The sequence below is a fragment of the Papaver somniferum genome, chromosome 11 (assembly GCF_003573695.1).
Source record: "Papaver somniferum cultivar HN1 chromosome 11, ASM357369v1, whole genome shotgun sequence".
Taxonomy (NCBI): domain Eukaryota; kingdom Viridiplantae; phylum Streptophyta; class Magnoliopsida; order Ranunculales; family Papaveraceae; genus Papaver; species Papaver somniferum.
In genome coordinates, this window is record NC_039368.1 from 79,831,960 (window position 1) to 79,904,048 (window position 72,089).

Sequence of the window (72,089 nt, forward strand, 5' to 3'; positions counted from 1 at the left end):
GTTCTTAGATCAGGTCCTAACTTTTGGACAAGCGAGATTCTAGATGCTTTGGACGCAGATATGAACCAAGAAAGATCCTTAGCAAGAACATACTTTGGTATTGATGATTTTATGATGAATCTTACGTCATCTGGAATCCAGTCTATCATCCAGGTTTAATCAGAAGCTTGAACATCTTGAACAAAAGAAGAAGAATGCTGCAGAAGCAATCACTAGACTTAAACTTGCCTTATTCTTCATCGCCGCCCTCAATAATAAAAGTAAACTTGAGTGCAAATGGTACCAGTTTGATGATGAAGAAAAACGTCTCATGGGTTATGAGGTCGAAGAATACGAGAGTGGTTGGATTAAAAGTAAAAGTATAAATTCATTGGTAGCCGGCCATCATGAAGTAGTGGAGGAAGCCTGCAAATATCTGGTTGATAACGGAGTCGGGGGTAACCACATCGTTTTTAAGGTGAAAAAGCTTGTGAATGAGAGGCTTGATGTTCCAAAAGATAGTTATCCAATTTGTAAACCTTTTCGTATTATCAAGTGAGTTACTGTCTACTACTTGGTAGAATGAATTTGTTATTTATATTTGACTTACTATCACCTTATTTAACTGTTGATATATTAATTAGGTTGGAAGGCAGTAATCGAAAGGATCAAGAGATTCAGATACAAATGGCCGACCTACAACAGCTGAACTTCGATTGCTAAGGTGGAAAATAATCTTGTTTAATTTATTAATTGCCACTAACCTTAATATTGAGTTTTCTTTAACTCATTTTTCTAAAATGCAGGAATTACTTAAACGGCTGCATGCATTATATGTCTTTTATTTCATATATGCAGACATAGAGTATTTTAACCATTACTTTGTCAGAGCTCAATTTTTGTTCCATATGCTCTAGCTAATGGTGAATTTGGTCGTTTTATTAACATTTTATAGCATTCTTAGTAGTCATTTCTCAGTTGTGAACGTGGGATGTCACTTGTTTAATCACATATTTTACATTTTTATAGACAAAATACCATGTTTAGTTTTTGGAGACTTAACTATAGAAAATATTTTCAAGATCCAAAGTCCAACATCCTGATGATAAAGTAATACACTAACATATGAGAAACAAATATGAATATCAAATTTTAAATTAAAATATGAAACAATGTTTAATGTTTTTAAAGTAAACATGGAAGAAACTATATAATTTGTATTATCACGTGATTCATAATAAATCAATCGTTATTATCCAACTTGAACTTCAAACAAGCTTATTAGGGATGAATCTAAATAGCATGTGTAAGAAATACATCAGAAAATGAAATACATCTATAGCCAACTTAAATAATAACCAGATATGCGAAAATAAAATGAAATAGTTTAAAAAAAATATTCAAGCAAATCAAAAAAATTCAGAATTATTCTGAGGTTATATAGTATCAAAAAGTTCCTTTTCCTAATTTACAGATGAATGATTACTAGCATAATCTCTAATAAAGTCTTCGTTTCGAGCGAGCTCAAGGTGTTTTTATCTCTCTCTCGCTTCATTTATGATAATTATGTTTCATTCCTCGCTATGTTTGGGAAAGGTAAGCTAGGAAAGTTCATTATCTTGTAATATCATCAAGCATCTGTAATCAATTATTAAGTATATGTTAAATTACAAGTGTTGTTTTCATTAATAAGTGATTAATCTTGGTACAATCCGTTAAGTATTAACTTATTGACCGACTTTAGGAGGCCTTCTATATGGTAACTATATTGTATTATGTCCGCCACACTTTCATGGTCCTATTTTTTTCAATTCGATTATCATTAAAATTCATCAAATTTCAATCACTTTTCTTCATTTTTTTAGTCAATAAATTAATTCCAATTTCACAACAGTTCCCACTGATTTCATCTAATTGCATCAATTTCTATTTTGATTTCTTCAAATTGAAAACAATTGAATCCACAATTGTTTTCCAAATCAATCAAATTGACTCAATTACAACAGTTTATACCTCAATTTGATATAAATAGACCAATAAAAGGTTCCAAATTTGACTGTTTATAACATATATATGATCGATTGAAAGAAAATTAAACTTACAGAAGTATTGCAATAGCAAAAAATCGTACAAAGAAGATGACTGATGTGGTCTTCATTGTTCGACCCGTAAGCCCATATTTGACCGACAATTACAACCTCTTTTTTCTAAAGAAAAAATCAAAAAAAAAATGGTAAACCCAATTAAAAAAATCAAATATAATCAAGAAAAATGAAATCTATAATTTACAAAAATAAAAAAAACGCACGGAGAGAAATTCTTGTTAATGATATACTTCTTCTTATCTTTAATCAACAACTTGTCTAGCTTCTTGTCAAACCCTTTTTTGTGTGTGTAGTTTTTCAGGTTTAAAAGTCTATAGTTTTTTGCCATAAGCAAGAGAGTATTGAGGAAGAATTATTGGGTAGTTGTTATTTTCTTGCAAATGAAGAAACGGGTTTTCATTGCTAAATTGTTAATATTGTTGCAAGGTTAGTGACTTTATGGAGAGCATTAAGAGTATGGGAAAGAAAGAACCGGCGAAAGGAAAGAGAAGGACGGAGGAGAGAGTTTGGGTTTAGGTTTTTGTTTTTGTTTTTCAGCTTTTGTTTTTCAAGAAACAAAAAAGATGTGATAAGAGATGTGGTGACTACATAAGGTTCTTGGGATTTGAGGTTTGATAGAGCGTTGAATGAAAATGAATTGCTTGAGGTTATTTATGAACCAAGTATTAGCTTGTCTGATGAGAGTATTATTTTAAATGACAGACATTGGAGTTATGGCTATAGAAAAGTATTTTCAAGTTGCTAGTGCATATTTTTCTCTAGAAACATATAGTTTTTTCTTTTTCCGATAAGAAGTTGTGGAATTCTAAGATACCCTTGAAAGTTTGCTTCTTAGTATGGACGCTTTGATATAATGGTGTACCAACGCTGGATTACTTATACAATGCAAGCATAGTTCAACATGCTAACTGTCTGTTGTGTAACCAGCATACATAAAGTAATTCTCATTTATTCACGCATTGCAGGACTACTTCTGAGGTTTGGACCTCCTTTCTAAATAGTTTTGGTGTTACATGGAATTTTGAGAGTGATGTAAATGGAACCTTATGGGAATGGAGCAATAAGAGAAGAGCAAGAATAGAGTAGAAAGATTATGGGGATACTTGACATTTGCTATTTGGTGGAGTGTGTGGAATGAAAGGAATAACATGCTTCACAATAATTTGCGCATGACTCCTAAGCAACTGATTATGGAAGTAAAGGTTTTTTCGTTTAGTTGGACTAGAAATATTGATATCTTTGGAGGTTTTTCTTTGTCAACAGTCTGTAATTATGATGCTATCTTTTATACATCTATGTAACTCTAAAATATAGTCACTTTTTCCAGTGATTGTGTTCTCTTTTTTATAAAACCTTTTCAATTTAAAAAAAAACTTTTATAATATAACTAAAAGATGAAATAACTTAAATTACCATAATACCCTTATGGTGTAATCCAGTAAAAACTCCACATATTAATAGTCTTGGGAACTCGCAAAATTATTAGTGTATAAAGCATATTATTATAGAGAGGTATGCCCAATTAATTATTTTTTTCACTTGTTCAATGTATATAAATGCTATTGATTAATATGCATACATTTTGCACTTCAAAAATTCCAATACACAAATACATGTATTTATATATGATTTTTTTTTGAAGCAATATATGAACTTGTATGGAGATATCAAAAGTTTCATCCCAAAAGGCTTTAAATAGATCGACAGGTTGGAAATACTTTGGCTTCAACACAAAGGTGTCTATGATGCGAGACATCTTACGCATCAGCATATTAAAACATATGGCAATAAGATCTATAATTTTTCAATATAATGTTGATTATTAATATATGGAGGTAAATTCCTTATCAGGGGACTAAAAAATCAATTAATATTAAACATGGAAATTATTACTATTTGTAACTGGTCCAAGTTGGGACTATGATTTTGCATTAATATATATAGAGGTTATTAATATGTGGAGGTTTTACTGTAATTCACACTTGTGTCATATCTGTTTATTTTCTGCAACACGTGGAAGTAAATAAGCATCTACTGCATCAACTTTAATACTTCTCGTACCGTGGGAAAATCCCGGAAGTATACCAGTAGATAGAAATTAGGGGGTCCCATTTTCCCCACATATCCCAATAGAACAGGATCTGGCCTAGTTACCATTATCTTTTCTCGTAATAAGTGTCGGGAGGCGGAAAATGTTGTCAAAATATAGTTATTTTTGATGTGTTACACGTGTAAGCAATTCCTGGTTGGGTTTTTTTTTGTTTTTGTTTTTTGTTAGATTTTAGGGAAGTAACGTAATAAAATTGGTTTAAGAGGAAGATCGAAGACCAAGGAGAAAATATTTATTTATCAAGGTCTCTATTATTCTCAAACAATTTTAAGGGTGTTTCAATTGATACATAAGGCCACTAAAAAAATAAAAGGAAAAAGGGCATTGTTGCCACCAAGCTGGAAATGTCCGAGGATTATGATAAAGTGGAATGGTCCTTCTTAGTGAAAATAACGTCTAAGTTATGTTTCCATCAGAATTGGATTAAGCTTATTATGTAAGTTATGTTTCCCAATATATTTTCTTTAATGGGGGTTCTATGAGTATGTTCCATCTAAAGAGAGTCCTTAGGCATGGGATCCATATCCCCTTACCTATACGTCATTTGTGTCGAGGCTTTCTCGGCTTCCATGAATCATTTGGAAAAATCTCACTTGTGAATAGGATTAAATGTGCTAAGACAGCCCCAACTATTAGTCATTTGTTATTCGCGGATGTCAGTTTCTCTTCACCAATGCCACTATACCATATTTCCATGCCATAAGAAATTTCCTGTAAACTTATTGTGATGCAAGTGGTCATAAAATAAACTACAATAAATACGGCATGCTTTCCAATGGAAAAGTTCACCCGAAACGTAAGAGCATCCTAACATTTTTTTTTAATATATATCTCTAATATGAGTCTTGATTATACTAAAGTATAAGACTCAAACCCATATTTCTCTCTCAAATTTTATGGAAAAGAGAGTTGATGGGTGTCTAACTCAATTCCTATTACAGGCATGGAGGACCATTTTGGTGAAACATATTGGACAGACAATGTCTTTGTATCAAATGGCTACATTTTTAGTCCCAAAAATCTTATGTCATAAGATTGATACTCACCTTAATAGATATTGGTGGGGGAGAAGTTCCAAGATCTGAAAAGAGAAAGTTGTACCTGATTGCTTTGGATAATATTTGTAAAACAAAAAAGGAAAGAGGATTAGGCTTCCAAAAAAGTAAAATAAATAACTTAGCTATGTTGTTAAGGAGTGCATGGAGACTTGTTAAAAATCTAGATGCTCTCTTGGCAACAATGTTTAATGTAAAATATTTTGAGAATGTGGATGAGCTTAAATTTACATCTCACGATACTGCTTCTTGGGTATGGAATTAGCTCCACCAAACCATGAGAAAGATAAAACTCTTGATTGCTTGGGTGGTGGGGAAAGGAAACTTTACATACCGATGGTGAGACAACTGGATCTCTAATAAAGGGACTGCCACACCGAGGGCCAATACCGTGCCAGATAAAAATCTAAAAGTAAAAGACTTGATTAACCAGGAATCAAGTTCTTGGAATATAATAAACTTGAGTCTTGTGTTTGATCAACAATCAAAAGCGTTGATTGAAAAAATCTCCTTAAGTTTGGAATCTTTTAGTTATAGAAGAATCTGGACTCCAACTAAAGACGGAAATTTCTCTACCGAAACTGCATATACTGCTCTAAGTGTAAGTGTTGATACCTCTAATGCAGACCTATGGACGACTGTGTAGAAACAAAATATACCTACAAGGATTCAACTATTTATTTGTAAAACTCTGAAAGGCGCTCTGCCTATTAATATAATTCTCAACTCTCGCATACATATCTCTGAATTTCTTTTCCATAAATGCAAGATGAAGCCGGAATCAATTACACATTCACTTGTTACTTGCCAAAAGCTTAATAAAGTTTGGTTTATGATCAATGTGAATAATCAACAGTTTCACAATTATACATTTCATCAATGGATCAGATTATGGCTCAAAATCATCCTCTATAAAGACTCTTCTGGCAGATCTGAAACTTTCCCCTTAGTTGTTTGCCTTTTTATGGTCAATTTGGACTAGTAGAAATAGATTGTTCACAATAACATAACCGAAGAACCACCAACTATAATGGTAAGAACTAAATCAATACTATTAGCGCCTCATAGAGATACTCCTCTCAATTGAACCGCTACGACTGATGCAAACCATCAAGAATCATCTCCTTCGGAATCTCCTCCAGAAAGTTGGATATAAATTAACACGAATGAAGCTTAAACCAAATTCTAGCAATGGTGGAATGATTTTGATTACCCGAGACTCAAGGCATTCATTCATCCAGGATGAATCGACTAACCTAGTTTTTTTTTCTATAAAAGAAGCCTAAGGCCAAGCAATCAGAGAGGCGCCAAGGAAAGCTTTGATAAGGAAGGATGAGAAGGTTATAGTGGAAAATCATGCAGTTAGAATTATTGATCAAATTAATAAGAAAAACTTTTTAGGAGATCACTGCACTCATTCCTTCTTTGAATATATCAGAACCTTGAGTATGAAATTTTAGTTTCTCTATTTCGTTTAGATCGTTTGGCAAACAATGTAGCCCATGATCTCGCCCATTGAGCTCAAAAACAAGTTGACCATATGGTACGGATTGTCCAACTTGTATGGCTAGTGCATGCCGTAAGGCCGATCATAGGGAAAGTTAGTGTGTTTCGGGTTATTTGCTTATAAAAAGAAAGTTGATACATAATGTTCCTTTCAGCTAAAATACTTTATTAGACATTGAATTAAAAGTCTTGAGAAAACCATCAAGTGGTCTGATGGTTCCGATGCTCCCTCATACTGTGGAGGTAAGGGTTCGAATCTGTAATTTCCAAACAAATTTCCATTTGAAGGAGTTTGGATATAGTTTAGGGACCAATATTCTACCTTATCAAAAAGAAAAAAAAAATCTTGTAATAAGTTTGTTTTAATATATTAATTATGTTTTCAAAAACAATATTTCATAACCGAAAATAAAGAAAAGAGGATTGCACTCGTACCGCAAATTAAAATGCAATATTTTCACCTGTTCCCCCCACCCCCAACTGCGGCAGTAGTCATCTCGTCCCTCCGTTTCGGGAATATCACATTTCCAATTTAGCCTAGTATTATAACGCGTTTGGATACCGGAGACAGAAGTAGAATTTAGAAGCAAAAACATTTTTCTTCCCTGAAATTATGTGCCCAAACTAACTTCTGACCTTTTTTCTTCTAGAAATAAAAAAAATAAAAAAAATTGGATTTTTATCCAAGCAACCTGCTAAAATGAAAAAATGATAGTAACTGGTAGATTTTTACTGGGAATCTGCCATAGCAGTCGAAATTCACTCAGAGGGTTTTTTTGGGTGCACCATCACGCAGATGAAGCAATAAAATGTTAGCCTCATAGATTTAAACAACTACTAGTTTTTTTCCAAAAAAAAAAAGAAAAAAAAAAAGAAAAAACAACTAGAGGTTTGTTTAGTCTATCCAAATTCTTAGAGCCTGTTTGGTAGCATTTTCAAAAACAGTTTTCAAAAATAGTTTTCTACTGTTTTTAAAACAGACACTTTTTCATTGTTTTCATTTTCTAAAAGCTGTTTGGTATGGCTGTTTTCAAAAACATATTTTTTAAAATTAGTTATATGTTAAAACTAACAATTCAAAAAGTAGTTATGAGCTTGCACAAATGTTTTACACATAACAACAATTTTTCATATTTGTACAACCGAATCTCTTCCAAATACTTCCTTTGGTACAGTCCCTACACAAAGCAAACACATATTGTTATTACAAGCAAAATGAATAACAATAGAAAAGAAAATTTTACTGATATCAACATAAACCCATTACTAATTACTATCAAAAAAATCAAATCACACAAAACCAAGCTCACATTAACATAAATATTGTGTCACAGTGTAACTTCAAGTTCTAAATCACAACACTCAACAACCCTTAACCGAGTTCAGTTTCTAAGAAAAAAAAACATATTACAAACTCTTAAGCCACATAATTCTCCTTGATTCTTTCATTTTCTTAAAATTCTCCTATAGTCGGGGTTTCTGAACTTGTCAATGGCTTTGAGATATACATCATCTTCCACTCCTTCCATGTTGTCCAATATATCCATACAATCTTCAATAGATGATATCTCGGTGCTGGTACAAATAGGAGATGTTACTTCCTTATCCTTCTTACGTTCAGCCTTCGCTTTTGTTACTTCATCTTTAACTTTAAGATTTTCAGTCCATGCTACAAGTGCATCATCAAACCTTGATGATTTAGTCGCCTTTCGCTGAGGAAGATCAATAGGAAGTTCTAAAGCACGTCTCTGTATGTTTGATTTTGTGTGTGATGAAGGGTGACTCGTGTCTCCAGAGCTAGCGGGTTCTACATGTACCCCTTTTCCAAGGAATTCTGTTTCCAAGTCTCTTTCGGTGTCTGAGTCAGGAGGAGACCGTGTTGATGCATTATACATGCTTCCAGATGCTGTTGTGTTATTAAATATCTCCCAAAGCATATAATAATTGTCTAACCCCTTTTTACGGAAGGATTTTGCACCAGGATATTTCTGCATTTGGGAATGTTACATATGCATTATACTCTTGACCTATATTATGTACCTATATTATGTACAAGTAAATATCTTAGTGTAAACATTTATGCGCATACCTTCAAGTAACGCTTCCAAGCATCAGCACTTGCAGTGACCGTGTTTGCAACTGGATCCCAACCCATACCAGTATCACTCACTAACCTTGCAAATTCCCTATGCTCTATACGCAGTCAATTGAATTTAGCTTTCAACTTTGGAATGATGTATCTCTTACCAAACTTAGCAAAGAGAGCATTATCTATTTCTCCCCATTTCTTCTTCTCCAATGTAGTGGTTTGTAACCCATTTTGGCTTCATCATGAACCAATTGAACAAAGTAATCCACAATATATTGTGGCCATGTGCGGATATCATCTACGTTATCATCACTTGATAGAGAAGCCATCTTTTTTTCTACAAAATACATATTGTATAAAACTTAAAGCTCACAGGCATGCAAAATCACATAACTCGGAATTTTAAGGCAACAAGATTAAAAATATTATGCAAAATCAAAACATGTTTACTTAAATAGAAAATAAATAAATCACTGTGTTGCTTAAATAATTAATGCATTGATGTCCAGGCTTAGTGTTGTTGCTTCTAAATCAGTTGTAAAGCAAGAGAAATATCAAGCAACCTGCTGATTTAGTCATGAAATTTGTGCTACTGACAGTTACAACTAGTTGTTAACAAACTCCCAGATAAAATGACGTACGAATGATCCTAAAAATTCAGTGTAGTCCACCACATGGTACTTACGTAAGAAAAAAAAAGAATTGTAATAACAGTAGCCAGTAAGGATCCCTAGTTTTAGAAAATGTATTCATCTCCCATTCCCAAAAATCCCCTTCATAAGCTTAAGTGTAGCTATCCCCATCTTCCTAAGTGAGCCTTCAAAAATCCACAGTATAAAAACACAAATGGCATATTCTTCTACCTACAAACATCCATGTTAAGTTGATTTATATGGTCAAGGAGTTGATGACATTCAGCATGCAGTAGTCAATCATTGAAAAAACCCAGGCTCGAAGGCTAATGGTAACTAAACTCAACGAAATCCAAGTACAAATCCTATCTAGTTTTGTTCAGGATCCAAGTAGACATATCTCGTACCCATGATTAGACATTGCCTGTAATACCCCAATTAACATAAGGCAATATGGGTAGAGTATGCATTTGTTGATCATTTACAAAGAAATACACTAATAATAATTCATAAAAGATACAATTGCAAGTTCTTCTTGAACAACTCCTGCCATGGAGGGTTGGGCGGCTTTTCACATGTAATTTTACTTAAATCCACAAAAAAATTGTTAAGGGTAATGCTTATAATGCAAAATTAATGTGAAATTTTACTCACAACATCAAGGTCACATACTGCAAAATTCCATGATTACAGAGTAATTAAGCAAAATTAAAGCGGAACTTGTACCTTACGACATTTGAATTTGTTTTTTTAGATATAGTTTGTTTCAGTCCTAAGATGGTGTATATTATTTCCTACCTTTCAGTTGTTTAAGAAAGAAGACATGCCCAAATTAGTTATCCCCATTGCTACACCGGGGTAAATTTGTACTTCCCCTGGTAGAAACACAAGAAGCGAAACCCATAGGAACAGTGTACATCAAGCTAGTGGTATGATGAGAATAGCAGTGGCAGCAACAGCAATAGTAGGATTAGGCAAATACCCAGCCAAGACAATCATAATCTCATACCACCACCATTCAAGACAAATCCCTAAACAACTTGGTATAGCCAATTTCAACAATGGACCTAACCCACTAATCACATTCTTAAACCCAAATGTCCATTTTGATTTACATCTTCCCGATATGTAAATATAACCAAACATCAAAATCACCATATTCAAATTTGTTAACACTGATGCCATTGCTACACCGGGTACTCCTAATTTCATTACCATCACTAATAACATGTTTAATGGTACATGAAACAAAACAGCTAGAACTGAAAGTCGAACCCTGAACATGTAACATAGACTTTTATTTATGGAATATGACTAACAATATGTATTACAGAATCATTAAATTCTAGATTAGGAGCAATTTAACTGCCCAGATATGAGCGATAGATTACCTCGTATTCAACCTTGTGCTTCTGAGATTCTTCAAGAGGAACGTAATACTTTGCAAGACGAGTTTTCCCTTGTCTCTTTTGCAACAATATGAATCGAATCTGCAGTAACATACAAACAATTAAAAGATGCAGGAATGGTGGTTTCTAATAATCGTATACCAAATCAATCAATACATTTGTTTCAAATCATATACCCATTATTCCAAAAGGGGATTAGCTAATAACCGTAGAGAAATCGAAAAGAGATCATACATGCAACCCAGAAATTGAAATAGATATTCATACCTAAAAATTGTTGCAAACCCTAGAACTTGATACCAAATCAATCAACCCATCTGCTTCAAATCATACACCCGATTAGTCCAAAGGGAGATTCACTAATAGCCTAAAAGAAATCGAAACAAAATCATGAAAATGATCATGAAAACAAAATCAACTCACCTCCTCTGGGAAATTCTCTGCTCGTTTCTGAAGGAGAAGAAGGAAGAAATGAAAACGATGAAATGTTGTTTTCATTTTAGGTGTTTTCGAAAACAAAAAACGAGTAAAAAACGTTTTTAGAAAAACTGCTACCAAACACGTTTTCTCATTGTTTTCTGTTTTCCCTGTTTTTGAAAAGTGAAAACTGTTTTGGAAAACACTACCAAACAGGCCCTTAATCTCCCTAGAATTCCAAAAATAGCTTCAAACAGGGACCCGTGTGTAACTTAACCTTGATTTCCTTTTTCCGGCTATTCTAGCCAAATTCAGCCCATGAAATCACCCATATTAGCATTGTATATCCATATCACGTCCATCCCATGAAAATAGGCCATTGAATCTCATTAAAACACGTCCAATAATCCAACCATAAATCTGCCAGGCGTAAAAGCTAGTTTTCCCGCCAATTTTCTTCTTTTGAATTTGGGAAGGAAAGTGACCTCCCCTTTATCCAGTCCCGGTCTCCCTTTAGCACATGCCCGAAATGGGTTACCCCTTATCCAAAGTGAGGGTCCGTATAGTAATTTTCTCCCACGAGCGCAAAAACCACTTTTTTAGCCAATTTCGCCGCAAAAGCTTATTTCTCCAAAAATACCTACAGGGACATAAAAAGCCATAATAAATATAAAATCGAGCACTAATAATATATAAAATTGAGATTATATAAGACACATAAATGCGTCTATCAAATACCCCCAAACTTATTATTTGCTAGTCCTCGAGCAAATCAAATAGAAAATAAAATCCTAATTCACTGTCGGAGGCATCGTCGATTGCATTTAGCGTATGCAATAAGCCTTTAAACCCCTAAGTGTCCCTAGTGGCCGAGTTATAGTCTCGGGAGGGCTTACTAGAGATATACCCACAAAACCTTTATACTCCAGACCCTAGCTATCTACAACGAACCTTGGAAGGCACTAAAGAATCTCCTTGGTTGGCATACTTATTGACTACAGGAAGAAGTACCCTGATGCGAAATTCCAATTGTTGTACACGAGTTTGCACTCAAGCATACTAAAATTCATATAAAGTGACAGAGCTCTACTCAGATAGTTGCACTATGGACATCAACATCCGGAGTCAAAACTAATCACATGGATAGATCAAGAAGATGGATATAGAAAAACATAGATGGTTTTGATGTTTACTAAGTGAACGTCGTTTCCCATATCTGTCTGAAGGCCTCCGCCAAAATGAACCTATCCTAATGGATTGAGATATTAGTCTGACTAATATCAACACACTGGCATATACAAGGGAACCAGTGGTCGATAACCTAACTCTAGGTCAACACAACTGGCATATACAAGGGTACCAATGGTCGACTTTATTGAATTTGTTCCTTTTGGTCAAATGATCTGGTCTCAATTTTTATTTTTTTATTTTTTTTTCAACTTTTTGGTAACTACCATTTTTTTTAGTTGTTTGGGCTATATTTTTATGTTTAATAACCAATTCCATATGGGTTTGATTGTCTTTCTTGCTGATTTTTCAGTTTAGATAATTAGGAGACAGCTGGAAGGTCTAACAATATGGTTTGAATTACTCAGTTTCTAAAGTCATGGCTTTGTTGGGGTACTGATATGTGGCGATAATTCGAAGTGATTGAGGTATGTTCATTAGAATTTCGTACTCAATTTTGTGTTATTATGAGATGTGAAATGTGTGGGTGCACACGAACTGTTTGATAATTTGAGGGAAAGAAATGATTTTGGTTGCTTTCAACTTGATAATAGTAGTTTTTGTGTTGATTTGAAACCTAGGTTTTGGTATAATTTGTGTTTTGTTGAACATCTGTATTTGTCAAGGAAGTAATGAAATTGGTTTGAATAAGGCTGTTGAGCTCTCTTTACCCCTCCATGAAGATTATTTGGTTAGACAGGTGCATTTTTCAATCTACATCGCCTGATCTCTCCAGTTTGAGAAACTGAGACTGATCTAAGATGTCTTTTCACTGTCATTGGCTATATTTGGATCTGAATATAACTAGTTAAAATGTCTCTTTCTGTACAAAAATATGTTATTGGCTGAATACTGTTTATAGCTGATTCACTAAACATTCTCTTCTGGAAACCAGGGTACTTCCACTATGGGCTCAGTATACACCGAATGACTCAAGATCCTGCAGTTCAGATTCAGATTCTAAAATCAAAACACTACTTAAGAGGAGAGATGTGGTTGCGCCGCTCAGCAGGCATTCCAAAATCTGAAGCTCTAAGAAGATCAAGACAGTGTCCATGGATGCTTTTTTTCCTCCACTTCTTATTCAGATACTCCGATTAAGAAACCAAAGCTTGCTCCTCTGCAAGAGAGAAGGATGATAGACAGATTGAGGCTTTGGGCTAAAGGAGGAGATGGAGGCAATGGGTGTTATAGTGTTCGCCTCAGTCGAAGCGAACGTCAAAGCACACCTGATGGTGGAAGTGGTGGGAGAGGAGGTGATGTGATCCTATAATGCTCTCCTAAAGTTTGGGACTTCAGGAATCTTCGGCATCATATGAATGCAAAAAGAGGTGGACATGGAGCACCTAAGAATATGTTAGGAAGCTGAGGGGTGGACAAGGTTGTTCTAGTCCCTGTGGATACTGTTATTCATCTTGTGTACGGTGAGATTCCTTCTGCTGTTAAAAATGGTTCATTGAAGGCTTTGGATCCCTGGGAAATCCCTGGTGCCCTTGAGGTTGATACCTCCGGCTCCAATCAGAGAACTAAATCTCACTCCTCCGATGCAGTGGAAGTTCTGAACATGGAAGATCCGGATGCCTCAACGTTTACCCTTAAAAGAAGCAACGGAAGTTCGGCTAGCATGTGTGAAACTTCGTGCGCTTCTTCCACTGAATTTCAAACTGCATCATCTTTTAGTAAATGCGGACCTAGCGTCAACAAGGAAGAACTGATCTCCCATTCCGAAATTGGTGAGACTGAGAATAAAGACCTAAAGAATATTGATGGTACAAATGAAACTGAATTAGATGAAGATAATATGGAAGAACAAGAAGAACTTCAATACAATGTTGCAGAACTAACAAAACAAGGCCAACGAGTTCTTGTTTCCCGTGGTGGAGATGGTGGCTGAGGTAATATTTCTTTTGGGAAGCATTCCAAGTTCAAGAGTAAAGTGTCAGATGATGAAGATCTGCCTTCACTATCAATTGGTTTTCCTGGTTCAGAATCTGTGCTTGTCGTAGAACTAAAGAGTATTGCTGATGTGGGTCTTGTTGGGATGCCAAATGCTGGTAAAAGTACGCTTCTAGGGGCCATACCGAAGGCTAAACCTACAGTAGGACATTATGCGTTTACAACTTCAAGGCCAAGTATAGGAAAATTGAACTACAATGACTTCTTCTCTGTCACAGTGGCTGACATTCCTGAAATTATAAAGGGAGCTCATGAAAATCGTGGACTTGGGCATGCATTTCTACGGCACATTGAGCGAACAAAAGTTCTGGCCTATGTGGTAGATTTGGCAGCAGCACTAAAAGGTATACCTCCATGGGAACAGCTTAGAGACTTGGTTTTAGAGTTTGGGTTTCATCAAGAGGGTTTATCAGATCTGCCATCCTTGGTAGTAGCCAATAAAATCGATGAGGAAGGAACAGAGGCTGTTTTGGAACAACTAAAGATTAGAGTTCAAGGAGTGCCCATTTTCCCTGTTTGTGCAGTCTTGGGAGAGGGTCTGGCCGAGCTAAAAGTTGGTCTTAGATCACTTGTTAATGGTGGAGAGTATCAGAAGCTGGAGTTGGATAAAATTGATGTCAAATAGGCTTTCATTGGGATCTCATTGGAACTAGTGGCATTTCATAATTTTTGGGGAAAAGAAAAAGAAAGAACATCGTTTAGCTCAGTTTGGGTTTCATTTCCTGGGAAGTAAGTTCGGATGCATAAAATGTTAGGTCATTTGTTTGTCGAATCTTCTGTTTGTTTGGTCTTTTAGTTATCAGTTTATTGTTAGAGTTACACTGGTGTTTGTATATTTCTAGCCAGCTCAAAACTTCCATGAGCGTTTTCTGTGTATTTTCTTAAATGTTGGGATATAAATGTGCTTGGTTTAGATAGAATTATCAAAGTTATGTAATGTATTTACTTACCATCAGATTCTCAATTTCATACAGGTACGATTGTGGGGTATGGACAGTCATCTGGAAGGGTATTTCTCCATCTGAAGTTGTCTGTATCAGAATTTTAGTATGTTTTGGTGACACCTGTCTTACTTGTATCAACGCTGCTTGCTGGTTACAAGGAAATACAGGTATTTTGTGAAGAACATATCTGTAATGTCGTCTTATTGGTTTGGTTAGCTATAACTCAGTTATGTTGAGTTTTTGAGTTATCTCTTTGTTTTTTTTTTCAGGGAGTGGCATCTTCACTAAACGAGTTATCGTTGGTGCTTGTCACCATATGCTTGGAAGATTCTCTTCAAATTTTGCCAAAGAACTTCTTCTTAGTAGACAGAAGGTTGTAGTTGTTCATTGTGAAGAGATCTGTGTTTCTGGTGGTCTTGTTTGTCAGAAGCTGAAGTACTATCTTTTTTTCTTAAGGCAGTAGATGAACACTAAACCTTCTCGTGGTCCTATGCTCCTATTCATTTCAGGGCTCTTGCTAAGATCCTTTGGAGGAGTATCCGTGGGTAAGTTTCTCTTAAAAAACCTAACCTAAGTTTGATTTTGATTTTTGGATTTGATTTAATGTTTGGCATTTTTTGTAAGTTGTTTGTTTCTAGTATGATTCCCACACAAGACCAAGCGTGGGGCTGCTGCCTTGCTCGATTTAAGGCTTATGAGGTTATCCCACCACAATATGGCAAGATCCAAAGGATGGGTTATCCCTGATGTTTTTTAAGTAAGATCTGGTTCCTGAAATTTATATGGTTATGGGTTTTTTTTTTTTGGTGTGTCCAGATGGATTGTTTTTCTGTTTCTAATTTAGACTTCAACCTAGGCAGGACTTCTCCGAGCTGAAGTAAACACAACGACAGAAGAAACAACGGTTTCAGGGAGTGACATCTGAATTAAACTAGTTGTCGTTGAGTCTCGTCACCATATGCTTTGAAGTTGGAAGATTATCTTCAATTACTGCCAAAAAATTTCTTAATCAACAGAAAGTTGAGGTTGTTTGTTGTGAAGAGAAAAAAGCCTGGCTGAGATGTTTGCTTTAGAAGACACAACAAGGTAATACTGCATTTGTGTTGTGATTGTGTTTCATTTGCCGCTATACTTGTTGGGGAAAATGTAAGCTGGGTTAGTTCATTATCCTGTAAAATTATCAAGCTTCTATAGTCAATTTTAAAGTGTATGCTAGGTTTGATTTTCTTTAAGTTGTATAATCTTGGTACACACTATTAAGTATTAACTTAAGTTTTACCGGGATTCTGCCTTAGCAGTCGCAATCTCACTCAGAGTAGGTTTTTGGGTGTACCAATGCATGCAGATGGAGCCATAAAATGTTGGCATCATAGATTTAAACAATTAGAGGTCTGTTTTGTCTATTTAACTAGTTAGCATGTCCCTTTCTGTACAAAAATTGGGTGAACATATTTAGCTCAGTTCGGGTTTCATTTCCAGAGAAGTAAGTTTGGAGGCAGAAATATGCTAGTTCATTGTTTGCAATTGATTTGTTTGTCTGTTTGGTCTTTTAGTTATCAGTTTATTGTTAAAGTTATACCTGATCGACTTTTCATTTTTTTTGCTGATCATGGATACTGGTGTTTGTATATTTTCTAGCCAGCTCAAAACTTCCATGAATGTTTTCTGTTTATTTTCTATGAGATTACCAATCCCATTCCCAATTTCATGCGGGTACGATTATATGGGGTATGGACAGTCATCTGTAAAGGTTTTTCTCTATCTGAATCGGAATTTTACTATGTTATGGTGACACCCGTGCTACATTGTTACCTGTATCAGGGTTTGGATAGCTGTAACTCAATTGTGTCTTTGTTCTTTTTCAGTGAGTGGCATCTGCTCTACAAGAGTGGTCGTTGATGCTCGTCTCCATATACTTGGAAGATTATCCTCAAGTATTGCCAAACTTCTTAATGGACAGAAAGGTGTAGTTGTTCGTTCTGAAGAGTTCTGTCTTTGCTGCTGGTCTTGTTCTTCAAAACCATGAGTTTATGAGTTTTATAGGTACACAAAAGGAAACCTGGAACGGACACAGCTTAAAGCCTTCAACCGTGTCCAAACAGCACGGCCCAATCTCAAAACCATTCCTTTTCAAGTTCATTCTTTCCATCTTAAGCTTTTTTTCTGTTTTGCAAACCGAACAAGTTTGGGAACTCCGATTGAACAAGTTCTCTCTCTTTATATATACACACACACGTAAAGGAGAGATTGATACATCATTAGTAATAGGGTTTCTGTAATATTTTTCTATTCTGGATGACCTGATCTCGAAACTCATCAGCGTTAAATTTCCCAGTATAAAAAACAAGAGAACATGTCTAAAGCTACTTTTTTGTTGTTGTTGTTGTTCCAATGATCTTTATTTATTTTATGTAAAGCGAAAATGTGCGGATGGAGGTGAATGAGTGGGTTGAACAGAAAACAAAAGCTTCTTCTTAACGGATCAGTCGCTGCGCGTATAAAATTTATACTGGCGAATGCACTCTATTTCAAAGGATGTTGGAAGGTAGATCAATTTACCAAGTCCCTAACCAAGAAGTCGAATTTCCATCTCCTTGATGGGAGGACAACAGTACAAGTACCCTTCATGACATCTACTGCAAGAAGACAATATATTACTTGCTATGACAGCTTCAGAGTACTTAGACTCCCATACAGATTTCAGCAACACATAAAAGTGCTTGTGCTCCAAGTTTTTCAATGTATATAATTTTACCAGAGCGACGAGATGGGCTTGGTGAACTTATATCAAAGATAAGTTCTAATTCCGCGGGTTTTCTGCATAAATGTGTCCCAGTCAATCAGAATACCGTGAAAACGGGGGAATTTAAGGTTCCGAAATTCAAAATCGTTTTTGACTTTGAAGCATCAAGAGCACTCCAGGAATTGGGCGTAGTTTTGCCTTTTGATCAATCAAAAGCAGAGCTGACGGAAATGGTGAATATTGATGGTACTAGTGAGCTTCATGTTTGGAAAGTTTTTCACAAGTGTTTTGTTGAAGTTGATGAAAAAGGAACAGTGGCCGCTGCTTCTACTGCTATTGTAGGGGGAAGTTGGGCCTGCGCGGCTTCGAAAGTTGTCGAATTTGTGGCAGATCATCCTTTCATGTTCATTATACGAGAGGAGCAAAGTGGTGTGGTGTTGTTCATGGGACATGTCCTTAATCCATTGTTAAATTTGTGATGCGGATATGGGACTTTTTTTTTGTTTTTGTTTTTGAAGTCTCGGATTTTTTGTTAATGATTTAGTCGACTGAAGTATCTCTTTATGTTCAACTGCAATTTATATACAACAATAACTATGTATGGTTTATTCTTTATAATGACTATCAAGAATCAATTCGCCACATTCCACCTTCCTAAAGATTTTTTTACATTCAATTGTCTCCAGAGCATAGTACTTCACTCATCATCAACTTCATGACATCTATGCCTCCTTCCTCTTACTTGGAAGTGACATTTTTCTTAACTTAAATTTATGGTTCAGATCCCAACTTGTGGCATGCACAATTCCGGAAAACAAGTCATTAGACAAAAGATGAATGAACTAAATGAAACTGAGACTGATCTACGATGTTCATTCATTGCCAGGCTATATTTGGATCCGAATTCTCTTTCTGTACAAAAACGTGGCATCTGCACTAATCGAGTTGTCGTTGGTGCTCGTCACCATATGCTTGGAAGATTATCTTCAATTTTTTCCAAAGAACTTCTTCTTAATGGACAGAAATTCGTAGTTGTTCGTTGGACCGGACGCAGCTTAAAGCCTTCAACCTTTTCCAACCACCTCGGCCCAATCTCAGACTCTTTTTGTTTTGTTTTGTTGTGGAAACCGGAACAAGTTTGGAAACTCCGATTGAACAAGTTCTCTATATACACACACACACGTGTAAAGGAGAGATTGATACAATATATAGGCAATATTAAGATTTTCTGATAACAATGGAAAACAAACCAGAAGTAATGTATTACATTCCACCATTCAAACGTCATGGATCAACAATGGAAAACAAACCAGAAACAACACCAACAAGAGAAACTGCGACAGAAGTGCAAGATGACTGGTTATATGTATGAAGAAAAACTGCGAAAGAACCTAGAAACAAAAGTACTGCTGCGAAAGAAACTAGCAACAAAAGTACTGTCAATTCATGTATGAAACTAGTGCAAGATGTCTGCTAAAACGAGTCGAAGAACAAGAATTTTGTGTTCTCTCCATTCTCGATAGACAGTGCTCTAGGTTTACTATCTTCTGGAGCAAGTGGTGAAATCTTACAACAGATATTAGGCTTCCTCAACTCTGAAAGCCTCGACAATCTGAATTTTGTTAATTCTAAACACATTGACTCGTTATGCGAACCCAAACTTTCTTTTGTTGGTGGTGTTTGGATCGATGAATGTTGTCCTATTAAACTTTCATTCAAAGAAGTTTCCACCGCAATATATAAAGCAGAAGCTGAAACTGTGGATTTCAAAAATCAGGTAAGCTACAAAATTCCTAATCTGTTGTTATTGTTTGTTTTTATCCTTTTCTATTTTCTTAACATTCCTAAAGTTCTAAATATGTTAGTTTTTTTATTTATTTTTTTGATAGTTAAAGAATGCGATGCTGATGTGTTTTTAATGATTTTATTTAGAGCGAGAATGTCCGGAGCAAGGTGAATAAGTGGATTGGAAAGAAAACGGATGGATTAATTGAAAATCTTCTTCCTGCCGGATCAGTCAATGAACATACAAAATTTATACCGGCGAATGTACATATTTCAAAGGATGTTGGAACGAAGATCAATTTCTTAAGCCCCTAACCAAGAAGTCGAATTTCTATCTCCTGGATGGTGATTCAACAACAGTACAAGTACCTTTCATGTCATCTAGAGAAAGACAATATATTACTTGCTATGACAAGTTCAGAGTACTTAAACTCCCGTACGATTATTCATATGAAAATGCTCGTGCTCGTTCTCCAAGATTTTCTATGTATATAATTTTACCTGAGCGACAGTATGGGCTTGGTCAACTGATAGCTAAGGTGAGTTCTAATCCCACTGGCTTTCTGCAAAAGTATGTCACCGACAATCGGAGTTTGGTTCCAACGGGAGAATTCAAGGTTCCGAAGTTCAAAATCCTTTTTGATTTTGAAGCACAAAGAGTACTCAAGGAATTAGGTTTGATTTTGCCTTTTGATCCATCCAAAGCAGAGCTTACGGAGATGGTGAATATTGAAGGTTCCTGTAAGCTTCATGTTCCAAAAGTTTTTCACAAGTGTTTTGCTAAAGTCGATGAAGAAGGAACTGAAGCTTCTGCTTCTACTGCTTTTGTGGTAGCGTCTTGGTCCCGCGGGCCTCCAAGAGTTACACAACCTTGTGTCGATTTTTTGGCAGATCATCCTTTCATGTTTATTATACGAGAGGAGAAAAGTGGCGTGGTATTGTTTATGGGGCATGCCCTTAATCATTTGTTAGATTTGTGATGCCGTCATGGGATTGTCTCCCAAGCTAAGGTCTCTTTTAAGTTTCATTCCACAAATTAAAACATCTCATTTTTCCTTTTCGACTGTTTTTTCTTTCTTTTCTTGAAGTCTCAGATCTTTTATCAGTGACTTCCAGACCAGTCGAGTAAAATGTCACTTATGTTCAATTACAATTTTTTCAATTACAATGGCTATGTATGGCTTATTCCTTACAATGACTATCAAGAATCGGTTTTCCACATTCTAACTTCATAGATAATTTCTTTTGGACCATGTAACTCCCCATTGAATTCAGAAAGCCCGTTAATTGTCTCCAGAGCAAGTCACTTCACTCATAATCAACTTCATGACATCCATATCTCCTTACTTGAAAGCGACATTTTTCTTAAATTAAATTAATGGTTCAGATCCCAACTTGTGGCATGCACAACTCGTATTGGGTATTGGGTGAATATTTTTCATTGAAGTTATAATATATTTACTTACCATCATATTCCCATTTTCATACAGGTTTGATCGTCTTATAGATAATGTAATGTCGTCTATAACTCAGTTAAGTTGAGTTTTTGAGTTATCTCTTTGTTCTTTTTCAGGCATATGCTTGGAAGATTATCTTCAATTTTTTCCAAACAACTTCTTGTTAATGGACAGAAAGTTGTAGTTGTTCGCTATGAAGAGAGTTGTCTTTCTGGTGATCTTCTTCTTAAAAGATTAAAAGATTTATAAATCTTGGACCGGACACAGCTTAAAGTCTTCAACCGTGTCCAGCCACCACGGCTCAATCTCAGACTTTTTTGCTTTTTTGGAAACGAAACAAGTTTGGAAACTCCGATTGAACAAGTTCTCTATATATACACACACGTAAAGGAGAGATTGGTCCGGGTTTTTGCAATATCAAGATTTTCTGATTGTTGGGACAATTGGTGTCTAACCTAATGCTTTGATACCAATTGTTGCGGCAATTGGTATCTAACCTACTTCTCTGATACCAATTGTTGGGGTTCAGGGCCATCTATGTGCTAATCTTGCGGAAACATATTAACTAACAAGAAACATTTGATCTCTCGGACTGCTCCATGAACCTTACTATAATCTAGGATAAGAAGAAGAGAAAGAAAACCACATAGATTCAAGCCATAAACAAAGCAACAAGAAGTAAAGTACTCACGGATTTAACGTGGTTCAACAATATACACAATGTGTGTAATATTGTCTACATCCACCAAACGGCTACGACCTCTTTATTCATTATAGAATCACCACTGAGAATTACACAACTGATTGACTAAATCAATCCATCGACTCACCACAACGTGACCGAACATAAGAACTCTCACAAGCACCCTATAAGATCCAAAGTAGCATCTTCACCCATATGATATAATGTTTACCACATTATATACCAAAACGAGACGATCTTCTTTGCACACCATGATATAGATTATCATGGACGCCTTTAGCTCAACACCAATAATCTAATCCAGCACCACCAAGATGATCTTCTCCTCAACAAGATGTCTTACCAATATCTCCATACGAATACTCCATAACGACATATCTTCCAACATCGATAAGTATCCTATAAACACCATAATGATGTACTCCTTCCACCATTAGGTATCTCACATAACCACCTCAATAGGTGGGATGAATCCCTCACATCTCTACGAGATTTACATTGAGGATTCCATGACTAAAACACTTAGCCCATACCTCCTTATATAGGAGTCACAAACTTGGTTCCCAAGTATTAGCCTCCTTGGTTTAGGAAACCAACTCATACTAGGAAACCATGGTCCATTAGGCAACCCATATTATATATGGAAGTTGACCCAATTTAGGAAACCCACCGTTTCCTTACTATTCTCCACCTCGGATCATGCATTCATGCATGATACGATCAACTGTTATCCCTCTATCTTATGAACATCGATTGCACCATCACTGGTTGCCTACATATCCTCAATAGGAATCAAACCGAAATGTAGTTCATCCAAATTGTTCCATAGAACCTCCACCAGAAGAGAGCAAACCAAACTTGAAGTTCACCAACTCAAACTTAACAATCCAACCTACCGGTGATTGTACAAATCTCCACCACGGTGAAAAATCTGACCATCTCAACAACTATCATCATATGATCATCCGTTATGCAACATCTTGAGAAACACCTTACTCCTTTATGTTGACAACTCCACATTGATTGGCACCATTCTAGGTGTATTGCATGCCAACTCAATTAGACCATACACGATCGTTATCCATATGCTACCAATCGAACTTAGTTACAGTCATTATGCGCATTTGAGCCTTCGCCACCTTCGAACTTGTTCCATACTACGAACACAGCTCCGTCTTGGCTTGATTTTCTCCACCTAAGTTAATGTTCCGCTCTTCTAAGCCACTAACTCCAAGTTGCGTACCACATCCGTTAGAGTTGACATCCATAACTAATCGATCAATAAATAAAACTACCACAGTAGCCTTCATGCATATGCCTAAGCATTACCTTAGCATAACCATAGTCTTCATCTTCGTTTCTAAACTCCAGCCTAGTAAATTGATTCTTCAAACAACTGATCACATACTTGCTCTTTTCCACGAGCATGTCCATGAAAGCGAGTTAACGAGATACTTCAGGTTACTTTATAATAAACCGGCCTCCATGTTAGCTTCCAAGAAACTAACTATCTTGTATGTACCAAAGGATATTGAGCATGACTCTAACCAGCACCAAATACAACCAATCCACGGATCATTGTCACTGCGTGCCAATCTCGAGCTCATCTCTATGAATCTTTCTTTACAAGCCTATCTCTGATTGGATCATGATTCTACGACCATATTTCCCCAATTGAGTTTTACTCCTTTAAAAAGCTCATCATATCTTCAACCATTGCATACATACAAAACACGTGTCCATATTCACAGAGACTTCAACAACTGACACACCAATCGTTTTACTACACCACTTCAGCAACCTCAACGAGCTTTGACAACAATGTCCCTTTTACAGGCATAATTGTCAAGATAGTCTTTTATCAATTTCTTAAGCAAGCATGTAGTTTCAACTTCATGACAGTCAAACCACAACACAATCGGACTCGGATAGAACTGTGACCATCCTCGAAGAATTTACTGTTACCCTTGTAACATTACATAATGTCACACATTCTCTCTTATGCATATCCCTTTACCAATCTTGCTCCAAAACGTACACCAACGTTCGAAATCTGATAATTCGTCCTCACACAAAGACCCAATCACACACACCCATAATGTGAAACCTTGGGTAACTTCCTCAAGCTCTAAGAAATTAAAGAAACTGTTGTTTTTATAATTTGACGGAATTTATATCGTTGTTGAACAAAATTTCTCAATAGAAATTTCTACCTTCATCTCTACAGGCTCTGTCACTATTGAAATCAATTTCAATAACTATAGTATATGAGCAAACCCCCAAATATTACCATTGCTATAATGTTTCTCTCTCCAACAGAAAGTCTCACACTGATCATCAAGAAATCAAATATCCAATTCATAATAAAAGTTTGATGGAAAAACACGCCGAAATTGTAGCCCACTCGAATTCATGCACCGTGTTTTCTCCAAGTAGTATGCTCTAGCTCCCAGCCACACCACCATATACATTGTAGTATTGTATCTTTATTCTTTAAACTCTTGAAGTGTCCAAGCGATACCTTTTTAATTCCTCACAATGGGTCTTTACCAAAATAGGAACGTATCCGCAATACAATAGACCAACCTGTTTCTCACAATGGTCTTGCACTTCAACCAGCTCCGATCGACTTAAAATGGTGTACAACCAAAAATAACTCTTCGACTGAACTTCAATCGACAAAAATCAAAAGATCACAAACTATCTAGCTTCTCAACCGAAAACAGTACGAGAGAAACTCCAAAACATTGTTATACCCGAAACAATGTCAAACTTCAACACAGACAAACAAACCCTAACAAACTGTGTCGACAAAATGTTTCTTATACAATAAGAAGAATCTATAGCTCCACCACAACCAATATCACACTCATCCAACAATCACTGTCATGCAACTTATTTGTAACCACACGCTTCAAATACTAAGACTGAAAAATCAAACTCTTCACAACTGAAACATATCAAACCCTGGCCAACGGACAATATTTCCAAAATGAAACCTACAACGAGATTTTCCCATATCCTTATTGTAACAAACAACTAAGCTAGAACGAGTATGAATCCATCTTCACATTCTTCAACTTCAGGTTAAATACAAGCAGCAGCATAATCCAATTGATGACGATTGATAACCAAAATATTGTTTCCTTGGTTTGGAACAATAATGAGACTTTGACATGCTCTTTACTTCCACAAACATACAAATCAATATTTTTATCCCAACTACGATATTCTTGTCTTCTTGTGTCTTTCCAAGCAAACACCGATTAATTGAAAACCAATCTACGCATGTCTTTCAAACAGATCACAATAATATGGTACGAAGTATAGAGAATAAATAAACTTACTTGAAGCCATGTATATGATTTATGCTCCAATAAGTATCAATGTCAAATATCCAACGTAGAGCACCATAAACATCACGACCATACATCTTGACCATATCGAATGTAGATCACCTGATATAATCCCATTCCTTTCGAAGTACACTTCACTTTGCTTTGTTCCCAAAACTGATGAAATCAAATCTCATATTAACTTGAAAACATCAAACTCTGCATCTTCGGAAGCTGTAACATCAAATCCTCACATACTTGATGAAACCAAATCGTTCGTCTTCAAAATCTTCTGCCAACCAGAAAACCCAACACTTCTCTCTTCAGAATCTTCTATCCATCCTAAAGCTCTGATACCAATTGTTGGGGAAATTGGTATCTAACCTAATGGTATGATACCGATTGTTGGGGTTCAGAGCCATCTACGTGCTAATCTTGTGGAAAAATATTATCTAACAAGAAACACTTGATCTCTCAGACTTCTCCATGAACCTTACTATAATCTAGGATAAGAAGAATAGAAAGATAACCACATATATGCAAGCCATAAACAAAGCAATAAGAAGTAAAGTACTCACGGATTTAACGTGGTTCAACAATATATACAATGTGTGTAATATTGTCTACATCCACCAAACGCCTACGACTTCTTTATTCATTATAGAATCACCACTGAGAATTACACAACTGATTGACTAAATCAATCCATCAACTCACCACAGCGTGACCGAACATAAGAACTCTCACAAGCACCCTATAAGATCCAAAGTAGCATCTTCACCCATACGAGATAATGTTTACCACATTATCTACCACAACGAGACGATCTTCTCTGCACACCTTGATATAAATTATCATGGACGCCTTTTGCTCAACACCAATAATCTAATCCAGCACCACCAATATGATCTTCTCCTCAACAAGATGTATTACCAACATCTCCATACGAATACGCCATAATGACGTATCTTCCAACATCGATAAGTATCCCATGAACACCAGAATGATTTACTCCTTCCACCATTAGGTCTCTCACATAACCACCTCAATTGGTGGAATGAATCCCTCACATCTCTACGAGATTTACATTGAGGATTCCATGACTAAAACACTTATCCTAGACCTCCTTATATAGGAGTCACAAACTTGTTTCCCAAGTATTAGCCTTCTTGGTTTAGGAAACCAACTCATACTAGGAAACCATGGTCCATTAGGCAACCCATATTATATGTGGAAGTTGACCCAAATTAGGAAACCCATCGTTTCCTTACAATGATAACAATGGAAAACAAACAAGAAGTGACGTATTACGTTCCACCATTCAAACGTCATGGATAAACAATGGAAAACAAACCAGAATCAACGTATTACATTCCAAGAAAAACTGCGACAGAAACTAGAATCGTAAGTACAACCAATTCATGCATGAAACTAGTGCAAGATGTCTGGTTAAACGAGTCGACGAAGAACAAGAATTTTGTATTTTCTCCATTATCAATAGACACTGCTCTAGGTTTACTTGCATCTGGAGCAAGTGGTGAAACCTTGAAACAAATATTAGGCTTCCTCAACTCTGAAAGCCTCGACAATCTGAATTCTGCTAATTCTAAACTCATTGACTCGTTATGTGGGACACGGAAGGAACCCAAACTTGCTTTTGTTAATGGTGCTTGGATTGATGAATCTTGTCCTATTAAACCCACATTCAAAGAAGTTGCCACCGCGGTATATAAAGCAGAAGCTGAAGGATTTCAAAAACCAGGTAATCTAGATAACTCTTAATTTGTTGTTATTGCTTGTATATATCTTTTCCTATTTTCTTAACATGCCTAGAATTCTAAATATGTTATAGTTACCTATTTTTTATTGAAAAAGAATGTGTTGTTGACGAGATTTTGATATCATCTCAAAGCGACTTTACCACTGTATTACAGTGACTCGGAAAATACACTAATTATTGATGTCACTTGTAGTAATATGGTAAATTATCTCGGTGATTATGCAAATGACCTGATTTCGAAACTCATCGGTACTAAATTCCGATAAAAAAGAATAAAATATGTCAGACTTTCTTTTTATACTGTTAGGACCTAGTGTTTTTGTGATGTTTGAAATCACGGCTTGTCTAAAACTACTCATTTTTGTTGTTTTAATGATTTTAATATATTTTGTGTAGAGAGAAGATATGCGGATCAAGGTGAATAAGTGGGTTGAAAAGAAAACGAATGGATTAATCCAAAATCTTCTTCCTGGCGGATCAGTCGCTCCAAATACAAAATTTAAACTTGCCAATGCACTCTATTTCAAAAGATGTTGGAACGAAAATAAATTTATTAAGTCTCTAACCGAGAAGTCGAATTTCTATCTCCCGCATGGTAAAAAACCAGTACAAGTACCCTTCATGTCATCTATAGCAAGACAGTATATTACTTTCTATGAAAAGTTCTGAGTACTTAAACCCCCGTACGATTATTCAGCAACATATGAAAATGCTCGTTCTCCAATTTTCTGTATGCATATAATTTTACCTGAACGACGATATGGGCTTGGTGAACTTATAACTAAGTTGAGTTCTAATCCCACTCGTTTTCTGCAAAAGCATGTCCCTCGCAATCATAGTTTGGTTCCGACAGGAGAATTCAAGGTCCCGAAGTTCAAAATCCTTTTTAATTTTGAAGCACAAAAAGCACTCAAGGAACTGGGCTTAGTTTTGCCTTTTGATCCATCCAAAGCAGAGCTGACGGAGATGGTGAATATTACCGGTAACCTTCATGTTTCGAAAGTTTTTCACAAGTGTTTTGTTGAAGTTGATGAAGAAGGAACTGAAGCCGCTGCTGCTACTGCTTTTGCGGGGGCGTATGGGGCACGTGCGGCTCCAACAGTTGCACCACCTCCTCGTGTCGATTTTATGGCAGATCATCCTTTCATGTTCATAATACGAGAAATGCAAAGTGGTGCGGTGTTGTTCATGGGGCATGTCCTTAACCCTTTTTTACCTTTGTTAAATTTGTGATGGTGTCATGGGATTTTCTCCTTAGCTAGGTCTCTTTTTAGTTTCATTACGCACGTAACCTAGAACATCTTCCTTTTTGAATATTTTTTTTCTTTTTTGAATTCTCGGGTTCTTTGTCAGTGACTTCAGTGGACTGAAATGTTACTTATGTTCAATTACAATTTATATAATAGCTATCGATGTCTTACTCTTTAGAATGAGTACCACGGAACTCCATATTGAATTCACTAAGCTAAGCCCATTATTATTAATTGTACCATGCCTTTTTGATGTTCTAATTTTCTAAATATGTTAGTTACTTTTTTTTTCTTTTTTAAAACCGATTTTTAGAAGTGAATAAGTTATAAGTTGGGTTCATAACCAAAATTTAATGTAACTTGTACAAATACAAAGCCAACTTATTGGAAAGCAAAAAAAAATAAATAGATAAAAGAGTGTATCGTTAGTTTCTGAAAATGACTTCTTAAAAGAGTAGAACAGGGATATTCGGGTTTTTGTGCTTTTCCATTTGGGTGTATCACGAGAGGAAATAATTTTTGTCATTTCATGCTTAGAGCTAGCTATGGCTACTCGTTTAAAACGTGTAATAGAAAATTGTGCATACATATAGATCCTTGGAATTCTCTAGTCATATCGAAATACAAATGTTTGACCGTTCTTCCGCATTTTGGCCTCAAGTTGACATGGGGGGTTAGGGCTGCACATGGGATGGGACGGTACGTGTTTTTGCATGACTCAGTATCTGTACCACCCTATGGACGGTACCTGTATTTTGTACCTGTACCTGTTTAACTTGGTACGGGACGGGACCGGTTTTTTACCTGTAGCATATCTGCATACTTATTACTGCATATGTAAAAAAAAAAACAAGAAAGCAAAGCAAAAAATCTTGAAAGTTCTAAGTTTAAAAACTTTAACTGTTAAGACTTAAGCATGTTAAGACCTGAATTCATACATACTTTAAGAAAAATCTTTAAACTTCTAAGTTCAACAACATCAAATGTTTAAGAGTTCAAGTAGAAAAAACAGAAAGCAAAGCAAAAAAAACAGCATTTCAGCAGTTCGGCTTTGGCAATTGACCACTTTCATAAGTTTGGAGCGACAAAAAACGAACTCCATCTCCAAGCATCAAGCATCCAAGACCTCTGACAGTTGAACTACACCCAAGATGTCTGCAACAACAATTTATATTTCAGTTTATGCATAAAAGGCATGAGTTGAAATCTAACAACAGGCACAGATAACCAGCAATCTCTGTTAAAGGACAATAATAAAAAAAATACATTGACATTCTAAGCTTTATCAAGTGTGAATGTGGGTCTTTGATTGTCAGCAAATAACATAAGGCATGGAGAGTAAGACTTAAAACCCAATGGTAATGTTCTTGTTCAGAAAGAACAAGGAGTAATCAACAAGGTATTATCGAACAAACACATGAATACTGAAATAGTAATCAAACAAAGAAAAGTTTATATTACCTTCCTCATCCTTGGAGTTATCATCTGGTACATAATCAGCTAAAAGATCAAGATCAATGGGTTTGCTTAACCAGCTTTGATAACAGAGCAAAGACTCAACTGTTCTTGGAGATACAGAACTTCTCCATGGACTAAGCACACGCTTTCCGGTTCTAAAAGCTAATTCAGAGGCAACCGAAGACACTTGCATGGCTAATATATCCTTTGCAACACATGAAAGTATCTTATACCTGCTACTGTTAGCCTGCCACCAAGCCAGAATATCAAAACTAGACTTGCCTGTATTGTTCCCATTCGATTCAGACTCATCAAACACTTCCATTAAATACATATCCAACTCTGTTATTGTTGCCTCAGCAGCTGATTGGTTCTTCTTGTGCCTTTTCTTCCTTGACTGAAGAGTAGCAAGTCGACCACCATTTGGAGCAATAACTGAGTTCTCAACTACAACACTACTAGATGAACTTGACACCTCCTCATTAATTGAATGAAAAGACTTGTATTCTTCAAAGAGTATCTTAAAGTCCCTCTTGACCTGTCTCATAACTGTATTAACCCTAACAAGGTCTTTCTCATATAAACACTGAAGATCAAATTCTAAACCCTTCTCCTTCTCTCTTGGGTCCAACAGTTGAGCGAAAAACAAGACAAAATTCATCTTTTCATAAGCACCCCAATAAAAATTGTACTTTTTAAACATAATATCAGCCATACGAGCAATAAATGGATCATTAGTTGCATTATCTCTAAACTCAACTAACTGTTCATGGATGAGTACTACTTCCCACAAGAAACCAGGAGTTGTAACAATTGTGGAGGCAGAAAATCTAACATTAGCATCAAAAAATATCTTTAAGCACTTCACAAGACCTCTAGCATATTTCCAATCCTCTTTATATGGAGCATGTTGACGAGGCTTTTTCTTCTTGCTGTTAGTCTTTTTCTTCCCCTTTTTATTGCAATCATCCTCAACTTCCCCTTCAGATTCAGAACTAGAGTAATCGTCAAAAGCATTATCAATTTCCATGTCATAATTATCAGTATCAGGTAAAGCATCTTTCCTTGATTCTTTAAATATGTACTTCTGTCTAAAGTCCCTATCATGCTTTTCTAACCTTTTGAAAACCTTTTCATACTTTTCAGCAGCTTCTAACATTAAATAAGTACTATTCCATCTACTTTTCACATCCAAGATCAAACCTTGCTTATATTCAATATTTTCTAATTCACAATAATTTTTAAACCTATTCAACCTAGCAGGAGATCTAGTTACATATTTGATAACTGACCTGATCCTACATATCGACTTATTGTAGAGTCTGACTGCATCTCTTGTCACAATGCCAAGAACATGAGCTGCACATCTGACCTGATAAGAGTGAAGTGAACAAATCAGAAATGAAATGTACACATATATTGAATTAAACACATGCATTGAAAAGTTACAGAGTTACATGGAAATATTAGTATTTAGAAATGAACAAATCAGAAAAACTAACTTAGGGCAAATATTCGGCTCTAACTGGAGATGAAGTCTAACCAATCAAACTTTGCTTCAAATATTCAATTACCTTCGTATTAGCACTAGCGTTGTCTAGAGTAACCCCAAACACATCCTCAAGACCCCAATCCAATAAACATCTTTCTAACATTTGACCAATATCAGTGCCTGTGTGACCTTCAATTTGACAAAACAAAATGATCCTCTTTTGTAACTTCCAATTTTGATCAATAAAATGAACAGTTACGCAGATGTAGTTATTATTGTTAGTTGAAGTCCATGTGTCAGTTGTCAAGGACACCCTCATTTTGGTAGATGCAAAGTAACGTTTCAGAATAACTTTCTCATCGAGATAGAGTTATAACAAATCCCTATAAATGGTCATACGACTCGGCATTTTGAATCTAGGCTCCAACATTTGACAAAATGCCCTAAACCCTTCACCTTCAACAATTATGAATGGCTTCTCATCAACAATGATAAACACAAGGTACATGTACAGATGTTGGGTGAATAGAGGAACCAACTTCAGTTGCAGCTTGACTTTGAGTTGCATTTGCATCCATCTGAAATGAAAAAAACAAGTTAAAAAACACCAGAGTTAGAACATTAAAACAACCAACATTCAGATATTACACATAGCCAAACAACAAACCCCCATTTCAACAAAAGGCAAAAAATCTCACAGACCAACACTTTTTTACCACACTTGACAAGATTAACTTAAAAATTACAAACCCAAAGTAGAGAAATACACCCTGATATTCCCTATTTATCCATATCTCATTTGCAATTTCACAAATATATACCTCAAATTATACGATTTGAACCCTTTCAATTAAATCATTAGACAAGTAAACCAGGATACATGAATAAAAACAAAATGAAATTATGGAAAATATTAGGGTTTGTTAATTATACCTGAAGAAGATGTACCAGGATGATATTTTGTCTTTAATGAAAATGATTTTGATCCAAGATAATGAGAAGGAGGTGATTTGATTTCTAGGGTTAATCTTGCAGTAAATAGAAAACAAAGATGGTGGTGCGGTGGCTCAGAAGATGGTGTTAGAACTTAGAACTGGTGATGATGATTAGAACTTAGAACTGATGATGATGATTAGAACTTAGAACATGGTGGTGCTTCGATGGCCTCTCGCCTCTTCTCTGAGAGGAAAATGAAGAAAACCTGAGAGAGGAAACAAGATATGAGGGGAATACGATGGAGAAGGGGTATAACCCCTGCTATCAACAGCTAGGATTTAACCCTAATTTCAACGGCTATAGATCCTCGGTACTACGGGACGGGACGGGAATAGCATAGAACCGTTACTCGTACCTACTTTAAGCACGATACCAGTTTTAATACATGTATCTGTCCCATCTGATCGCGATTCCAGGACGGTACCGGTACGATTCTTGCAGTTCCGAGACGGTTTCATGGGACGGGACGGTACCTGTGCAGCCCTATGGGGTTGCCGGATTTGATTGATTAGTTGATTTTCCAACCGAATATTTTTCATCATCATTGAATTTTATTAATTGTGTACAACAATGTTTGCAGATTGTTGGGCCCATTTGTCACCTACCTGTCTTAAAGAGGAACATATCCATAACACAAATCTGATCCATACATGACTTGGCTTTTCGGATCATTTCCTTTGGATTTGGTATGCTCACGCAATTACAGTCACCTACTAGATCCCTAAAATGGTTGAGGGAGAAGTAAAGTGTATGAGACGGAACTCAATAGGAGTTTTGTTAATTTCGGATCATTCTTCTTGTTCTTGTCATTTTCAAAAAACTATAAGAAAAAAATATAATGTGCTTCTTAGGTGTTTGTGAAGTAGTTTCTAATAGCCTTGAAGGCGTTTCATTTGATTGTTACAATCGTTTCAGTTACATCAACAACGACGATTCCCACCGCCATGAAGGGATACTTCGTTTCCATGAAGATCTATGGCCACCGAAGTGATCATGATATTGATGTTGTGTGCATACGGTTCCCTTTTAGGACAATTTTATCTATCTTATTGAAGAAAACAAAGAACAAGACAGATTCTTCAAATCAAAATGGCAGAATCTTAATTCACTGGCCATCTCTCGAATATCATCAAGTTTGTTGGTGAATTTCATGTTTTTTGATACGTATGACGTATTACAATTTACTTGTAATTGTGATACAAAGCGTTTGTATTTTATCATGTTTTTCATTTTGATGTAAGCAATCTTACTTATTAATGAAACTTAGAGGTTTCACCTCTTCCTTAAAAAAAAAATTCATCTCTTGCAACTAATTTTTGCCTCCCTCAAGCAAATAATATTTCACCTGCATAGATTTAAATCTCAAATGTTCTTTGAGCTTGCTGTATTTGATGATTAGGCTGTTACGGTCTTGTGCGAAGAGATTGTGAATCTGGAGATTTAAGAGAAGATGGTGGTTTTGTTTCTATCAATTTTAGCAAGACGAAATTAATTTTGTGGAATCAAATGATTCTAACACATAAAATTTAGATTTTCGCAGAAAACCCTAATTGAACCACAAAGACCTTGATTGAAAATTTTAGTCTCAATCCCCATCTTTAATATATGGAAGGAGAAAAGCACCTACACCAAAATAATCACATGGGATCGAGAACAAAAAATCCACCACTAGCAGTGGATTCAACCATCACCAGCATCTCCATCTACATCCCTAGTGCCATCAAACTATTCAAATCACCACCAACACTGATTTTGTTTTCTTTAACTCATGAATTAAATTTCGGGAAATAATGATTCATAAATATGATCATGGAGAAGAGATTAATCCTTAATTTTGACTTTAAATTTATTGAAATTAAAGAATCAACAAAGCATCAAAAGCATGTTCTGCAATAATTCCTATTGATCTTAGTCGGCAAAACTGTCTTCAAGTAGTAGAACCACCGCTACCAACAAAATCTCAAACCTAATCCGATGGGTTCAAGAAATTATTCGCCATTTTAAATCTCTTTCTTCTGTTTTTTTTTTGGGGAAGAACCGAAAAATGAAGAGAGAGGACGTAGAGAAAAAAAAAGATGGAAGACTTCACGTGAAAAAATGACGTGGTTTTAACTTTTTGGTACAGCTCATCCGCCACATTAGACAGGAAGGAGAAGAGGAAGAGGAATAACATTTCCCGTATGTATATGATTTATAATGATAAACTATAATTTCTCTTTTGTTTCGTATAAACTAACACGGAGGTAATTAATTGAGATTTCAAATGGTTTCCAGAGAGTTTCCAAATCTACTTTTAATTCATAGAGAATTTTAGAGAGTCTCCTAATGTCTCTTGTTATTGGTTATAGATTTTTTTTAAGTCATTTAAATGTTATGGAACTCCATGTTATTGGATTAGGATTTCATAAGATTCACTGCAATTCCCCTATTATTCGAATGAGAACTAAAAGTCAATGATTTAGAATTTTCAGAGATTTGGGGAGACTTTTTTCATGAAAATAGGCATGGTAGAAATCTCTCCACAAAAGGTGATATTTTGGGAGACTTAGAAATTTAGGAAATATTTGTTCTGAGAGTAGGACCAAATTTTTTATCTTCTTTTTTGTTTGAGGTGATGACCAAGGGATGAGCCATTTGCGCACTAATACAACCAACCTCATCTGAATATATTGGACATCTCCTACGTCTTATTCTTTGCCCTCGTGTATACCGACCGATCTTTCTCTTTGCCACTTCAAAGGACATCTTCTCTGATGAAACAACAAAAAAATGCTAACCAATGATCAGATAGTATAGCAAATAAAAAGATGTGGGATGACCGAAAACTTAGCCATAAGACAATAGTGAGATTTATTCATAGAATGAAAAATATTTTAATAGGTGTTTCTTGTACTTTTATTAACATTGTAACGTGCATAATAAAATAAAAAGTCGGTAGATGTTTTAAATTTTTAGTTATATATTATACATTTTTTGTCTTCATAAATCACATAGACTCTTTATGAATCTCGATTTTTTGTCTCTACATGTCATAAAGACTCTCTAAAATATTCTTTAAGAATCACTAGAATTCTCCAGATTTTCAGAGAATTTCCAGAAGTCGCTCAAATAAAAAATTTATGAAAGTTTATAGAAATATCATTTGACTGCCCTTGTAAATAGTTGGATTACGATAAAAATGTCGTTTAAACTATATAGCCGGATTACGATAAAAGTACAAGTATAGATAAAATGGCATCCAACATTCTCTTTATAATATTTAAATTTGAATTTATCTGAAGGAAAGACGAACTTCAGAAAGCCTCTTAAATTTATTAGACCAAATGCTCAACTTGGATAAATCGTCAATCTCAACTTAAAGTAACCTCCAAAGATATGTAGGAATTTTTGGAGATACATTTTTCTTTTTTCAGCATTCCACCTTGGGAAAAGAAGTTTCATCAAAGGTATAATGATTCTCCAGAATAAGCAGAAACCGATTTTAATAGGAGTTAGTAGTAGATGCATTATGTGTCAAAAATAATATTACTTTCTCACTACTCAAAATGTATAATACAACAAGGGCAACAAAGAATCATTCCCACATAGAAGTCTTAGGTTGTCAATATGTTTTCGGTTTCTTTTATAAAATAATAGCAGTATTTTCTGATTTCTATGTAATTAAACTAATATAAAAGCAAAACAAGAAAGCAAGGCATGCAAATCAATAAAGTGAGAATATTGGATAAAGGTTTCATCTTCAATTTTAAACAAGTATTGAATGTATGATTAGAATTCATATTTAATCTCGCTATCATCAAGAGCCATAGAGTATCAAGAGAGTTAGTTACTTCGTTGATTTCCTAAAATCATCACACTTCCATGTAAAACGATGAAAGTATGAATACTACCCAAAGAATAGCCCGATGCCTTGCACTAATCAAGTTCAATTCCGGAAAGTGCATTAAGATTGGTGAAATAGGCTAATTAATGCAATTGAAATACATTGCGCAAACAATTCAGATAAAGGTCAATTTCTACATGAATCGTTAATGTGTTATGACATGTGTCGCCTATCATTGGAGCGTACATGGGGTACGTGGTGCTTATACAACTTCTTTGGACACAACTCTTTTAACTACTCGGTAAAAAATAGTCATGATTGCAGTCGAATAGAAAAGCAAGAAAGAGTGAGAGAAGTCATCAAAAATCAACTTTGATTGAACTGTAATTTGTTTCGTGTCCATTTCAAGTAATAAAAATGTTGTAAGAATGATTAGAGTTTATAACTTAACCAGGAACCCAAGTGGCTGCTTGATCTGTTCTGTCTGTGTTTCTCTCTTTATTTCTTTTTTTCCATCGGCTTCTCTCTTTATTTATCAAACAAGAATTCATGGATTCAGAAGAAATGTTTGATTACTATTTTAATTATGATCTTTATAGAATTCAAGAAGATGAAAGGATTGTTGCTCAAATCCAACAACAAGTAAAAGAAGAAGAAGTGTGTTTACTTTGTGAGCCAATTTATACCAGTCCGTATTATCTTCACTCATTTGCTATATTGTAGTTCATCTTGTTGTTATTTTCTGTTCTTGCTCAATGTTTGTTTCTCTGGATATATATATATATATATACTATGGTATACATAAGTCTTACATCTGTTTATATTAAGATCTAGTGGTCTTTTTCCACTAATTAATGAGGACAACATCTGGGTAAGGGGCTCTTTGGTTTTCGACAATGGTTCTCAGTCTCTGTAAAAAAATAAAGAGTGCAGCTTCATCAAGTAATGTACGACCATAATCAATAATATATTACGACTAGTACAGTTTATGTACAAAAGCAAAGATTATCAAGATGTTCAAGAAATTTATGATATCGAGAAAATATACATTGTGAAGAATCAAGCGGTAAAGTACTTACACCATGATCATTTGTACTTATATTATTTTTATTTTCAGTTTGTGTTTATTTCTCTTGTCAAAAAAAAAAGAATTTGGGACAAAGTCATCACTATGCTAGGTCCCTTGTTAAAAAATGAAAAATGGAAAAAAAAAAAGACAAGACAAGAGAAAAGTTCATTAGGTTTATTATTAGTTTTATTATTTTTGTTTGTTTTCGTTTATATTTTTTTTATTTTTCTTGTCTAAAAAAATGAAAGAAAAAAAAATAGACAAGAAAAATTCATTGTATCATATTTTGGTTTGTTTAGTTCATTATTAGTTTTGTATTCTTTCAATAAAGCCAGTGAAAGAAGAAATATCCATAATGAAGTTTCAAGCAACAAGGAATTAGAGGAAAACATCACATTTTCAAGATTCCACGAAGTTCAAGAGTTGAAGACCGAAGACGAAAACGAAGATGAAGGCAAGGATTGAAGACCGAAGACGTTTCTATGGACGTTGTGAGAGTGGTGCTAACTGCACGTTGAACGGATAACAAGGTAAGTAAGCATATTCTCATCCTTATTAAGTGGTTGATTTCCTTCTTAGAGATCGCCAGGAAAAAAAATCACAATTATAAAAGATGTGGTTTTCAAAACGTTTCGGAGGGTTTTTGCCTTCTAACCATTAAACGTGTAGAAGGATTTCTCTGTTCATTCCTATCTGGACACGTGTGTAACCCATAAAAAAGTTGTTTATTACTGGGAGCCATTTCATAAAACCCTTTTTCGTGAGGCAGAGTCGAGATTTTCGATCACTCTTGAACCTGAATTTCATCCATAGTGCATGGTTATTTCTCTCTCAATTTTTAAGAATGAGATTGTGTTCTTTGATATGTTTAACTTCTTATGACTAGTGTGCAAAATCTTTATGTCTTCTTAGCGCGTTGGATGCTATCATTTCGGAGAACTTGTAAGTTGGAAAAGTAGGTTTTGTGGATATACCTCTTGTAAACTCTCACGAGACTAAATTAGTCCACTAGGGACACCTAGGGATTCAAAGGCTTGTTACTCACTAAGTGTAACTGTAACCTTGACGAAAGGGAGTTTTATGTATTTTAGTTTAATTAGATTTTCTCGAGGACAAGCAAAGTCTAAGTGTGGGGGAATTTGATAAGTGTTATAAATACCTTGATATTTATCTATTGTTTATGCTTTCTGTGCGAGTTTTCTCGTAAACTATGTATCTTATGTTTGCTTTTGAGCTTAATAGGTGTAATGGAGTCATATGGCGAAAAAGAAGAGAAATAAGAGGTAAATGCTTTACTTGGAGGCATTTTGTGTTGATGGAGGTGAATATAGCAAGCACACAAGTCTTAAATCACTAAGGGGTTGCCATTTCTGGTGGCTCTTATCTATAGCAGCGGGTGCCTAAGTCCTGGTGCCTTATAACCTACTAGTCTAGGATGAGTTCAGATTCAAAATAAGAAAAATTGTCTCAGACACAAACCGGCTAGCCCATTCTGCTGCTGCCAAGACCTCTACTCTCCAGCAAGCTCAAGTTCACAGATTCGAGTTCAAGAAGGAGGAATCGATGATGGATACTAGTGATAACAATGGGTTCATGTATGTGTAGGAATGATGAGTGCTCGATATTTGGTGAATTTATTATGAAACTAAATCTAGGGTTTGATGTTAAACATGGAATTGTGAAGTTGGGTTTGTTTGAGAAACAAATTTACAATAGAAGAAAGAAATGGTATGGATCTGTGGATGACATGGATTTGCAAAAATAAAAGGAAGATATCGATGTGTGACTCAGGGAAGAAGAAGATGCAGAAATTGAAATCATAGATTGAATGGTGGTTGTGTTGATTGGAAGTTCGAAATGGAGGGTATAGCAGATGAACTGAAGTGATGTGATTTGTAGCTGCATTTGCAAGCAGGTTATCCGGAAATTCAAGCTACAAAATGAGCTTAACCGTATCCGTTGTTCCAATATGCTCTTCCATAATAAGTACCTGAAACAAGAGTTCTCAAAACTATGTTAAGAACCAGAAATCAAGAAAAACACAACAAAAAAAACTAACAACAAAAATAAGAATCCAAAAACTAAAAACAACCCGCTGCCTCCCCGGCAGCTGCGCCAAAATTTGATCGATGTTGTATGCGTCAAAAATAATATTACTTTCTCACTACTTCAAAATATATAACATAGCAAGGGCAAGAAAGGATCGTTCCCACATAGAGGTCTTGGGTTGTCAATATGTTTCGTTTCCTATATAAAACAATGAGGGGATTTTCTGATTTCTATGTAACTAAACTAATATAAAAGCAAAATAAGAAAGCAAGACACGCAAATCAATAAGGTGAGAATATTGAGTAAAAGTTTCATCTTCAATTGTAAACAAGTATTGAATGTATGATTAGAATTTAGAACTCATATTCAATCTCGTTATCATCAAGAGTCCTCGAGTATCAAGAGAGAAAGTTACTCCGTTAATTTCCTAAAACTATCACACTTCCATGTAAAACGATGCAAGTATGAATGCTACCCAAAGAATAACCCGACGCCTTGCGATAATCAATTTCAATTCCCCAAAGTGCATTAAGATTTGTGAAATAGGCTATTCAATGCAATTGAAATACATTGCACAAACAATTCTGACAAAGGTAAATTTCTACATATGATTACAAGAAAGTATCACTACAATCCGTAATCATATCGTGCTACTTGTATTCAAGATTATCGCTCGATAATAAACCCTAAATTAATTAGCTATAGATATGGATGTGAGTTCAATTAATTCTGGACTTAACTAAACAAGCATTCAATCATATTGCAATACATCCATCATGCAATTGTTATACGCAGTAGAAATCAAACGATAACATTGAGAGAAAACTAATTCATAAAATCAATATATTGGTTGCAAAATCCAACCACATCTTTAACCAATGATAAAAACTAGGTACATGTGTTTTTGGAAATCATCAACATAATCAACAAAGACGAAAACTATCATGTGAAACCCTAGAAACCAAGTAGAAGTCTCCCTAATGGAGTTGTGTTGAGTAGGTGGTCCACAGATATACAACAAGTCTCATATAGGAAAATTGAACTGGCTTCCAATTCAACAGTGAATTAAATTTTTTTTTGGAGGAAACCACTGTGAGGTCAAGCTTATCCTTCCTCAGAACTTATAATCCTCCACTAAAACCAATCAAATGAACATAGTGATAGTTCTTAAAATCAAGAGAATTACATACACGCGGGCTTTTCCTTTCATTCAATCTAGTTTCACATTAATTTTTTTTCAGGATTGAAAGCTCTGATAAATGAAGTAAGGGTTTGAACTATTGTACCATTCCCGAGTCTATGTCAGTTTCCCGAAAAGACTGTCATTTATCTTGCATCTGATTAGGGTTAGCTACGATAACCCATTCAGTTGGACTCAATTGGTGATAATGGTTATTTGTAAGATCACATTCCATTATCAATAGTCCGCTTTTTATTCCTGAAATTTAAATACGAATAACGTTATTCTGAGCTGAACTAACTCCTGCATCATGTTGCCACCATGTTGTCCACCATTTTTTCATGTTTCCACCATTTTTTAACTCCTGCATCATGTTGCCACCATTTTTTATGTTGCCACCATTATGTCAACCAGAGAGGAATGAGGATAAGAAACTTGATTTTATAGCTACAGTGGAGAAAGTTGTGGTTGAATGCATATGAGGGTTACTATGTGAGATAGCTAGGTTGAAAAGAGAGTTACGTGGATGAAATTGGGATGTCCTTAACTGGTTGAGTATGAAGAATGAACCTAATAATTAAAGTTGGATTGAGCTTAGTTATTGAGGTTTTGATAGAAGTGGTGGCCATAATATACTTGGGATGTATATAGACGAGTTATCGGGTGGAATAAAAAAGGTTCATGCGATGGAATAATGGTGGGTATATTTTGGTTCTGGTTTCTTGGTAAGTTGTTGGGTGAGTCGGTGATGCAACTGGTAGCAAGAGGTGAATTTTTAACAACATAAAGGGAAAGGGTGAGAACTGAAGAAACTGAATTTTCGGTCAATTTCTTTCCTTTAGCACTGTAACGACATGCATCATTAACCTCGTGCACAAAAGATTCTTGGGGATTTTGATATAAGGGTTTAACGATTAAGATTTGATGTAAGGGTTTAACGATTAAGACGTTATTCCTTGATTGCTACAAGGATTCAAGATCTTGACAGTGGGCAATTTTTATTAATGGCGTGGTGATGATTGGTGACTTTCCTGATAAAGATCGTGATTTGAGAACTCTGATGATAATGATGTTTTTGATAATCATCATTGAAGAAGAAAGACAAAATTTTGGGCTTGAAATTTTCTCGAATATTTCACTTAGTCGAGTTAGACTTGAATCTTGCATCTTCAAACTAAAATCCTCATCATTGGCAGAATTAACATTTTCCAAGACCTTAGAAAGGATAAGAAACTTCTTCTGAAAAGGAGAGGGTGGCAAATACACCATCAACTTTTTCGTTTGACAACCCGTATGGAAAAAACCTAATACAATCACAAGTATGTCAACAAAGACCCCTGAACAAGATTATATATAAAGTTTTTCTCTTTTTCTTCCAGAATTAATATTTATAGACCAAAGGGTCCATGAACCTGATTGTGTATAAGAGTTCGTGGACGATCTCAAAAATCAATATCCAAGATCAATCTTGTCATATCCACATTTTAACAAGTATGAAACTTGAAATCTATCTTTCAAGATATGAGTTCAACAAGAACGGGTCTTGTTTTTTATCTCAATTAATATTAACTTAAACTATATAGATTGATTGTTTACTATTTTTTTATTCCTATTATAAAGATAAAATAATATAATGTGGAAAAGGAAAAACACAAGACCTCAGAAGTTTTGTTAACGAGGAAAACAACAGCTGCAGGAAAAACCACGGGTCCTCGTCCAACTTTGAACACCATATTGTATTAAACTTGTACAGGCGTTAGCCTACTATCGGGCTTCAAAATGGAATATAGTTGAGTCTGAATTAAACTTTCAAGAAACTCATCTGCAGTTGTGTTCCTAAGCCACTTGAACCTCTCATGATTGTGGGCACTAGATTCCCTTAGCTGACGTCCTTTACATCCTAAGATTTGCGTCAACCTCAGTGAATACTTTCGATACCAATTTGTGTCTAACATATTTGATTTCATTTTTGATATGTTTCAAACTAGGTTTGGAAATTTGATTGTAATTGGCAAATTACAACAAACCTCACGAATCTGGAACACTTACGCTCAGTTAGATGAGAAGCCTGGATTACACCATCTCTCAAGAACAACCGAAACAAATCAAAGAAGAGTTTAAATATCTATATATCTTGAGGAATCAAAAAGTTTAAGACAAATAAATTTGTGATTTTTATCCATCTCGTTCCTGATATGAGATTACGAAAACCTTAAAGATCAATAAGAATGAGATCCTGATACACGAACTATCAGGTAAAGGATAGTCTGACCTGGCTTCACGAATCCCTAAGTTCATAATCATAACCTAATTATATTTCTCAAAGAAAACCTAGGTTATAGAGGATGACTCTAGCTTAGCGACTAGGACACAAGCATGCCAGGGATGAAGAAATATTATTGCAAGAGTCTCTCTATTTATAGATTTTCAAGGCTCTAGGTAGATTTGAATTCAAGCTAAGAAAGCTTGATATCCAAGCAAACACTTTCTCAGTTTAAACAAAATTCCTATTAGGAATTTATGTAAGCATGTGAGAAGCCTTCCTCAAAATTACACATAAGGATATGCATTCTGGTCCAGGGTTTTGGAACCTCCCACAATGATGGTTCATAGCGGATAAGTAGCATCTAAACTCACAAGAACATAGTGGTGTTCAGTAACACTCAAGACTAATCAATGATCCACAAACACAAAGTGATTTGGTGAATAAATTTGTCGTAAAATTTTCTATAAGAGTATTTAGCAAAGTCGAACGTACATGTATGTTCGAGATCTTTTTCTAATACTAAACTGGGTAAGTTTGCAAACCTCAGAAAGTTCGAGATTTTAGTAACATAAACAAGTTTCTAACTTGTGCCTATTAGTTTTCGTAGCTCTCATAATTGGTTTGAAACTTTCTTAATTAATATCCATAGACGGTGTGCACAGTTGCCTGAGCAATTTCCAGATGATCAACTTGAAAAAAAAAATTGTGAACAATAAACTGTTCTAACTGAGATTGCTAAGGATTTATGAACATTCATTGCTTGAGTCATATTTCAAGAGTTTAACCAAGACAAGCTTGAAATCGAAATTTCTTCTTTGGAATAATAAATCTACTAAAATCATACGACATAGTTTCATAAGATCGAATGGTAAATGAATTGAGTCATATTTCGAGAGTTTAACCAAGACAAGCTTGAAATCGAAATTTCTTCTTTGAAATATTAAATCTACTAAAATCATATGACATAGTCTCATAAGATCGAATGGTAAATGATGTGAGTGAATATGATAGGACAATCTTCACATACCTCTTTGTTGATGAAGTTCTCACAAATATCTTCTTTTGTTCTCCAGTCTTCGATCTTCGAGGGTTATTCAGTGATGTCTAATACTCAACTACCATACTCTATCCTACTCCAAGACTTGACTTTAGTATACTAGAAATCAATATTTAGTCTTGTACATCTAACACTGACAACAAGCTTGAGATATTAAAACTTGCAAGTTCCACCGAGCGAGGCTCTAACACATTCATTAGATTACCAAAATGAAATAATAGTAGCATACTCTGGGGAGATTATCATACTTTAGTTTACCCAGGAAGATATTTTTCGAATGAAGAGTGATTTTCATCTCTTTTGGAACATGTTTGGAAAAATCAAGCTTAATACAGATTCAAGCATTTTTGGGAGAGCCTTTATATGTAATCCATGAACTTGAATATTGAATTAACATACTGGAACTTATATATATTTAAAGGATAGTTTTCCAGGATCGAACTGTTCTATATATTGGAAGCAAATCAATATTGATATTCAAATGAGATCCTTTTAGAGCAGATGAGTCACAATTCAAAATGGATCACATACATAGCCATGATAGGATTGTAGATGGCGAATAAACCAGAAGGTCTTTAATTCTTTTTTAAAAAACAACAGAGAATACTAAAACCATATTATATGTTTTTGAAAGTTTTAATAGTGAAATGATACTTTAGGTCTTCTACATCATCGCTGAAATATTTTGGGATATCGACTAATAAGGTTTCTTCTTCGTATAGGAGATTTGACATTTTTCTAATCAAATTTTCAAATTGTGAGGGGTTTGAAGAAGAAGAAGGTTCTTTTATGGGAATAAATTAGTACAATGTTGAACAGATTCAAAGAAGACAAATCTTAAAAAATAAGAAAAAAACAAAGCAAATCATAAATAGAAAAATACACTTAGATTTCACACAAACATAAAAAATCATTGCGAAATGAAGAGAAAATTGTTTGAAAATGAATGAAGAGAAAATATTCGGAAATGACGAAGAGAGAAACCATATGAATGCAATGAATTCTCACTCAGTTCAGGAAATCAACATGAGGACTTCCTAAGAGGTCACCCATCTTAGTACTACTCACGCCTCTGATACATTATCATCCGTGACAAAATGACATAAATTGTATGCGAATGCATTTATATGTTCGAAATATATACAAATTTAATATCTATATAAGTGTCAGAAGCTTCTTTAGTTGCCAACAGGAACGCTTTTATGCTCCATGTAACATCCTGGAATCATCTGGGACGACTTTAGTTACATTTGCAGCATCACCTTCTACAATAAGACGTACCATATTCAGACGATGATCAAATAATGACTAATTAAACAACTTTGTTTCTTCCATGAAAGGAGAAGTAACATCAAAGGTAATGATACTACATCCAACATCTTTCCCTAAATAATATTGATCAATAGCCCCTGCAACGTCTTTGTTTGGAACGAAAACTACATCAACGTTGATCTTTCTATATGAATAGTCTAGAGCCATTGTCGCAGACTTAATACTGAAGAACTTGTATAATTGGTAGCAGTGGCTTCAGGATTATATGTATGAAAATCTAGTCTTACTTCTTTTCTTTCTGAATTTGTCCCATTGAAAAGAAGCATTTGAGAATATCTTTAACAAATTCTATAATATGCATAATTTAACCCAATTTCGCACCCAGACTAGCTGACTCTCAAGCCCAATTTTACTTAGTTTAACCTATTATTGTAACCCGTTATCGGGTGGCATGGTTTATTAGAGGGGCGACATTCTAATAGGAAAAACAGGGTCATTACATGATCATTCAAGGTGTCCCTTATAAAAAAAATACCGAAAATGACAAATTAACCCTCATAATTGATAACCTAGTTTAGTGATGATAATCAAGTTTAGTGTTAATGATTAATTTCACTTATATGACCTCTAAATCAAAACCAAAATCATATTTTTATAGTTAAAAAAAAGTTTAGAGGAGAAGGTCAATCTCAATCAATTGAAGAAATTAACCAACAAGATGAAGAACCATGACCTGAAAATGCCCGTATATACTTCTAAATTAGTCCCAACTAGCTTTTTGTTGCTTAAAGTTATCTAAAGTACGTAAAAAATTCAATTTTTTACATTTTCAGAGCTAATTACGGTTAGAATTATGCTCATAACCAACCGTAAATCGAAGTTACGGTTCGTAAAAGATGAACTACCAACCGTAACTGGTCAAATTTGAAGAAAATACAATCGTAAAACTAGTTACGATTGGTAACTAAATGCTCGATACGAACCGTAACTGGTAACCAAATGCTTGATACCAACCGTAACTGAGTTACGGTTCGTAAACTAAAATGGTTACCAACCATAACTGAAGAAAATTCTCAGATATAAGAACATACGGTTGGTAATTGAACTATTACCAATCGTAACAACATCAAAATATCCAGTTACGGTTCTGTTGATGGTGGTTTTTAGCTTAGGGTCAAAATCGTAAAACTGTACATCTAACATGACGTCACTATGACCATTAGCACATTTATTGAATCAATCAGCATGCCTACGTAAGAATTACCGGGGTACCCTTTTTTTTTACATGGGTCATGTTCCACGGAAGAACCCTTAATACTGACTGACATCATCTATGCCAAACCCTAATTCTCATGCTACCGCGCCAAGGCGTGCGAACCATGCCAGCCGCACCACTGTGCCAATGGCAGACCATGCCAGCCACATCTCCGCGCCAAGGCATGGCAACCATTCCATCCGCACCAATGCGCCAATGGCATGCCATGCCAGCCGCACCTCCGCGCTAATGGTATGCCAAAACGAAGGCATGCGATGATCAATGACCATCCTTCCATCTGAGATGCAAATCTTAGCCGTCCAAGGTTGCCAAACAACGCATGGTAACCTTTGGCCCAAACCCTAGTTTTGGCCATGCCAAACCGCGCCAAGGCATGTCATTTCGCATGTGCCAATGGCATGCCAACCACCTTGTTGCGCCATACCATCCCAGCCTTCCCTATGCGGCTACCAAAATGAAGGCGTGCGATGATCAACGGCCAAACTTCCATCTTAGATGCAAATCTTAGCCGTCCAAGGTCGCCAAACAACGCATGGTAACCTTTGTCCCAAACCCTAGTTTTGGCCACGCCAAACCGCGCCAAGGCATGCCATGCCACATGTGCCAATGGCATGCCAACCACCTTGTCGTGCCATACCATGCCGGCCTTTCCTATGCGGCTACCAAAATGAAGGTGTGCGATGATCAACGACCACCCTTCCACTTAGATGCAAATATTATCCGTCCAAGGTGGCCAAACAACGCATGGTAACCTTTGGCCGCGCCTAAACCACGCCAAGGCATGCCGACCATGCCACATGTGCCAATGACATGCCGCGCCATCCACCTTGCCGCGCCTAAGCCATGCCATGCCGGCCTTCCCTTCACGGTTGCCTAAACGAAGGCGTGCGACAATCAACGGTCACCCTTCCATCTTAGATGCAAATCTCATCCGTCCAAGGTCACCAACCAATGCATGGTTATTTTTGGCCCAACGCCAAAACCTTAGTTTGGCCGCGCCTAAACCACGCCAAGGCATGACGACCATGCCACATGTGCCAATGGCATGCCGCGCCATCCACCTTGCCACGCCTAAGCCATGCCATGCCATCCTTCCCTTCACGGCTGCCAAAACGAAGGCGTGCGACAATCAACGGCCACCCTTCCATATTAGATGCAAATCTCAGCCGTCCAAGGTCACCAACCAACACATGGTAACCTTTGTCCCAACGCCAAAACCTTAGTTTTGGTCACACCCAAACCGCGCCAAGGCATGCCGGCCATGCCACATGTGCCAATGGCATGCCAGCCACCTTGCCGCGACATACCATGCCGGCCTTCCCTATGCGGTTACCAAAACAAAGGCTTGCGACGATCAACGACCATCGTTCCATCTAAGATGCAAATCTTAGTCGTCCAAGGTCGCCAACCAACGCATGGTAACCTTTGGCCCAAAACCCTAGTTTTGGTCACGCTCAAACCGCGCCAAGGCATGCCGGCCATGCCACATGTGCCAATAGCATGCCATCCACCTTGCCGCGCCAAACCATGCCGGCCTTCCCTATGCGGTTACCAAAACAAAGGTTGGCGACGATAAACGACCATCCTTCCATCTAAGATGCAAATCTTATCCGTCCAAGGTCGCCAACCAACGCATGGTAACCTTTGGCCCAACGCCAAAACCTTTGTTTTGTACACACCCAAACCGCGCCAAGGCATGCCAGCCATGCCACATGTGCCAATGGTATGCCAACCACCTTGCCGCGCCATACCATGCCAGCCTTCCCTATGCGACTACCAAAACAAAGGCTTGCGAAGATCAACGACCACTTTTCCATCTAAGATGCAGAACTTAGACGTCCAACGTTACCAGCTAACGCATGGCAACATTTGGCCCGATGCCAAGCCCTAGTTTGGTCGCGCCCAAACAAAGTCAAAACCCTAACTTTTGGCCGCGCCTAAACTAGGCCATATTAAAGCCGTACCGGCCATGATTTCATGCCACTGGCTACCAAACGAAGGGTTGCAATAATCAACGGCTACCCTTCCTCTCAAGATGCAAAATCTCGACCGTCGAAGGTCACCACCGAGCCGGAAAGTCTCCCAAACTCAAATTTCCGAACAACAACATGCTACATGTTTTCCACGAAAACACTCGAGACATCAACACATGTCACAAACTGGGGGATGCTCATTGGGTATTAGTTTGGCGGTTTACAGCGTGCGGCGTACACTACGCCAGTTATAAGACAGTGTCATAAGGATGAGGCGGTTAGTAAATACAATGTGTACTGGTGAAACACTTTATTTTATGGAACATCAATTCCAGGCGTTCCCGGTTACCACCTCCTCCCATTTACTCATCTGTTTTCCATATCTTACGAGACCAGAGTACGTTTCACTTCGACTTGAATAAATAGGTCTTACCTATTTCCACCGAACAACAAGTTCAAGTCAGGAGGATACAACACTCAGAAAATATTTGCTATCTTTCCATTTGTTAGCTTCCCACTTTCTGATACAAGTCGTGAAACAACTACTCTTCCAGAATCAACTATTCTGGTCTCAACACTCTCTTCGCTTCCCTCCCCAAAACCAACCCTTCTCCTTCACTTTGTGACCGAAGCAAGTCTGGAACGACCATTTCTTGGTTTAGGCCGGATTTGTACATATTGATCTCTCGAATCTAAAGTACTCCCTTGCAGTACATTGTTTAGGGTTTAAACTCGTTTCTCACCCACACACCCGAAATTACCAAAATCAGCAGAAATCGTTTTCACCCTCAAACAATTGGTGACCACAGTGGGAAGTTGATCTTTCGGTCACGATGTCAATTTTCAATCCTCGATCTCATACCTCGACCCAGACATCAGGACAGTAAAATCAAACGATCCGTTCAGGAATCGACGACTCAGCTACTAGGAGGCTCGATTATCATTCGTGATACATCAAGGGACGACTGGGTACTTTCGAGGGGTTAGAAGCAAACGATCCGCCCAGGGATCGACAACACGACAAGGAATGATTGGTGACATTCCACAGTCACGACGATGTTTCCCACAAAACTCGGTCTTACATCCGGGAGATTTCTTTTTCACCAGAAGATCCAAAACCGAGTAATTCTTGCCTAGACAAAATACGTGGTTTACTACTTCAGGTTTTAACGGGAATGATGAAACCAATAGCCATGTTATGTTTAATCTCATGCTCTCTGTCGACAAGCAATGCTCACGATTCAGTGGATTTCCTGGGATGTTTGCACCATTCGCAATCGTAACCAAAAATCATCGTTATTCTAAAAACAGTTCGTTCCAAATAATAATCCAAAACCCTCGAGGTAACATTTATCTGTCAAACCAAAAATCCAGGAAATCAAAACCATAAACTAGGAGTTTCATTTGCCTTTCAAAAAAAAAAAACCTAAAATAAGAAGTTCAGAAGACAGAAATGCGTTCAAGGAAAGTTTTTCAATAATGGATTGCTCTTCTTGGCAAAAGCATCTTTCGTGCTTTGGAGAGCCGCCCTCTTCAACTTCAGCTTCCTGGACAACTTTTCGACTTCCGCTTCCTTCTTCTTCACCATATCCGCAGAAGGACCTTCGACTGTTTCGGCCAGCAACTTTTCAACCTTAGAAAAATCTTCAACGAACCAAGGAACATTGAACTCGAAGTTTACACACGTTTCACGAGGAACCTACAGCTCGAGAATACATCCTCAGAAACAATATTACCAGTAACATTGCACATGTCGTCAATCGAAGACAAAGCTTCCTCCACACTCTTAACCAACGGAAATCGACTAGTAATTTTCTTGGTCGTGGCGATATGTCCGTAGCTTTCCCATATCCTGGTGTATAGCGCCGCGTGTTTGGCTGGCACGCTAAATCCCCGATCAACACAAGATCCGGATGAGGAACCAGATATGGAGGGTTGAAAGTGGCGCCCGTGACTGCATCAGCAACCGACAAGGGATTCCTAATGACAATTGCACCTGCGGCCACTGGAGTACTCTCCATTGTCTGAGTCACAATGACGTTTTCATCTTGATCAACATCCATTTCAAGGTCGCCCGGTGCGGCTGTCACAGTTGGAGACAAAGTTGTATCTCCGCCAGTCTCCGTCTCATGGTCATCTTCAGAAACGGCTTCCCCCTATGATATCACAGATTAGATATTCTCCAAAGAGAAAGGAAGAGAGGAAAGAAGAAAAAACATGCGGGAGACTCACTGATTCGCTTTCAGACGGACTAGAGGAAGATTCAACACTGCTGTCGGAAGAACTACTCTCGCCATCACTGGACTCTGAACTTTCATCCTTCTCGGGTTCCCCATCACCATGGATAGGCTCAGCACCGCCACCCTCCGTCTCGAGAAATGATGTTTTCTGACTACTTGCAAGTTTGGTAAAGGTGTTCACGCTGCTGAGACCCTGGGAAAGATACAAAGACGGATACTCAGAAAAGAAACAAGGATATACACGATCCAACTAAAGTTAAGAAGAAAAGCATACGTACCCTCATATTAGACGAACTGAAAGTCGGTAGGGCTGTCGAATCTGACTGGGAACTGTCTGCACTGCCTTTAGACCTTCGTTCCTTCACTTGGGGACTATCTGCATTCGGGCTAACGGATTTTCGCTTGGTGGAAGAAGGATCCCTCAGCAGTGGGTGCTCCGCTAAAACCGCAGGAGAAGGCTTACTACGACGATTTTCTACCACATCATTCACGAATCCATGGATAGCGAGAAACTTATCCTGCCAAAATATGTTATATTTGGAGGTTGTTGATGGATTTCGTTCCGCGAGCGGAAAAGGAAGACTTTTACCCGACACAAGAACACTAGCATCGAGAACAGTTGGCAACGAGTCTTCTGGAACAGCCGACTGACGAACGAGTGGGACCCCTTGGTAAAAATCAATATGCCGAGCCGCCCTATCGATATTGTAAGAAACTGCTTTGCAAGATCCTCGAAAGAAAGACGGCACATGACCGGGCGTACAGCTTCGCATGAACACCATCTCTCCAACACTCATATAGCCATTTGAAGCGCAGATGTCCGCAACCAGATGATCCAAGTGTGTACAGAGAACCAAGAAACAAGCCTCCAATAGGGAGAACAACACCTTTTGCCAATTTTATGGCAAACTTGATAAGTTCCTGTCTTATCTCCTTCTTACCAGAGCCGTCATCGAAAATATCTCTGGATAACCAAAGAGCCAAGAACGCTGCGACATGAAGTGTACTATTTTTCTAATTTGGCTCCAACTAATCAGGAAACCATTGAGACACCCACCAGCCATAGAAGCACCTCGTCTCGTTTTCTTTCCGAACGAATCCTTTTGATTTCGCAACCAGAGCGGCGCACATTTCTTCTTCATCTGCAGACAACTTGACATCGAGGTTTCCTATTACGGGAAGGTTCAGAAAGACGGACACGCTCTCCAAAGAGATAGACATTTCACCCCACCTGCATATGGACGTGTGAGTGTCCGGACACCATCTGGAAATAAAAGCAACCAAGCCTGGAATATCTTTCCTAATTTGAAGCACTGCGGAAGCCGCGACAGCATCAATAATCTGCACCTTGGTCAAACTGGCTTTTACACATTCCTGGCTCATCATGAATCGCATCCATTTCTAAAAGGGACGCAACAGACTCATACAGATTTTAAAGTCAATGGGAGAAGCAAAATACTCTTTCCTCTGAAGACAAAGCCTTATTACACCTCCAGGCCGAACTGACCGGGCCTCTCCTTCACTTTCCGGACCAGTCAGAAGAATCGACACATACTTGGGATGATTTTTCCTAATTGTGGCGGATGTTGTAAAGAACTCATCGTCTATGTTTGTCTTGGAATTTCCAACATCTTTTGGTACGACAGAACTTTTCTCAAATGACATCCTAACGAAATTCTCTCACGCTACTTTCAACTTCGAAATAACTACAATGGAAAAATACGAAGAAAAGTTATCATGGGAAGTGCATGGAAATTATTTTATCAGACACAGGAGATCCATCCTGGACGCAAACCAATTTGTTGCAAAGTCATAATGCGCATGAGCAAAGAAATCGGGACTGACAGACCCTGCATCACCACCTCATGCCAAGGCCGTACCCTGCAGCAGGATATTTGCGCCCGGAAGAGGAGGCGCGCCCCACCATGAGAACAATACACACGGCCACACCAGGAAAAGGGAGGAAACCCAATGAGCTAGTTTTTCACGGGAAGGGAATAACAGTTACTAGCTCATGCATGCCTACTTTGCACAGTAATTGAGGCGGCCAACATTACTACGGTATTCACGCCTAAATGTTACTACAAGTTCACTCAAAGCATATTTACGGCTAGGATTCACACCAATACAAATGAACAATATTTTTACAAGTTCATGAAAAGGTACGCCTACATCTAGGGTTTGCACTAACATAAGAAAAACAAGTTAAAGAGGAAGTGCTGGAAGACATACCTGGGATTCGCTCGTCCGCTTTACTGTTACCACACGGGCAGAATAAAAATAATAATATAAAGGTGTGAAATAAAAGGAGAGGACGGCCCCCTTCTATAGGCGTGGTACTTGGGAGTTTGAATAAGGAAATGACTTCCTATTTGAGTCAAGTAAGGAAAAGAGGCAACCGGGCCCGCGAAGATAAATCGCCATGCCAAGCCGTCCGCCCGTGCTTTGCCTCACCAAACCGCTCCATTGTCTTGGCCCCACCATGCCAAGTCGTCCGCATCATGCCTTGGCCCCACCACGCCAAGCCGTCCACATGCTTTGCCTCACCAAACCGCGCCTTGCCTTGGCCCCACCATACCAAGCCGTCCGCGCCATGACTTGCCGCGCCAACACCAACAACTCGCCAATCCAGCATCACGATGTTCCCTAACCCATCCAAGGTGATACATGGCCAGACTAAGCCGACGATCTTCATCTCACCACTTCACGGTCTACACCACAAATAGAATCTACGCAAGGCCGCCAAACATGAGGATCATGAACTCTCCTTACCTCTCGAAAAAGGTTAGTCGGACTTTCCTGACCATCTTTTCATGACCTGTCATTTCGATTTTTGGCCTCGCCTGTCACTATCTTATGCTTACCTCGCAAAAATGCTCCTGTTCCGAGCTAAACAGGGGACTTAATGTTGATGGTGGTTTTTAGATTAGGGTCAAAATCGTAAAACTGTACATCTGACATGACGTCACTATAACTATTAGCACATTTATTGAATCAATCAGCATGCCTATGAAAGAATTACCAGGGTACCCTTTTTTTTTTACATGGGTCAAGTTCCACGGCAGAACCCTTAACACTGACTGACAGCATCAATGCCAAACCATAATTCTCATGCTACCGCGCTAAGGCGTGCCAACCATTCCAGCCGCACCACTGTGCCAATGGCAGACCATGCCAGCCACATCTCCGCGCCAAGGCATGCCAACCATGCCAGCCGCACCACTGCGCCAATGGAATGCCATGCCAGCCGCACCTCCGCGCCAAGGCATGCCAACCATGCCAGCCGCACCATTGCGCCAATGGCAGGCCATGCCAGCCGCACCACATGTGCCAATGGCATGCCAACCACCTTGCTGCGCCATAACATGCCGGCTTTCCCTATGCGGCTACCAAAAAGAAGGCGTGCGATGATCAACGGCCACCCTTCCATCTTAGATGCAAATATTAGCCGTCCAAGGTCGCCAAACAACGCATGGTAACCTTTGTCCCAAACCCTAGTTTTGGCCACGCCAAACCGCGCCAAGGCATGCCATGCCATATGTGCTAATAGTATGCCAACCACCTTGCTGCACCATACCATGCCGACCTTCCCTATGCGGCTACAAAAACGAAAACATGCGATGATCAACGGCCACCCTTCCATCTTACATGCAAATCTTAGCCATCCAAGGTCGCCAAACTACGCATGGTAACCTTTTTCCCAAACTCTAGTTTTGGACCCGCCAAACCGCGCCAAGGCATGCCAACCACCTTGCCGCGCCATACCATGCCGGCCTTCCCTATGCGGCTACCAAAACGAAGGCGTGTGATGATCAACGGCCACCCTTCCATCTTAGATGCAAATATTAGCCATCCAAGGTCGCCAAACAACGCATGGTAACCTTTGTCCCTGATGAGTGCCAAATAATGTATATATTTATCCCTTTTTGTTGGCATTTAACTCATCTTTTGTGCATTAATTCTACATTTTATCCCATATTCTGTATTTTCATTATTTTCAAGAATAAATATTTTTCTTACTTAATTGTATATTTTTAGGTAATAAATAAAGATTGGATGAGTTGCGGAGCAAAAAGAGCAGAAAAGTAGTGAAAAGCCAGGAGGAATTACGCAAGGAAGCCGCGAAGAGTGATGTGCGGAAGACCAAAAAAAGGATAGAAATGGGCTTGAAGAAGAAAGTTGTTCTTAAAGAAGAAGTGGGCTCAAGGTTTTGCAAGACCAAACTCATTTCCCAAACCCATATTCTATACCCAAAAGCCTAAAACCCAAATCCATACCCGCTTGCGTCTTCAGCCGTCAGATCAGTTCTCAGAAGCATCCGACGGTCGCTCCCTTGCTGTGCATCGAAGTTTGATATCTCCGCCTTACACTACAGTACCTAACTCCATCAAGTACCGTTCGTTTCGTTGTATCTCTTCATCCGACGGTCGCTCATCGCCTGCCTCCGCATCGCCGTCAGATCCACCTACCATCTTCCCATCCATCGCTCCTTGTCGCAGATCATCAAACCTCGCTGCACCCGCCTAACACCCAAGTATCGAACACCCTATACCCCTAGCCAAACGCCCCCTAACCCAAAATCACTCAACCTCTTCTCCTCCATACCCTGTTGCAGACCACCACCACCTTCTACACCTGCTCTGCCATCGCTACCACCACTCCCTATGCCACCAAATCACTCTACTCTACCTATAACCAAAAACCCATCATCACTATCACGTTTTACCTCTTTTTCATCAACTAATCTCCTCAATTTCTCATCTCTCATCACTGAAACCCTAGGTGAGAAATTGAAGATATAAGTTGATGTTAGAGCAGCAATTGGAGGAGGGGATGACCCAGGAGAAGCAGAAGAAGAGTGGGTCGACGAGATGGAGTGAGTATCTCATCAAAATTAGGTAAACCAAATTTACCTAATTTTCTGTTTTTGGGGAAAAAGGGCTGTGAACCCTAAACTGATAATTTGGGGGGTATAAATTTGTATTATGTGGTGTGTGTGGAACTCTCTGGTATCTCTGGACTAGCCAGTAGAGAATTAAAACAATTTTAATTTTGCAATTCCAATTTCTGATTTTTGCATCACTGTTGACAGTTAATTTTGCATGTTGTTTTTAGAATTTTATCTTGAATGTTTGTGATTATCTCGTGAGCACTGGGGATGATCTCTGGACTAGCCAGTAGAGAATTAAAACCAAATTTTTATGCAATTCCAATTTCAGTCTTCTTATGCAGTTACAGTTGATTGTTGTGTGTATGTTATGTTTGAATTATTTTGCATGATGAATGCTTGTGTTTGTAACATGTTGAGCATGAGCTAATTAGCAACAAGCTAAGGCTGTGATGAAGCCTTGGTGCACTGTCAAGTGGTAAATTGCTAGGATAGGATGCCATATGCTTGTTTATCTTGTGCATTGGGAAGAAAGCAGTGCTATGATTGCTTGTGATTGATTGTGCTGTCAAAAGACAGTCAATACTAGGAGTATTTCTGTTAGCAAGCTGTTTTTTTTCTTTCCTTTCTATTGTATGCATTGGACTCAACTCAACCTAGGAATATGCTATCTGATTAGGACACCAGGTGGAATCTAAGCCTTAGCTTAGCCACAATTCCTTTTTTTTTCTCAGTCACTCAAGTTCAGTTCTGTGTGCTTTCAAATTCAGTTTATTTTCTTGCCTTTGTTTCTTGCATTTTGAAGCCTTTTGTGCACTGAAGTCAGTGCACAAACTCACCTCTGCCCTTGGCTTCCAAGCCTTGGTTCTTAGCTGCTTTACCTTGCTGTTTTCTTAGCTGTTTTCTTTGCTTTACCTTGCAGCCTTGGTTCATGCCATCTGCCTTCTTTGTTTCACTGCCACTATAACATTGTGAAATTGTATCTTGTTTTACATCATTTGCTAGCTTAGGAAAACTTCTTGTATGCTCCCACTCCCTGTGGACTTTCCCCTGCTTTCCTTCCATTCTATAAACTTGACCTTGTATACTTGCAAGTTCTGTGTGTCTTTGCCTGTCACACCAAGTTTTTGGCGCCGCTGCCGGGGAGTGGTGCTGCCATCTGCTGTTTCCTGAGCTGCTGCTGCTGTTGCTGCTGCCAAGCCTGCTGCTGCTGGTGCCTTCTCTGTGTTGCTTCTGATGTTGTTGCTGCTGCTGCTGTTGTTGCTGCCAAGCCTGCTGCCAAGCCAACTGGGCTGCCAACTGAAGCTGTCAACTAGGCTTGTGCACCCTCTGCTGCTGGGCTCTGATCCAACCTTTGTTGCTGGGCTTGAACCAACTGAGCTGGGCTTAGTAACCTCATTCTCTGCTGGGCTTCGCTGCAGATTCTGCTGGGCTTGTGTTGCTGAGTCACTTCAATTGCTGCTGGGCTTGAGCGTGAGCTTAGGACGATCCTAAAGCCCAACTGGGCTGTGCAACTAAAAGGGGACTAAAAGCCTATTTTTGGGCTTCCCTCCAAAAAACAAGTAAGCCTAACCCATGAGTTAACCCACTTGGGCCTCATTTAAATTCAAATTCGGGCTTGTAATAATTAATTTAATTATTTATTTGGGATTGTAATAATTTTTATTTATTTTCTTTTTCTTTTTCTTATTTGGGACTGTAATTATTTTTTTGTTTTTTTTTTATTTTTCTTTTATTTTTCTTTTTTTCTTTTATGGGCTTGTCTTAATTATTATTATTGTTTTTATTTTCTTTTATGAGTTGTGCTAATTTATGCTAGGTTTAGTTCAAAAAAAAAAAAAAAAAAAAACAAAAAATTTTCAAAGCCCAAAACAAAATCCCTTTACCAAACCCATTCAAAACCAAATCTTCATAACCCTTGTGGGCCAAATTGTTTCCGATTGCTCTGTCTGACCAACATGTTAGTTAAGGTACCTACTAGGACATGATTGTGACCTACAGAGACCAGACAAACAGACTTGTTAGAATTAACCCAGACGAACCTATCGAAATTCTAAGTTCTGAGGGAGACAGTCCAGATCAACCAGAAACAATGGGAGAACCCCGTACCCTCAAGGATTATATGTACCCAACTAGAGCCAGTCAACCTTCTTGTATTGTGCTACCCGAGGCTAATGGCCATTATGAGCTGAAATCAAGCACAATACAGATGCTTCCTATTTTTAGAGGTGTTGAGAATGAAAACCCGTACCACCACGTGAGAGAATTCGAGGAAATTTGTGGAACTCTGCGTTTCACTCAAATGACCGACGAAACCCTGAAGTTAAGGCTTTTTCCTTTCTCCCTGAAAGATAAGGCAAAGGCCTGGCTCTATGCTTTACAGCCTCAATCCATCATGACATGGGATGACCTCATAAAGGAGTTTTTCAAAAAGTTTTTCCCGAACCACAAGACTGCGACAATTCGTCAAAGTCTGAATAGCTTTGTGCAATTAGAGGTGAGACCTTAGCTAGATACCTGGAGAGATTCAATGAATTATTGCTCCAATGTCCCCATCATGGTTTTGAAAAATGGAGACTTGTGCAAATTTTGTATGAAGGTCTAGATGTGTCCACCCGAACAACGGTTGAGTCGATGTGTAATGGTCTATTCGTAGATAAAACTGCTGACGCGTCTTGGGACTTCTTGATTGAAGTAGCTGAAAAGACGCAACAGTGGGAATCCATCCGTGAAACCAGAAAGACTACATCCGAAGCAAAGGCTTTTAGGATTGAAGCGGATTTTGAGGGAAGAGCAAACATGGCATCAATAGTTAGGAGATTAGAAGAGTTAGAACTACATAAAAATTCAAAACCTTCCACCACTACTCTCCGAGAACATGTCGCTTCGTCTGTTTGTGCTGCTTGTAACGACCCCAACCATCAATTCCAAAATTGTCCCGATTTGCTTGCAGTCCAGGAGTCTAGGCTTGAACAGGCACATGCCATGTTTCAAAAACCAGAGCATAACCCTTATTCACAGACCTACAATCCAGGATGGAGAAACCACCCTAACTTTTCATGGTCAAAAGGACCCACTCAAGGAGGACCATCTCAACCCAATCAGAGCTATCAAAACAATCAGGGATATCAGAACAATCAAGGTTATCAACACCCGAGAAACCCTCAACAACAATCAAACTCTCAACAACAATCATATCCTCAACACAATACCGACAAGAGATTATCCACCCTAGAGGAAATGTTCCAGAGTTTGATGCAAAGTCAGAAAAATCTAGATCAAAAGATGGATCAAATGTGTGAGAGAGAAAAGGGTAAACTTCCGAGCCAACCCCAACAAAATCCAAAGAGGATATTTCAAACAGGCACAACATCCTGCACTGAAACCTCACCTGATCAAATCCATGCCATTACCACCCTCCGAAGTGGTAAAGTCATCGAGAACAACGTGGGCGAACCTAATGATCTGATACAAATTCCACGCTGTCTCCACAACCCCAGAAAACCAAAGAATCTGAGCAAGTTGGAAAATCTGACAATTCTACTGTTGTGAATGTCCCTTTGCCAACTCATTCTCCTGTTGCCCCATTTCCTCAAAGATTGATCTATCAACAGAAAAGTACCCATTACAATGAGATGTTAGATCTGTTCAAGAGAGTCAACATCAACATTCCTTTTCTTGAAGCAATCAAGCAAATCCCTGCTTATGCCAAATTCCTCAAAGACTTGTGTACTCAAAAGCGCAAGCTCAATGTGCAAAAACGTGCTTTCTTAGCTGAGCAGGTAAGTTCCATCATTCTGAACAAAACTCCACCCAAGTTTAGGGATCCAGGATGTCCAACAATTTCTTGCACTATAGGAGAACACACGGTCAATAAAGCGTTATTAGACCTAGGTGCAAGTGTTAACCTACTGCCATATTCTGTTTATGAGCAGTTAGGTCTTGGGGAGTTGAAACCAACATCTATCACTCTACAACTGGCAGACCGATCTGTCAAGATTCCTCGTGGAGTGGTCGAAGACGTTTTGATCAAGGTTGACAAATTCTATTTTCCCGTAGACTTCATTGTCTTAGACACTCAACATGTACAAAACCCAGACTGTCACATTCCTGTCATCTTAGGACGTCCTTTCTTGGCTACGTCCAACGCGATCATCAACTGTCGGAATGGAGTGTTAAAACTGTCTTTTGGTAACATGACGGTAGAATTGAATGTGTTCGATATTAGTCAACAACCTGTGAATCTTGATGATGATGATGTGCATGAAGTTAATATGATTGAAGGATTAATGCAAGATTCGTTGACTAACATTCTATCCGTCGACCCCTTTCAAGCATGTATGGAGAACTTTAACCCTGATTCCTATGATGATGCATACTGTAGTGACGTCCTATCTCTGCTCGAATCTGTACCTCAAATGGACGTCACTGAAAGGAAATATGAAGTGGAACCACCCCTACTCTCTGATTCCAAGCTTATTCCATCCATAGTTGAGCCACCCAAGCTTGAATTGAAAACATTGCCTAGTACGTTGAAGTACGCATTCCTAGGTTCTTCAGATACTTTACCTGTCATTATTTCATCATGTTTAGACACGGAACAGGAAAGTAAGCTTTTAGAAGTGCTTAAGGAGCACAAAGAGGCCTTAGGATGTAAGATCTCAGATCTCAAAGGAATTAGTCCCACCATTTGCATGCACCACATTAACCTTGAAGAGAATGCCAAACCATCGAGGGAAATGCAAAGGAGACTTAATCCTAACATGAGAGATGTAGTCAAAGGAGAGATCCTGAAACTACTTGATGCGGGTATCATATACCCAATTCCCGATAGCAAATGGGTTAGTCCCATTCAAGTTGTGCCTAAGAAGTCAGGCATTACTGTTGTTCAGAACGACAAGGATGAATTAGTCCCTACTCGTACAACCACAGGATGGCGAGTATGCATCGACTACAGGAAGTTGAACACAGTAACAAGGAAGGTGGTGTGAAGAAAAGATTGCTCACAACTTGCCTGCAAGTATACAGGGAGAAGTTGTAGCTAGTGGGTAAGAAGGGTCAGTTCCACAGGGATTAGGAGGGTGTAATTGAAGTTAGACTAAGCTGGGCAGTGGATGCAAGACAAGATGAAAGTTCACTAAGTCACAGTGGCAGCGAAACAAAGATGGCAATGAAGTAAACCAAGGCTGTGAGCCATGGGCAGGGGTGAGATTGTGCACTGATTTCAGTGCACAACAGCTACAAATTGCAAGGAAAACAGGCAAGAAAAACAGTAAATTTAGCAGGGAACAAAATAGAACTGAAATTAAGTGACAGCAAAGGGATTGGTGGTTAAGCTAAGACTTAAGATCCACCTTGTGTCCTAATCAAACAACATGTTTCTAGGTTGAGTTAAAATTCCTATGCATACATCTAGAAATGGAAGAATACTAAATTGCTCAATAGTTTGCCCCTAGCATTGGCTGTCTTTTGACAGAACAGCCAATCACAGGCACTATGAGCATTGGTATCTCTCATTTGCTCAATCAAAACATACATCAGGCTAATTATCCTAGCAACTTGTCAATTGACAGTGCACAAGGCTTCAACTGAGCCTTAGCTTAGTGCTACTTAGCTCATGCTCATCATGTTACTAACAGCATACATAGATAATGCAAACATAACTTCAAAAATCAACTGATAACCAGGATACACACATACACACTGTTGCTAAACAGAAATTGGAAAATTGATTCAAAATATTCTTCACTGGCTAGCCCAGAGAGCTTTTCTACCACACCCATATCCTCAATTTATAGTTTTTACAAGAAAACTAGATTTCTACAAACCCTAATTGGAAAATCCCCAAATTAGCAGGATTAGGGTTTCGAGAAATAATGAAATTAACTCACCCTCTGATGCAATTAGACTCGACCCATGCTCTGAATCGTCCTTATGCTCCCTCCTGAATCTTCTGCTACCATTAGTTTCCCTAAATCGAGATGTTTTATCAACCTCACCTAGGACAGTTGATGAGAGAGGATAAAACAGCTAGGTTTAGGGGGATTGTTTGGGGGTTTGTTCTGTCGGGTGATGGTGGAGGTTATGGTGATGGTGGCAGAGGTGTGGGGATGGCAGAGTGTGGTCGAGCTGGTGGTGGCGACAATGGCAGGGGGGTTGCAGAGTTTTTGGGGAAGAAGAAGATGGTCGACTGATTTTTGGGGAGAGGGGGGCGTTTGGTAGAGGTGTAGGGTGTTTGGTACTGTAGTGTTGATCGGTTTCAGCGAGGGATGATGTTTCGCGATCTTGTCCGTGGGATGTGACGATGGTAGGTGGATCCAACGATGAGATGGGAGGCTGTGGGTAGCGACCGTCGGATGCAGGAATGCAACGAAAAGGACGGCCCAAGATGGAGATGGGCGTTGCGATGTAAAGCGGGAGCTTCGGAGTTTGATGTGCGATGATGGAGCGACCGTAGGATGCTGAAATGCTTCGATCTGACGGCTGAAATCCGATACGGGCTTGGATAGTGGAAATGGGTTTGAGAAAGGGCTTCGAGCCTTGGGTATGCCAAGCCCATATCTTCTTTAAGGACAATTCTTCTTCTTCAAGCCCATTCCTAGCCTCTTGGTCTTATGCACAACGTTCTTCGCGGCTTCCTTGCGTAACTCCTCCCGGCTTTTCACTACTTTTCTGCTCTATTCCGCTCCGCAATTCATCCAGACTTTATTTATTACCTAAAAATGCAAAATTAAGTAAGAAAAAATATTTTTTCTTGAAAACAATGAAAATAGAGAATATGGGATAAAATGTAGAATTAATGCGCAAAAGATGAGTTAAATGCCATCAAAAAGGGATAAATATATACATTATTTGGCACTCATCAAATACCCCCAAACCTGAATTTTACTTGTCCTCAAGTAAAACAAAACTAAGGAAATCCTAACTATACCACTGTCGCTGGTCTATCGAATGCATTTAGCGTATGCACTAAGCCTTTTAAACCACTAAGTGTCCCTAGTGGACGAGTTGAAGTCTCGTGAAGGTTTGCTTAGAACGTACCTACAAAGTTCTAGGTCAAAATATAAGCTCAGATTCCATCAAATGTGACATGTGCAAAACAGTTTAAGCTCACAGCAAAATGGAGATGTCAATCTAGCTATCGAAGGCACAATCCTAGCACTGATAACAAAAAAAGACATGTGATAAGAGTGTAAAGTGTATCTACACATGTGTAAAGAAAGATCTGAAGTTATGACTACTAATCACCAAGAGATAGTTTCTCAGGCTAAGAACTGAGGTCGAAATCTAGCTAGCTGTCCGGACTTTACGAGAATTGTGAATGAGTTGGAGGTATTTCACAATTACTCGCGTTGTACATCAATGGCATACACCCTTCCTTGCTTATTACAATGAAACAACAAAATGACTATTTACATGACTCTTATTTACATTGACTACTCTCTTTTTATTTTTGGAACAAGAGATGATGGAATTGATAAATACTTGATTTTTTTTGTATTTTTCTGATATTTTTTTCTCTTTCTCTTTTTTTTTTTTTTTTTTTTTTTTTTTTTTTTTTAAAACATAAGGAAACACTTTTGATACATAACAAAAAGAAACAAAAGATTACATGACACTTTGCAAGAGGTAGCCCTTTTTGATGCACCCAGTTAAATTCGATGGTTGTCTTTCTTAATGTAACCTCCACCTTCTATCCCAACCAACCAAAGAACAAGCTAGTCAAGTTTCGTTCAGTATTCTAAAGTGATTGGCAATCGTAACTTCCTATCAAACACCTTGAAGATCGAGGCCATACATGTATTGGTAGATCGTGCGCGTGCAAATTTCTTATCACTATGTGAATTGTGCTAGAATCAGGGTGCCTAAATATCTAGACTAAGACTCCTAAAAATACATATTTGCACAAGAGTCAACATTTCAAGGTAAATGAGCTCCATTTTTTTATGATTTTTCATTTTTTAATTTTTTTTGAATTTTTGAATTTTTTAATTTAATTTAATTTAATTTAATTTTTTTTTTTTTTTTTTTTTTGGAATTTTTCAATTTTTTCAAAAAGATGGAGTTTTGTTTTCAATTATGGCATATTATCATGGTATCTACTCTATACCCCCAAACCTAAACTAAACATTGTCCTCAATGTTTCAAAATATGGAAAGAATTAAAATGCAACATATGGAAAGGGACATGCTGAGTAGAGTAAAAGGAGAGAGAATACCCGATTTCGGCGAAAGCTCGATTAAAACTCCGTTATTCAAGGCAAAAATCCATCATATTAGGAGTCACAATGGATGAGCACAAAATATATACAAAAGGAAATTTAACTAACACATTATCTACAAGAAAATTTGGTTTTTAATGGGATTGGACTTTTTGGAAAAATTTGGTTTTGCCGGGAGACATTTGGTTTTGATGGGAAAAAGAAAAAATTTGGTTTTTAGGGAAACATTTGGAAAACTTTTTGGTTATTTAGGGAAAGAGTGGACCAGTTTAGTCCACATAGACCGGGTCCTCCAGGTTGGTTGTTTCAATGTCGGGTGGGAATGGTTCAAGGAATGGTTTTAATCTCTGCCCGTTGACTTTGAAAACGTTCTTGTTGGAAACATCCTCCAGCTCTACAGCTCCATGAGGAAAAACTGTGCGTACTAGGTACGGACCCTTCCATCTGGATCACAGTTTTCCCGGAAAAAGATGTAATCGGGAGTCATACAGCAAAACTTTCTGACCAGGAGTGAAGGATTTGCGCAGAATACGCTTATCATGAAACATCTTCATCTTCTGCTTATATAACTTGGCACTATCATAAGCCTCATTTCTCAATTCTTCCAACTCGTTGAGTTGAAGTTTCCTTTGAATTCCAGCTTCGTCCAGAGAGAAGTTCATCTCCTTGATTGCCCAGTAGGCACGATGTTCTAATTCCACAGGTAGATGGCACGGTTTTCCATACTCTAGACGATAGGGGGACATGCCAATTGGTGTCTTATAAGCTGTTCTATAGGCCCACAAAGCATCATTCAATCTTAATGACCAATCTTTCCTAGACGGGTTGACCGTCTTCTCCAGAATGTGCTTAATTTCCCTATTAGAAACTTCTACTTGTCCACTAGTCTGAGGGTGGTACGGAGTAGCAACCTTGTGAGTTATGCCATACTTGCGTACTAAAGACTCAAAGTACTTGTTACGAAAATGTGAACCGCCTTCACTGATGATAGCTCTAGGGGTACCAAAACGTGCAAATATGTTTTCCTTTAGAAATGAAAGTACCACCTTGTGGTCATTTGTTCTGGTTGCTATGGCTTCTACCCACTTAGAAACGTAATCAACTGCGACTGGGATGTACAACTTGCTGTCAGACATGGGAAATGGACCCATAAAGTCTATCCCCCAAACATCAAAAATCTCCACAATCAAAATGGGGTTCAATGGCATCATGTTTCTCCTCGAAATGCTTCCTAGCTTTTGACAGCGTTCACAAGCAACACAATAATCATGGCAATCCTTGAACAATGATGGCCAATAGAATCCACACTGCAAGATCTTTGCAGCGGTTTTCTTGGCACTGAAATGGCCTCCACATGCTTGGTCATGACAGAAAGATATCACATCTTTCTGTTCAGTGTTGGGGACACATCTCCTAATGATTTGGTCCCGGCAGTACTTAAACAAATATGGGTCATCCCAAAGGAAATGTTTAACTTCAGCCAAAAACTTATAGCGGTCTTGTCTCGACCAATGTGAGGGCATCCTACCTGCAGCAAGGTAGTTAACGATGTCGGCAAACCAAGGAAGGTTTGACACAGACATCAATTGCTCATCAGGAAATGATTCTCTGATTAGCATGGACTCATCAATAGACTCAGTGGTTAATCTAGACAAATGATCAGCAACCACATTCTCACAACCTTTCTTATCACGGATTTCGAGATCGAATTCCTGTAATAAGAGTATCCATCGAATAAGGCGAGCTTTAGCATCCTTCTTGGAAAGAAGATACTTCAAAGCCGCATGGTCAGTGTATATGATGATCTTAGATCCTATGAGATAAGATCTAAACTTGTCTAATGCGAAAACGACAGCAAGCAATTCCTTCTCGGTAGTTGTGTAATTGAGTTGAGTATCATTAAGGGTTTTGCTAGCGTAGTATATCACGTATGGTAGTCTATCAACACGCTGTCCTAAAACAGCACCAACAGCATAATCAGAGGCATCACACATGAGTTCAAACGGTAGTTCCCAGTTGGGTGGTCGGACTATAGGAGCGGCGTGGTGAGAAGAGTTTTTAATTCCTCCCAAGCTTTCACACAAGCATCATCGAAATTGAAGGTAACATCTTTGGCGAGTAGACTACACAGAGGTCTTGAGATTTTGCTAAAGTCTTTGATGAATCGCCGGTAAAAACCAGCATGACCTAAAAATGATCGAATTTCCCTCACAGAGCGGGGTTTTGGTAAATGTCGGATGAGGTCTACTTTAGCTTTATCTACTTCAATGCCTTTTCCGAGATGATGTGTCCTAGAACTATTCCTGAATTCACCATAAAATGGCACTTTTCCCAATTTAGAACAAGGTTCCTTTTCTTACATCTGGACAGCACAAGGGTAAGATGTCTTAAACATTTATCAAACGAAGAACCGAACACGGAGAAATCATCCATGAAGATCTCGAGAAAACTATCTATCATGTCAGAAAAAATGCTCATCATGCATCGCTGAAAAGTGGCAGGTGCATTACACAACCCAAAGGGCATGCGTCTATAAGCAAATGTCCCAAAGGGACACGTGAACGTAGTTTTTTCCTGATCTTCTGGTGCAATGTGGATTTGGTTATAACCGGAAAAGCCATCTAGAAACAGTAGTGACTGTGTCCAGACACACGTTCTAGCATTTGGTCTATGAAAGGGAGCGGGAAGTGATCCTTCCTGTTACTGTGTTCAACTTTCTGTAGTCGATACATACTCGCCATCCTGTGGTTGTACGTGAGGGGACTAACTCATTCTTGTCGTTCTGAACTACAGTAATGCCTGACTTCTTAGGCACAACTTGAATGGGACTAACCCATTTGCTATCGGGAATTGGGTATATGATACCCGCATCAAGTAGTTTCAGGATTTCTCCTTTGACTACATCTCTCATGTTAGGATTAAGTCTCCTTGCATTTCCCTAGATGGTTTGGCATTCTCTTCGGTTAATGTGGTGCATGCAAATGGTGGGACTAATTCCTTTGAGATCTGAGATGGTCCATCCTAAGGCCTCTTTGTGTTCCTTAAGTACTTCTAAGAGCTTACTTTCCTGTTCCGTGTCTAAACATGATGAAATAATGACAGGTAGAGTATCAGAAGAACCTAGGAATGCGTACTTCAACGTACTAGGCAATGTTTTCAATTCAAGCTTGGGTGGCTCAACAATGGATGGAATGAGCTTGGAATCAGAGAGTAAGGGTGGTTCCACTTCATATCTTCCTTCAGTGACGTCCATTTGAGGTACAGATTCGAGCAAGATAGGACGTCACTACAGTATGCATCATCATAGGAATCTGAGTTAAAGTTCTCCATACATGCTTGAAAGGGGTCGACGGATAGAATGTTAGTCAACGAATCTTGCATTAATCCTTCAATCATATTAACTTCATGCACATCATCATCATCAAGATTCACAGGTTGTTGACTAATATCGAACACATTCAATTCTACCGTCATGTTGCCAAAAGACAGTTTAACACTCCATTACGACAATTAATGATCGCGTTGGACGTAGCCAAGAAAGGACGTCCTAAGATGACAGGAATGTGACAGTCTGGGTTTTGTACAGGTTGAGTGTCTAAGACAATGAAGTCTACGGGAAAATAGAATTTGTCAACCTTGATCAAAACGTCTTCGACCACTCCACGAGGAATCTTGACAGATCGGTCTGCCAGTTGTAGAGTGATAGATGTTGGCTTCAACTCCCCAAGACCTAACTGCTCATAAACAGAATATGGCAGTAGGTTAACACTTGCACCTAGGTCTAATAACGCTTTATTGACCGTGTGTTCTCCTATAGTGCAAGAAATTGTTGGACATCCTGGATCCCTAAACTTGGGTGGAGTTTTGTTCAGAATGATGGAACTCACCTGCTCAGCTAAGAAAGCACGTTTTTGCACATTGAGCTTGCGCTTTTGAGCACAAGTCTTTGAGGAATTTAGCATAAGCAGGGATTTGCCTAATTGCTTCAAGAAAAGGAATGTTGATGTTGACTCTCTTGAACAGATCTAACATCTCATTATAATGGGTACTTTTCTGTTGATAGATCAATCTTTGAGGAAATGGGGCAACAGGAGAATGAGTTGGCAAAGGGACATTCACAGCAGTAGAATTGTCAGGCTTTCCAACTTGCTCAGATTCTTTGGTTTTCTGGGGTTGTGGAGACAGCGTGGAATTTGTATCAGATTCATTAGGTTCGCCCACGTTGTTCTCGATGATTTTACCACTTCGGAGGGTGGTAATGGCATGGACTTGATCGGGTGAGGTTTCAGTGCAGGATGTTGTGCCTGTTTGAAATATCCTCTTTGGATTTTGTTGGGGTTGGCTAGGAAGTGTACCCTTTTCTCTCTCACTTATGGAATCACAGATTTGACCCATCTTTTGATCAAGACTTTTCTGACTTTGCACTAGACTCTGGAACATCTCCTCTAGGGATAATCTCTTGTCGGTATTGTGTTGAGGATGATGTTGTTGAGAGTTGATTGTTGTTGAGGGTTCCGGTGTTGATAACCTTGATTGTTCTGATATCCCTGATTGTTTTGATAGCTCTGATTGGGTTGAGATGGTCCTCCCTGAGTGGGTCCTTTGGACCATGAAAAGTTAGGGTGGTTTCTCCATCCTGGATTGTAGGTCTGTGAATAGGGGTTATGCTCTTGTTTTTGAAACATGGCTGTGCCTGTTCAAGCCTAGATTCCTGGACTGCAAGCAAATCGGGGCAATTTTGGAATTGATGGTTGGGATCGTTACAAGCGGCACATACAGACGAAGCGACATGTTCACGGAGAGTAGTGGTGGAAGGTTTTGAATTTTTATGTAGTTCTAACTCTTCTAATCTCCTAACTATTGATGCCATGTTTGCTCTTCCCTCAAAATCCGCTTCAATCCTAAAAGCCTTTGCTTCGGATGTAGTCTTTCTGGTTTCACGGATGGATTCCCACTGTTGCGTCTTTTCAGCTACTTCAATCAAGAAGTCCCAAGACGCGTCAGCAGTTTTATCTACGAATAGACCATTACACATCGACTCAACCGTTGTTCGGGTGGACACATCTAGACCTTCATACAAAATTTGCACAAGTCTCCATTTTTCAAAACCATGATGGGGACATTGGAGCAATAATTCATTGAATCTCTCCAGGTATCTAGCTAAGGTCTCACCCTCTAATTGCACAAAGCTATTCAGACTTTGACGAATTGTCGCAGTCTTGTGATTCGGGAAAAACTTTTTGAAAAACTCCTTTATGAGGTCATCCCATGTCATGATGGATTGAGGCTGTAAAGCATACATCCAGGCCTTTGCCTTATCTTTCAGGGAGAAAGGAAAGAGCCTTAACTTTAGGGTTTCGTCGGGCATTTGAGTGAAACGCAGAGTTCCACAAATTTCCTCGAATTCTCTCACGTGGTGGTAAGGGTTTTCATTCTCAACACCTCTAAAAATAGGGAGCATCTGTATTGTGCTTGATTTCAGCTCATAATGGCCATTAGCCTCGGGTAGCACAATACAAGAAGGTTGACTGGCTCTAGTTGGGTACATATAATCCTTGAGGGTACGGGGTTCTCCCATTGTTTCAGATTGGTCCGGTGTGTTTTCCTCAGAAGTTGTGGGTATGTCAATTGGGTCTATTTGATTTACACTAACTAGTCTATTTGATTGGTCTCTAAAGGTTACAATCATATCCCACTCATGAAATAACAAGCCCACAGATAAGGAAGAAAACAGGGCCCATAAGGATTTGGTTTTGAAAGGGTTAAGTGGAATTTGGTTTTAAGGAGTGGAATTTTGGTTTTAATAAGGGATTTTGTTTTTGGTCTAAAATTGGGCTTTGGAAGAGTTTTTGAACTAAACCTAGCATAAATTGGCACAACCCATAAAAGAAAATAAAAACAATAATAATAATTACAAGCCCATAAAAGAAAAATAAAAGAAAATAAAAGAAAAAGAAAATAAAATAAAAAAATAAAAAAATAAAAAAATAAAAATAAAAAAAAATAAAAATGAAAATAATTATTACAATCCCAAATTAAAAAAAAAATAAATTAATTATTACATACCCAAATTGAATATTTAATGAGGCCCAAGTGAGTTACTCATGGTTTTAGGCTTACTTGGTTAAGGAGGGAAGCCCAGTTAGGCTTTTGTTCCCTTTTAGTTGCACAGCCCAGTTGGGCTTTAGGATCGTCCTACACAGCTCTCGCTCAAGCCCAGCAGCAGAAGGAAGAACCAGTAGTGAAGCCCAGTTGAGTTGGGTTCAGCTCAGTAACAAGAGACCAGGAGCCCAGTTAGTTGAGGAGTACAAGCCCAGCAGCAGAACCCAGCAGCAGAAGATGGCGAAGCCCAGAAGTAGTTCAGCTGAAGCAGCAGTGAAGCCCAGCAGACGATTTCACAGCCCAGTTGGTTAAGGTGCAGCAGGCCTGGCTGGTGATTTGGCCGACAGGCTTCAGCAGGGTAGCTGGAAGAGAAGCAAGGGTGCTGGCAGCAGGGTGGTTGGCAGGTGCAATGGCAAGGTGCTGGGAAGGTTGGCAGGCACTTGGCAAGTGCAGAAACTGGCGAGCTACAGCAGCAAGGGAAGCAAGGCAGGAAGAGGGAGCAGCTGGCAAGTCAGGTGCTCAGCAGGGAAGCAAGGCAGGAAGAGGGAGCAGCTGGCAAGTCAGGTGCTCAGCAGGGAAGGGAGCAATGACCAGCAAGGGGAAAGGCAGGCAGGTACAAGGCAAGGCAGGTGAGGACAATGGCAAAGCAATAAGAGAAAGAAGCTTCTAGTTCACAACAACAACAATAGAGTCAGCTAAAATGCAAGAGGAGCTAAGATGCAAGAATAGTTAGGAGAACTTCAAAAACAACACAACCAAATCCCCGGCAGCGGCGCCAAAAACTTGGTGTGAAGAAAAGATTGCTCACAACTTGCCTGCAAGTATACAAGGACAAGTTGTAGCTAGTGGGTAAGAAGGGTCAGTTCCACAGGGATTAAGAGGGTGTAATTGAAGTTAGACTAAGCTGGGCAGTGGATGCAAGACAAGATGAAAGTTCACTAAGTCACAGTGGCAGCGAAACAAAGATGGCAATGAAGTAAACCAAGGCTGTGAGCCATGGGCAGGGGTGAGATTGTGCACTGATTTCAGTGCACAACAGCTACAAATTGCAAGGAAAACAGGCAAGAAAAACAGTAAATTTAGCAGGGAACAAAATAGAACTGAAATTAAGTGACAGCAAAGGGATTGGTGGTTAAGCTAAGACTTAAGATCCACCTTGTGTCCTAATCAAACAACATGTTTCTAGGTTGAGTTAAAATTCCTATGCATACATCTAGAAATGGAAGAATACTAAATTGCTCAATAGTTTGCCCCTAGCATTGGCTGTCTTTTGACAGAACAGCCAATCACAGGCACTATGAGCATTGGTATCTCTCATTTGCTCAATCAAAACATACATCAGGCTAATTATCCTAGCAACTTGTCAATTGACAGTGCACAAGGCTTCAACTGAGCCTTAGCTTAGTGCTACTTAGCTCATGCTCATCATGTTACTAACAGCATACATAGATAATGCAAACATAACTTCAAAAATCAACTGATAACCAGGATACACACATACACACTGTTGCTAAACAGAAATTGGAAAATTGATTCAAAATATTCTTCACTGGCTAGCCCAGAGAGCTTTTCTACCACACCCATATCCTCAATTTATAGTTTTTACAAGAAAACTAGATTTCTACAAACCCTAATTGGAAAATCCCCAAATTAGCAGGATTAGGGTTTCGAGAAATAATGAAATTAACTCACCCTCTGATGCAATTAGACTCGACCCATGCTCTGAATCGTCCTTATGCTCCCTCCTGAATCTTCTGCTACCATTAATTTCCCTAAATCGAGATGTTTTATCAACCTCACCTAGGACAGTTGATGAGAGAGGATAAAACAGCTAGGTTTAGGGGGATTGTTTGGGGGTTTGTTCTGTCGGGTGATGGTGGAGGTTATGGTGATGGTGGCAGAGGTGTGGGGATGGCAGAGTGTGGTCGAGCTGGTGGTGGCGACAATGGCAGGGGGGTTGCAGAGTTTTTGGGGAAGAAGAAGATGGTCGACTGATTTTTGGGGAGAGGGGGGCGTTTGGTAGAGGTGTAGGGTGTTTGGTACTGTAGTGTTGAGCGGTTTCAGCGAGGGATGATGTTTCGCGATCTGGTCCGTGGGATGTGACGATGGTAGGTGGATCCAACGATGAGATGGGAGGCTGTGGGTAGCGACCGTCGGATGGAGGAATGCAACGAAAAGGACGGCCCAAGATGGAGATGGGCGTTGCGATGTAAAGCGGGAGCTTCGGAGATTGATGTGCGATGAT

The 72,089-nt window shown here is 38.2% G+C and overlaps 3 protein-coding genes, 1 long non-coding RNA gene and 1 pseudogene across 4 annotated transcripts; 3 read left to right on the forward strand and 2 right to left on the reverse strand.

Annotated features, from left to right (window-relative positions):
• Positions 1-8,200: 8,200 nt before the first annotated feature.
• LOC113324636 (L10-interacting MYB domain-containing protein-like) lies at positions 8,201-8,910 on the reverse strand. Its single transcript, XM_026572934.1, has 2 exons — positions 8,845-8,910; positions 8,201-8,743 (listed from the first exon to the last, which is right to left on the reverse strand). The coding sequence occupies exons 1-2, from the start codon at positions 8,908-8,910 to the stop codon at positions 8,201-8,203; spliced, it is 609 nt and encodes a 202-aa protein (XP_026428719.1).
• A 2,039-nt stretch (positions 8,911-10,949) lies between these two features.
• Positions 10,950-11,364, reverse strand: LOC113322544. Its single transcript, XR_003347207.1, has 3 exons — positions 11,309-11,364; positions 11,153-11,202; positions 10,950-10,966 (listed from the first exon to the last, which is right to left on the reverse strand). It is a non-coding gene; the product is annotated as an uncharacterized LOC113322544 (long non-coding RNA).
• Positions 11,365-13,428: 2,064 nt separating this feature from the next.
• Positions 13,429-17,795, forward strand: LOC113323689 (annotated as a pseudogene).
• On the forward strand, positions 15,422-18,651 carry LOC113324637. Its single transcript, XM_026572935.1, has 5 exons — positions 15,422-15,596; positions 15,699-15,851; positions 15,939-15,974; positions 17,295-17,420; positions 18,266-18,651. The coding sequence occupies exons 1-5, from the start codon at positions 15,422-15,424 to the stop codon at positions 18,649-18,651; spliced, it is 876 nt and encodes a 291-aa protein (XP_026428720.1).
• An 8,142-nt stretch (positions 18,652-26,793) lies between these two features.
• LOC113324638 (serpin-Z3-like) lies at positions 26,794-28,465 on the forward strand. Its single transcript, XM_026572936.1, has 2 exons — positions 26,794-27,214; positions 27,930-28,465. Exons 1-2 carry the CDS (start codon positions 26,794-26,796, stop codon positions 28,463-28,465), a joined length of 957 nt encoding a protein of 318 aa, XP_026428721.1.
• The last annotated feature ends 43,624 nt before the right edge of the window (positions 28,466-72,089 follow it).

Excerpts from the sequence above, each read along its gene's own strand:
- LOC113324637 (XM_026572935.1), top strand. The coding sequence starts at position 15,422 with ATGTATTTACTTACCATCAGATTCTCAATTTCATACAGGTACGATTGT. Across the intron at positions 15,597-15,698 it reads CTGGTTACAAGGAAATACAG|GGAGTGGCATCTTCACTAAA; the intron begins GTATTTTGTGAA and ends TTTTTTTTTCAG. Across the intron at positions 17,421-18,265 it reads TGTTCGTTCTGAAGAGTTCT|TCAATCAGAATACCGTGAAA; the intron begins GTCTTTGCTGCT and ends AATGTGTCCCAG.
- LOC113324636 (XM_026572934.1), bottom strand. The coding sequence starts at position 8,910 with ATGGGTTGGGATCCAGTTGCAAACACGGTCACTGCAAGTGCTGATGCT. Across the intron at positions 8,744-8,844 it reads CTTGGAAGCGTTACTTGAAG|AAATATCCTGGTGCAAAATC; the intron begins GTATGCGCATAA and ends TCCCAAATGCAG.
- LOC113324638 (XM_026572936.1), top strand. The coding sequence starts at position 26,794 with ATGGAAAACAAACCAGAATCAACGTATTACATTCCAAGAAAAACTGCG. Across the intron at positions 27,215-27,929 it reads TGAAGGATTTCAAAAACCAG|CAACATATGAAAATGCTCGT; the intron begins GTAATCTAGATA and ends ACGATTATTCAG.